Raw genomic sequence first — 72089 nt, 5'->3', positions numbered from 1 at the left:
ATTGGAGAATTCAAGCGATTTTAGGCCAATGTTAGAAAAGGAAATATCTTGGTATAAATACTAGACAGAATCATTCTCAGAAAGTACTATGTGATGTGTGCATTCAGCTCACAGAGGTTAACCTTTCTGTTCATAGAGCAGTTTGGAAACACTCTGTTTGTAAAGTCTGCAAGTGGATATTTGGACCTCTTTGAGGACTTCCTTGGAAACCGGATTTCATCACATAATGCTAGACAGAAGAATTTTCAGTAACTTCTTTGTGTAGTGTGTATTCAGCTCACAGAGTTGAACCTTTCTTTGGACAGAGCAGATTTGAAACTCTCTTTTTGTGGAAATTGCAATTGGAGATTTCATGCGATTTGAGGCCAATGTTAGAAAATGAAATATCTTGGTATAAAAACTAGACAGAATCATTCTCAGAAACTACTATGTGATGTGCGCATTCAGCTCACAGAGTTTAACCTTTCTGTTCATAGAGCAGTTTGGAAACACTCTGTTTGTAAAGTCTGCAAGTGGATATTTGGACCTCTTTGAGGACTTCTTTGGGAACGGGATTACTTCATATAATGCTAGACAGAAGAATTTTCAGTAACTTCTTTGTGTTGTGTGTATTCAGCACACAGAGTTGAACCTTTCTTTGGGCAGAGCAGATTTGAAACTCTCTTTTTGTGGAAATTGCAATTGGAGATTTCAAGCGATTTGAGGCCAATGTTAGAAAAGGAAATATCTTGGTATAAAAACTAGACAGAATCTTTCTCAGAAACTACTATGTGATGTGTGCATTCAGCTCTCAGAGTTTAACCTTTCTGTTCATAGAGCAGTTTGGAAACACTCTGTTTGTAATGTCTGCAAGTGGATATTTGGACCTCTTTGAGGACTTCTTTGGAAACGGGATTTCATCACATAATGCTAGACAGAAGAATTTTCAGTAACTTCTTTGTGTAGTGTGTATTCAGCTCACAGAGTTGAACCTTTCTTTGGACAGAGCAGATTTGAAACTCTCTTTTTGTGGAAATTGCAATTGGAGATTTCAAGCGATTTGAGGCCAATGTTAGGAAAGGAAATATCTTGGTATAAAAACTAGACAGAATCTTTCTCAGAAACTACTATGTGATGTGTGCATTCAGCTCACAGAGTTTAACCTTTCTGTTCATAGAGCAGTTTGGAATCACTCTGTAAAGTCTGCAAGTGGATATTTGGACCTCTTTGAGGACTTCTTTGGGAACGGGATTTCTTCATATAATGCTAGACAGAAGAATTTTCAGTAACTTCTTTGTGTTGTGTGTATTCAGCTCACAGAGTTGAACCTTTCTTTGGACAGAGCAGATTTGAAACTGTCTTTTTGTGGAAATTGAAATTGGAGATCTCAAGCGATTTTAGGCCAATGTAAGAAAAGGAAATATCTTCGTATAAAAACTAGACAGAATCATTCTCAGAAACTACTTTGTGATGTGTGCATTCAGCTCACAGAGTTTAACCTTTCTGTTCATAGAGCAGTTTGGAAACCCTCTGTTTGTAAAGTCTGCAAGTGGATATTTGGACCTCTTTGAGGACTTCTTTGGGAACGGGATTTCTTCATATAATGCTAGACAGAAGAATTCTCAGTAACTTCTTTGTGTTGTGTGTATTCAGCTAACTGAGTTGAACCTTTCTTTGGACAGAGCAATTTGAAACTCTCTTTTTGTGGAAATTGCGATTGGAGATTTCCAGCGATTTTAGGCCAATGTAAGAAAACGAAATATCTTGGTATAAAAACTACACAGAATCGTTCTCAGAAACTACTATGTGATGTGTGCATTCAGCTCACAGAGTTTAACCTTTCTGTTCATAGAGCAGTTTGGAAACACTCTGTTTGTAAAGTCTGCTAGTGGATATTTGGACCTCTTTGAGGACTTCGTTGGAAATGGGATTTCTTCATATAATGCTAGACAGACGGATTCTCAGTAACTTCTTTGTGTTGTGTGTATTCAGCTCACAGAGTTGAACCTTTCTTTGGACAGAGCAGATTTGAAACTCTCTTTTTGTGGAAATTGCAATTGGAGATTTCAAGCGATTTGAGGCCAATGTTAGAAAAGGAAATATCTTGGTATAAAAACTAGACAGAATCTTTCTCAGAAACTACTATGTGATGTGTGCATTCAGCTCACAGAGTTTAACCTTTCTGTTCATAGTGCAGTTTGGAAACACTCTGTTTGTAAAGTCTGCAAGTGGATATTTGGACCTCTTTGAGGACTTCTTTGGGAACGGGATTTCTTCATATAATGCTAGACAGAAGAATTTTCAGTAACTTCTTTGTGTTGTGTGTATTCAGCTCACAGAGTTGAACCTTTCTTTGGACAGAGCAGATTTGAAACTGTCTTTTTGTGGAAATTGAAATTGGAGATCTCAAGCGATTTTAGGCCAATGTAAGAAAAGGAAATATCTTCGTATAAAAACTAGACAGAATCATTCTCAGAAACTACTTTGTGATGTGTGCTTTCAGCTCACAGAGTTTAACCCTTCTGTTCATAGAGCAGTTTGGAAACCCTCTGTTTGTAAAGTCTGCAAGTGGATATTTGGACCTCTTTGAGGACTTCGTTGGAAACGGGATTTCTTCATATAATGCTAGACAGAAGAATTTTCAGTAACTTTGTGTTGTGTGTATTCAGCTCACAGAGTTGAAACATTCTTTGGACAGAGCAGATTTGAAACTCTCTTTTTGTGATAATTGCAATTGGAGAATTCAAGCGATTTTAGGCCAATGTTAGAAAAGGAAATATCTTGGTATAAATACTAGACAGAATCATTCTCAGAAACTACTATGTGATGTGTGCATTCAGCTCACAGAGTTTAACCTTTCTGTTCATATAGCAGTTTGGAAACACTCTGTTTGTAAAGTCTGCAAGTGGATATTTGGACCTCTTTGAGGACTTCGTTGGAAACGGGATTTCTTCATATAATGCTAGACAGAAGAATTCTCAGTAACTTCTTTGTGTTGTGTGTATTCAGCTCACAGAGTTGAAACTTTCTTTAGACAGAGCAGATTTGAAACTCTCTTTTTGTGGAAATTGCAATTGGAGATTTCAAGCGATTTGAGGCCAATGTTAGAAAAGGAAATATCTTGGTATAAAAACTAGACAGAATCTGTCTCAGAAACTACTATGTGATGTGTGCATTCAGCTCACAGAGGTTAACCTTTCTGTTCATAGAGCAGTTTGGAAACACTCTGTTTGTAAAGTCTGCAAGTGGATATTTGGACCTCTTTGAGGACTTCTTTGGGAACGGGATTACTTCATATAATGCTAGACAGAAGAATTTTCAGTAACTTCTTTGTGTTGTGTGTATTCAGCTCACAGAGTTGAACCTTTCTTTGGACAGAGCAGATTTGAAACTCTCTTTTTGTGGAAATTGCAATTGGAGATTTCAAGCGATTTGAGGTCAATGTTAGAAAAGGAAATATCTTGGTATAAAAACTAGACAGAATCTTTCTCAGAAACTACTATGTGATGTGTGCATTCAGCTCACAGAGTTTAACCTTTCTGTTCATAGAGCAGTTTGGAAACACTCTGTTTGTAAAGTCTGCAAGTGGATATTTGGACCTCTTTGAGGACTTCTTTGGAAACGGGATTTCTTCATATAATGCTAGACAGAAGAATTTTCAGTAACTTCTTTGTGTTGTGTGTATTCAGCTCACAGAGTTGAAACTTTCTTTGGACAGAGCAGATTTGAAACTCTCTTTTTGTGGAAATTGCAATTGGAGATTTCAAGCGATTTGAGGCCAATGTTAGAAAAGGAAATATCTTGGTATAAATACTAGACAGAATCATTCTCAGAAACTACTATGTGATGTGTGCATTCAGCTCACAGAGTTTAACCTTTCTGTTCATATAGCAGTTTGGAAACACTCTGTTTGTTAAGTCTGCAAGTGGATATTTGGACCTCTTTGAGGACTTCGTTGGAAACGGGATTTCTTCATATAATGCTAGACAGAAGAATTTTCAGTAACTTCTTTGTGTTCTGTGTATTCAGCTCACAGAGTTGAAACTTTCTTTGGACAGAGCAGATTTGAAACTCTCTTTTTGTGGAAATTGCAATTGGAGATTTCAAGCGATTTGAGGCCAATGTTAGAAAAGGAAATATCTTGGTATAAAAACTAGACAGAATCTTTCTCAGAAACTACTATGTGATGTGTGCATTCAGCTCACAGAGGTTAACCTTTCTGTTCATAGAGCAGTTTGGAAACACTCTGTTTGTAAAGTCTGCAAGTGGATATTTGGACCTCTTTGAGGACTTCCTTGGAAACGGGATTTCATCACATAATGCTAGACAGAAGAATTTTCAGTAACTTCTTTGTGTAGTGTGTATTCAGCTCACAGAGTTGAACCTTTCTTTGGACAGAGCAGATTTGAAACTCTCTTTTTGTGGAAATTGCAATTGGAGATTTCAAGCGATTTGAGGCCAATGTTAGAAAAGGAAATATCTTGGTATAAAAACTAGACAGAATCTTTCTCAGAAACTACTATGTGATGTGTGCATTCAGCTCACAGAGTTTAACCTTTCTGTTCATAGAGCAGTTTGGAAACACTCTGTTTGTAAAGTCTGCAAGTGGATATTTGGACCTCTTTGAGGACTTCTTTGGGAACGGGATTTCTTCATATAATGCTAGACAGAAGAATTTTCAGTAACTTCTTTGTGTTGTGTGTATTCAGCTCACAGAGTTGAACCTTTCTTTGGACAGAGCAGATTTGAAACTGTCTTTTTGTGGAAATTGAAATTGGAGATCTCAAGCGATTTTAGGCCAATGTAAGAAAAGGAAATATCTTCGTATAAAAACTAGACAGAATCATTCTCAGAAACTACTTTGTGATGTGTGCATTCAGCTCACAGAGTTTAACCTTTCTGTTCATAGAGCAGTTTGGAAACCCTCTGTTTGTAAAGTCTGCAAGTGGATATTTGGACCTCTTTGAGGACTTCGTTGGAAACGGGATTTCTTCATATAATGCTAGACAGAAGAATTTTCAGTAACTTCTTTGTGTTGTGTGTATTCAGCTCACAGAGTTGAACCTTTCTTTGGACAGAGCAGATTTGAAACTGTCTTTTTGTGGAAATTGAAATTGGAGATCTCAAGCGATTTTAGGCCAATGTAAGAAAAGGAAATATCTTCGTATAAAAACTAGACAGAATCATTCTCAGAAACTACTTTGTGATGTGTGCATTCAGCTCACAGAGTTTAACCTTTCTGTTCATAGAGCAGTTTGGAAACCCTCTGTTTGTAAAGTCTGCAAGTGGATATTTGGACCTCTTTGAGGACTTCGTTGGAAACGGGATTTCTTCATATAATGCTAGACAGAAGAATTTTCAGTAACTTTGTGTTGTGTGTATTCAGCTCACAGAGTTGAAACATTCTTTGGACAGAGCAGATTTGAAACTCTCTTTTTGTGATAATTGCAATTGGAGAATTCAAGCGATTTTAGGCCAATGTTAGAAAAGGAAATATCTTGGTATAAATACTAGACAGAATCATTCTCAGAAAGTACTATGTGATGTGTGCATTCAGCTCACAGAGGTTAACCTTTCTGTTCATAGAGCAGTTTGGAAACACTCTGTTTGTAAAGTCTGCAAGTGGATATTTGGACCTCTTTGAGGACTTCCTTGGAAACCGGATTTCATCACATAATGCTAGACAGAAGAATTTTCAGTAACTTCTTTGTGTAGTGTGTATTCAGCTCACAGAGTTGAACCTTTCTTTGGACAGAGCAGATTTGAAACTCTCTTTTTGTGGAAATTGCAATTGGAGATTTCATGCGATTTGAGGCCAATGTTAGAAAATGAAATATCTTGGTATAAAAACTAGACAGAATCATTCTCAGAAACTACTATGTGATGTGCGCATTCAGCTCACAGAGTTTAACCTTTCTGTTCATAGAGCAGTTTGGAAACACTCTGTTTGTAAAGTCTGCAAGTGGATATTTGGACCTCTTTGAGGACTTCTTTGGGAACGGGATTACTTCATATAATGCTAGACAGAAGAATTTTCAGTAACTTCTTTGTGTTGTGTGTATTCAGCACACAGAGTTGAACCTTTCTTTGGGCAGAGCAGATTTGAAACTCTCTATTTGTGGAAATTGCAATTGGAGATTTCAAGCGATTTGAGGCCAATGTTAGAAAAGGAAATATCTTGGTATAAAAACTAGACAGAATCTTTCTCAGAAACTACTATGTGATGTGTGCATTCAGCTCTCAGAGTTTAACCTTTCTGTTCATAGAGCAGTTTGGAAACACTCTGTTTGTAATGTCTGCAAGTGGATATTTGGACCTCTTTGAGGACTTCTTTGGAAACGGGATTTCATCACATAATGCTAGACAGAAGAATTTTCAGTAACTTCTTTGTGTAGTGTGTATTCAGCTCACAGAGTTGAACCTTTCTTTGGACAGAGCAGATTTGAAACTCTCTTTTTGTGGAAATTGCAATTGGAGATTTCAAGCGATTTGAGGCCAATGTTAGAAAAGGAAATATCTTGGTATAAAAACTAGACAGAATCTTTCTCAGAAACTACTATGTGATGTGTGCATTCAGCTCACAGAGTTTAACCTTTCTGTTCATAGAGCAGTTTGGAAACACTCTCTTTGTAAAGTCTGCAAGTGGATATTTGGACCTCTTTGAGGACTTCTTTGGGAACGGGATTTCTTCATATAATGCTAGACAGAAGAATTTTCAGTAACTTCTTTGTGTTGTGTGTATTCAGCTCACAGAGTTGAAACTTTCTTTGGACAGAGCAGATTTGAAACTCTCTTTTTGTGGAAATTGCAATTGGAGATTTCAAGCGATATGAGGCCAATGTTAGAAAAGGAAATATCTTGGTATAAAAACTAGACAGAATCTTTCTCAGAAACTACTATGTGATGTGTGCATTCAGCTCACAGAGTTTAAGCTTTCTTTTCATAGAGCAGTTTGGTAACACTCTGTTTGTAATGTCTGCAAGTGGATATTTGGACCTCTTTGAGGACTTCTTTGGAAACGGGATTTCTTCATATAATGCTAGACAGAAGAATTTTCAGTAACTTCTTTGTGTTGTGTGTATTCAGCTCACAGAGTTGAAACTTTCCTTGGACAGAGCAATTTGAAACTCTCTTTTTGTGGAAATTGCAATTGGAGATTTCAAGAGATTTGAGGCCAATATTAGAAAAGGAAATATCTTGGTATAAAAACTTGACAGAATCATTCTCAGAAACTATTATGTGATGTTTGCATTCAGCTCACAGAGTTTAACCTTTCTGTTCTTATAGCAGTTTGGAAACACTCTGTTTGTAAAGTCTGCAAGTGGATATTTGGACCTCTTTGAGGACTTCGTTGGAAACGGGATTTCTTCATATAATGCTAGACAGAAGAATTCTCAGTAACTTCTTTGTGTTGTGTGTATTCAGCTAACTGAGTTGAACCTTTCTTTGGACAGAGCAATTTGAAACTCTCTTTTTGTGGAAATTGCGATTGGAGATTTCCAGCGATTTTAGGCCAATGTAAGAAAACGAAATATCTTGGTATAAAAACTACACAGAATCGTTCTCAGAAACTACTATGTGATGTGTGCATTCAGCTCACAGAGTTTAACCTTTCTGTTCATAGTGCAGTTTGGAAACACTCTGTTTGTAAAGTCTGCAAGTGGATATTTGGACCTCTTTAAGGACTTCTTTGGGAACGGGATTTCTTCATATAATGCTAGACAGAAGAATTTTCAGTAACTTCTTTGTGTTGTGTGTATTCAGCTCACAGAGTTGAACCTTTCTTTGGACAGAGCAGATTTGAAACTGTCTTTTTGTGGAAATTGAAATTGGAGATCTCAAGCGATTTTAGGCCAATGTAAGAAAAGGAAATATCTTCGTATAAAAACTAGACAGAATCATTCTCAGAAACTACTTTGTGATGTGTGCTTTCAGCTCACAGAGTTTAACCCTTCTGTTCATAGAGCAGTTTGGAAACCCTCTGTTTGTAAAGTCTGCAAGTGGATATTTGGACCTCTTTGAGGACTTCGTTGGAAACGGGATTTCTTCATATAATGCTAGACAGAAGAATTTTCAGTAACTTTGTGTTGTGTGTATTCAGCTCACAGAGTTGAAACATTCTTTGGACAGAGCAGATTTGAAACTCTCTTTTTGTGATAATTGCAATTGGAGAATTCAAGCGATTTTAGGCCAATGTTAGAAAAGGAAATATCTTGGTATAAATACTAGACAGAATCATTCTCAGAAACTACTATGTGATGTGTGCATTCAGCTCACAGAGTTTAACCTTTCTGTTCATATAGCAGTTTGGAAACACTCTGTTTGTAAAGTCTGCAAGTGGATATTTGGACCTCTTTGAGGACTTCGTTGGAAACGGGATTTCTTCATATAATGCTAGACAGAAGAATTCTCAGTAACTTCTTTGTGTTGTGTGTATTCAGCTCACAGAGTTGAAACTTTCTTTAGACAGAGCAGATTTGAAACTCTCTTTTTGTGGAAATTGCCATTGGAGATTTCAAGCGATTTGAGGCCAATGTTAGAAAAGGAAATATCTTGGTATAAAAACTAGACAGAATCTGTCTCAGAAACTACTATGTGATGTGTGCATTCAGCTCACAGAGGTTAACCTTTCTGTTCATAGAGCAGTTTGGAAACACTCTGTTTGTAAAGTCTGCAAGTGGATATTTGGACCTCTTTGAGGACTTCCTTGGAAACCGCATTTCATCACATAATGCTAGACAGAAGAATTTTCAGTAACTTCTTTGTGTAGTGTGTATTCAGCTCACAGAGTTGAACCTTTCTTTGGACAGAGCAGATTTGAAACTCTCTTTTTGTGGAAATTGCAATTGGAGATTTCATGCGATTTGAGGCCAATGTTAGAAAATGAAATATCTTGGTATAAAAACTAGACAGAATCATTCTCAGAAACTACTATGTGATGTGTGCATTCAGCTCACAGAGTTTAACCTTTCTGTTCATAGAGCAGTTTGGAAACACTCTGTTTGTAAAGTCTGCAAGTGGATATTTGGACCTCTTTGAGGACTTCTTTGGGAACGGGATTACTTCATATAATGCTAGACAGAAGAATTTTCAGTAACTTCTTTGTGTTGTGTGTATTCAGCTCACAGAGTTGAACCTTTCTTTGGACAGAGCAGATTTGAAACTCTCTTTTTGTGGAAATTGCAATTGGAGATTTCAAGCGATTTGAGGTCAATGTTAGAAAAGGAAATATCTTGGTATAAAAACTAGACAGAATCTTTCTCAGAAACTACTATGTGATGTGTGCATTCAGCTCACAGAGTTTAACCTTTCTGTTCATAGAGCAGTTTGGAAACACTCTGTTTGTAAAGTCTGCAAGTGGATATTTGGACCTCTTTGAGGACTTCTTTGGAAACGGGATTTCTTCATATAATGCTAGACAGAAGAATTTTCAGTAACTTCTTTGTGTTGTGTGTATTCAGCTCACAGAGTTGAAACTTTCTTTGGACAGAGCAGATTTGAAACTCTCTTTTTGTGGAAATTGCAATTGGAGATTTCAAGCGATTTGAGGCCAATGTTAGAAAAGGAAATATCTTGGTATAAATACTAGACAGAATCATTCTCAGAAACTACTATGTGATGTGTGCATTCAGCTCACAGAGTTTAACCTTTCTGTTCATATAGCAGTTTGGAAACACTCTGTTTGTTAAGTCTGCAAGTGGATATTTGGACCTCTTTGAGGACTTCGTTGGAAACGGGATTTCTTCATATAATGCTAGACAGAAGAATTTTCAGTAACTTCTTTGTGTTCTGTGTATTCAGCTCACAGAGTTGAAACTTTCTTTGGACAGAGCAGATTTGAAACTCTCTTTTTGTGGAAATTGCAATTGGAGATTTCAAGCGATTTGAGGCCAATGTTAGAAAAGGAAATATCTTGGTATAAAAACTAGACAGAATCTTTCTCAGAAACTACTATGTGATGTGTGCATTCAGCTCACAGAGGTTAACCTTTCTGTTCATAGAGCAGTTTGGAAACACTCTGTTTGTAAAGTCTGCAAGTGGATATTTGGACCTCTTTGAGGACTTCCTTGGAAACGGGATTTCATCACATAATGCTAGACAGAAGAATTTTCAGTAACTTCTTTGTGTAGTGTGTATTCAGCTCACAGAGTTGAACCTTTCTTTGGACAGAGCAGATTTGAAACTCTCTTTTTGTGGAAATTGCAATTGGAGATTTCAAGCGATTTGAGGCCAATGTTAGAAAAGGAAATATCTTGGTATAAAAACTAGACAGAATCTTTCTCAGAAACTACTATGTGATGTGTGCATTCAGCTCACAGAGTTTAACCTTTCTGTTCATAGAGCAGTTTGGAAACACTCTGTTTGTAAAGTCTGCAAGTGGATATTTGGACCTCTTTGAGGACTTCTTTGGGAACGGGATTTCTTCATATAATGCTAGACAGAAGAATTTTCAGTAACTTCTTTGTGTTGTGTGTATTCAGCTCACAGAGTTGAACCTTTCTTTGGACAGAGCAGATTTGAAACTGTCTTTTTGTGGAAATTGAAATTGGAGATCTCAAGCGATTTTAGGCCAATGTAAGAAAAGGAAATATCTTCGTATAAAAACTAGACAGAATCATTCTCAGAAACTACTTTGTGATGTGTGCATTCAGCTCACAGAGTTTAACCTTTCTGTTCATAGAGCAGTTTGGAAACCCTCTGTTTGTAAAGTCTGCAAGTGGATATTTGGACCTCTTTGAGGACTTCGTTGGAAACGGGATTTCTTCATATAATGCTAGACAGAAGAATTTTCAGTAACTTTGTGTTGTGTGTATTCAGCTCACAGAGTGGAAACATTCTTTGGACAGAGCAGATTTGAAACTCTCTTTTTGTGATAATTGCAATTGGAGATCTCAAGCGATTTTAGGCCAATGTTAGAAAAGGAAATATCTTGGTATAAATACTAGACAGAATCATTCTCAGAAACTACTATGTGATGTGTGCATTCAGCTCACAGAGTTTAACCTTTCTGTTCATATAGCAGTTTGGAAACACTCTGTTTGTAAAGTCTGCAAGTGGATATTTGGACCTCTTTGAGGACTTCGTTGGAAACGGGATTTCTTCATATAATGCTAGACAGAAGAATTCTCAGTAACTTCTTTGTGTTGTGTGTATTCAGCTCACAGAGTTGAAACATTCTTTAGACAGAGCAGATTTGAAACTCTCTTTTTGTGGAAATTGCAATTGGAGATTTCAAGCGATTTGAGGCCAATGTTAGAAAAGGAAATATCTTGGTATAAAAACTAGACAGAATCTTTCTCAGAAACTACTATGTGATGTGTGCATTCAGCTCACAGAGGTTAACCTTTCTGTTCATAGAGCAGTTTGGAAACACTCTGTTTGTAAAGTCTGCAAGTGGATATTTGGACCTCTTTGAGGACTTCCTTGGAAACCGGATTTCATCACATAATGCTAGACAGAAGAATTTTCAGTAACTTCTTTGTGTAGTGTGTATTCAGCTCACAGAGTTGAACCTTTCTTTGGACAGAGCAGATTTGAAACTCTCTTTTTGTGGAAATTGCAATTGGAGATTTCATGCGATTTGAGGCCAATGTTAGAAAATGAAATATCTTGGTATAAAAACTAGACAGAATCATTCTCAGAAACTACTATGTGATGTGTGCATTCAGCTCACAGAGTTTAACCTTTCTGTTCATAGAGCAGTTTGGAAACACTCTGTTTGTAAAGTCTGCAAGTGGATATTTGGACCTCTTTGAGGACTTCTTTGGGAACGGGATTACTTCATATAATGCTAGACAGAAGAATTTTCAGTAACTTCTTTGTGTTGTGTGTATTCAGCTCACAGAGTTGAACCTTTCTTTGGACAGAGCAGATTTGAAACTCTCTTTTTGTGGAAATTGTAATTGGAGATTTCAAGCGATTTGAGGCCAATGTTAGAAAAGGAAATATCTTGGTATAAAAACTAGACAGAATCTTTCTCAGAAACTACTATGTGATGTGTGCATTCAGCTCACAGAGTTTAACCTTTCTGTTCATAGAGCAGTTTGGAAACACTCTGTTTGTAAAGTCTGCAAGTGGATATTTGGACCTCTTTGAGGACTTCTTTGGAAACGGGATTTCTTCATATAATGCTAGACAGAAGAATTTTCAGTAACTTCTTTGTGTTGTGTGTATTCAGCTCACAGAGTTGAAACTTTCTTTGGACAGCGCAGATTTGAAACTCTCTTTTTGTGGAAATTGCAATTGGAGATTTCAAGCGATTTGAGGCCAATGTTAGAAAAGGAAATATCTTGGTATAAAAACTAGACAGAATCTTTCTCAGAAACTACTATGTGATGTGTGCATTCAGCTCACAGAGTTTAACCTTTCTTTTCATAGAGCAGTTTGGAAACACTCTGTTTGTAAAGTCTGCAAGTGGATATTTGGACCTCTTTGAGGACTTCTTTGGAAATGGGATTTCTTCATATAATGCTAGACAGAAGAATTTTCAGTAACTTCTTTGTGTTGTGTGTATTCAGCTCACAGAGTTGAAACTTTCCTTGGACAGAGCAATTTGAAACTCTCTTTTTGTGGAAATTGCAATTGGAGATTTCAAGAGATTTGAGGCCAATGTTAGAAAAGGAAATATCTTGGTATAAAAACTAGACAGAATCTTTCTCAGAAACTATTATGTGATGTGTGCATTCAGCTGACAGAGTTTAACCTTTCTGTTCTTATAGCAGTTTGGAAACACTCTGTTTGTAAAGTCTGCAAGTGGATATTTGGACCTCTTTGAGGACTTCGTTGGAAACGGGATTTCTTCATATAATGCTAGACAGAAGAATTCTCAGTAACTTCTTTGTGTTGTGTGTATTCAGCTAACGGAGTTGAACCTTTCTTTGGACAGAGCAATTTGAAACTCTCTTTTTGTGGAAATTGCGATTGGAGATTTCAAGCGATTTTAGGCCAATGTTAGAAAAGGAAATATCTTGGTATAAAAACTACACAGAATCGTTCTCAGAAACTACTATGTGATGTGTGCATTCAGCTCACAGAGTTTAACCTTTCTGTTCATAGAGCAGTTTGGAAACACTCTGTTTGTAAAGTCTGCTAGTGGATATTTGGACCTCTTTGAGGACTTCGTTGGAAATGGGATTTCTTCATATAATGCTAGACAGACGGATTCTCAGTAACTTCTTTGTGTTGTGTGTATTCAGCTCACAGAGTTGAACCTTTCTTTGGACAGAGCAGATTTGAAACTCTCTTTTTTTGGAAATTGCAATTGGAGATTTCAAGCGATTTGAGGCCAATGTTAGAAAAGGAAATATCTTGGTATAAAAACTAGACAGAATCTTTCTCAGAAACTACTATGTGATGTGTGCATTCAGCTCACAGAGTTTAACCTTTCTTTTCATAGAGCAGTTTGGAAACACTCTGTTTGTAAAGTCTGCAAGTGGATATTTGGACCTCTTTGAGGACTTCTTTGGAAACGGGATTTCTTCATATAATGCTAGATAGAAGAATTTTCAGTAACTACTTTGTGTTGTGTGTATTCAGCTCACAGAGTTGAAACTTTCTTTGGACAGAGCAGATTTGAAACTCTCTTTTTGTGGAAATTGCAATTGGAGATTTCAAGCGATTTGAGGCCAATGTTAGAAAAGGAAATATCTTGGTATAAAAACTAGACAGAATCTTTCTCAGAAACTACTATGTGATGTGTGCATTCAGCTCACAGAGTTTAACCTTTCTGTTCATAGAGCAGTTTGGAAACACTCTGTTTGTAAAGTCTGCAAGTGGATATTTGGACCTCTTTGAGGACTTCGTTGGAAACGGGATTTCTTCATATAATGCTAGACAGAAGAATTTTCAGTAACTTCTTTGTGTTGTGTGTATTCAGCTCACAGAGTTGAAACTTTCTTTGGACAGAGCAGATTTGAAACTCTGTTTTTGTGGAAATTGCAATTGGAGATTTCAAGCGATTTGAGGCCAATGTTAGAAAAGGAAATATCTTGGTATAAAAACTAGACAGAATCTTTCTCAGAAACTACTATGTGATGTGTGCATTCAGCTCACAGAGTTTAACCTTTCTTTTCATAGAGCAGTTTGGAAACACTCTGTTTGTAAAGTCTGCAAGTGGATATTTGGACCTCTTTGAGGACTTCTTTGGAAACGGGATTTCTTCATATAATGCTAGACAGAAGAATTTTCAGTAACTTCTTTGTGTTGTGTGTATTCAGTTCACAGATTTGAAACTTTCCTTGGACAGAGCAATTTGAAACTCTCTTTTTGTGGAAATTGCAATTGGAGATTTCAAGAGATTTGAGGCCAATGTTAGAAAAGGAAATATCTTGGTATAAAAACTAGACAGAATCATTCTCAGAAACTATTATGTGATGTGTGCATTCAGCTCACAGAGTTTAACCTTTCTGTTCTTATAGCAGTTTGGAAACACTCTGTTTGTAAAGTCTGCAAGTGGATATTTGGACCTCTTTGAGGACTTCGTTGGAAACGGGATTTCTTCATATAATGCTAGACAGAAGAATTCTCAGTAACTTCTTTGTGTTTTGTGTATTCAGCTAACTGAGTTGAACCTTTCTTTGGACAGAGCAGTTTGAAACTCTCTTTTTGTGGAAATTGCGATTGGAGATTTCAAGCGATTTTAGGTCAATGTTAGAAAAGGAAATATCTTGGTATAAAAACTACACAGAATCGTTCTCAGAAACTACTATGTGATGTGTGCATTCAGCTCACAGAGTTTAACCTTTCTGTTCATAGAGCAGTTTGGAAACACTCTGTTTGTAAAGTCTGCTAGTGGATATTTGGACCTCTTTGAGGACTTCGTTGGAAATGGGATTTCTTCATATAATGCTAGGCAGACGAATTCTCAGTAACTTCTTTGTGTTGTGTGTATTCAGCTCACAGAGTTGAACCTTTCTTTGGACAGAGCAGATTTGAAACTCTCTTTTTGTGGAAATTGCAATTGAAGATTTCAAGCGATTTTAGGCCAATGTTAGAAAAGGAAATATCTTGGTATAAAAACTAAACAGAATCATTCTCAGAAACTGCTATGTGATGTGTGCATTCAGCTCACAGAGTTTAACCTTTCTGTTCATAGAGCAGTTTGGAAACACTCTGTTTGTAAAGTCTGCAAGTGGATATTTGGACCTCCTTGAGGACTTCGTTGGAAACGGGATTTCTTCATATAATGCTAGACAGAAGAATTTTCAGTAACTTCTTCGTGTTGTGTGTATTCAACTCACAGATTTGAAACTTTCCTTACACACTGCATGTTTGAAACTGTCTTTTTCTGGAATTTGCAATTTGAGATTTCAAGCGATTTGTGACAAATGGTAGAAAAGGAAATATCTTCGTATAAAAACTAGACAGAATCATTCTCAGAAACTACTTTGTGATGTGTGCGTTCAGATCACAGAGTTTAACCTTTCTGTTCATAGAGCAGTTTGGAAACACTCTGTTTGTAAAGTCTGCAAGTGGATATTTGGACCTCTTTGAGGACTTCGTTGGAAACGGGATTTCTTCATATAATGCTAGACAGAAGAATTTTCAGTAACTTCTTTGTGTTGTGTGTATTCAACTCACAGATTTGAAACTTTCCTTACACACTGCATGTTTGAAACTGTCTTTTTCTGGAATTTGCAATTTGAGATTTCAAGTGATTTGAGCCCAATGGTAGAAAAGGAAATATCTTCGTATAAAAACTAGACAGAATCATTCTCAGAAACTACTTTTTGATGTGTGCGTTTGGCTCACAGAGTTTAACTTTTCTGTTCATAGAGCAGTTTGGAAACACTCTGTTTGTAAAGTCTGCAAGTGGATATTTGGAACTCTTTGAGGACTTCGTTGGAAACGGGATTTCTTCATATAATGCTAGACAGAATAATTTTCAGTAACTTCTTTGTGTTGTGTGTATTCAGCTCACAGAGTTGAACCTTTCTTTGGAGAGAGCAGATTTGAAACTCTCTTTTTGTGGAAATTGCAATTGGAGATTTCAAGCGATTTGAGGCCAATGTTAGAAAAGGAAATATCTTGGTATAAAAACTAGACAGAATCTTTCTCAGAAACTACTATGTGATGCGTACATTCAGCTCACAACCTTTCTGTTCATAGAGCAGTTTGGAAACACTCTGTTTGTAAAGTCTGCAAGTGGATATTTGTTCCTCTTTGAGGACTTCGTTGGAAAAGGGATTTCTTCATATAATGTTTGACAGACGAATTCTCAGTAACTTCTTTGTGTTGTGTGTATTCAGCTCACAGAGTTGAACCTTTCTTTGGACAGAGCAGATTTGAAACTCTCTTTTTGTGGAAATTGCAATTGGAGATTTCAAGCGATTTGAGGCCAATATTAGAAAAGGAAATATCTTGGTATAAAAACTAGACAGAATCATTCTCAGAAACTGCTATGTGATGTGTGCATTCAGCTCACAGAGTTTAACCTTTCTGTTAATAGAGCAGTTTGGAAACACTCTGTTTGTAAAGTCTGCAAGTGGATATTTGGACCTCTTTGAGGACTTCTTTGGGAACGGGATTTCTTCATATAATGCTAGACAGAAGAATTTTCAGTAACTTCTTTGTGTTGTGTGTATTCAGCTCACAGAGTTGAACCTTTCTTTGGACAGAGCAGATTTGAAACTCTCTTTTTGTTGAAATTGCAATTGGAGATTTGAAGCGATTTGAGGCCAATGTTAGAAAAGGAAATATCTTGGTATAAAAACTAGACAGAATCTTTCTCAGAAACTACTATGTGATGTGTGCATTCAGCTGACAGAGTTTAACCTTTCTGTTCATAGAGCAGTTTGGAAACACTCTGTTTGTAAAGTCTGCAAGTGGATATTTGGACCTATTTGAGGACTTCCTTGGAAACGGGATTTCTTCATATAATGCTAGACAGAAGAATTCTCAGTAACTTCTTTGTGTTGGGTGTATTCAGCTCACAGAGTTGAAACTTTCTTTGGACAGAGCAGATTTGAAACTCTCTTTTTGTGGAAATTGCAATTGGAGATTTCAAGCGATTTGAGGCCAATGTTAGAAAAGGAAATATCTTGGTATAAAAACTAGACAGAATCTTTCTCAGAAACTACTATGTGATGTGTGCATTCAGCTCACAGAGTTTAACCTTTCTGTTCATAGAGCAGTTTGGAAACACTCTGTTTGTAAAGTCTGCAAGTGGATATTTGGACCTCTTTGAGGACTTCCTTGGAAACGGGATTTCTTCATATAATGCTGGACAGAAGAATTTTCAGTAACTTCTTTGTGTTGGGTGTATTCAGCTCACAGAGTTGAAACTTTCTTTGGACAGAGCAGATTTGAAACTCTCTTTTTGTGGAAATTGCAATTGGAGATTTCAAGCGATTTGAGGCCAATGTTAGAAAAGGAAATATCTTGGTATAAAAACTAGACAGAATCTTTCTCAGAAACTACTATGTGATGTGTGCATTCAGCTCACAGAGTTTAACCTTTCTTTTCATAGAGCAGTTTGGAAACACTCTGTTTGTAAAGATTGCAAGTGGATATTTGGACCTCTTTGAGGACTTCTTTGGAAAAGGGATTTCTTCATATAATGCTAGACAGTAGAATTTTCAGTAACTTCTTTGTGTTGTGTGTATTCAGCTCACAGAGTTGAAACTTTCCTTGGACAGAGCAATTTGAAACTCTCTTTTTGTGGAAATTGCAATTGGAGATTTCAAGCGATTTGAGGCCAATGTTAGAAAAGGAAATATCTTGGTATAAAAACTAGACAGAATCATTCTCAGAAACTATTATGTGATGTGTGCATTCAGCTCACAGAGCTTAACCTTTCTGTTCTTATAGCAGTTTGGAAACACTCTGTTTGTAAAGTCTGCAAGTGGATATTTGGACCTCTTTGAGGACTTCGTTGGAAACGGGATTTCTTCATATAATGCTAGACAGAAGAATTTTCAGTAACTTCTTTGTGTTGTGTGTATTCAACTCACAGATTTAAACTTTCCTTACACACTGCATGTTTGAAACTGTCTTTTTCTGGAATTTGCAATTTGAGATTTCAAGCGATTTGTGACCAATGGTACAAAAGGAAATATCTTCGTATAAAAACTAGACAGAATCATTCTCAGAAACTACTTTGTGATGTGTGCGTTCAGCTCACAGAGTTTAACCTTTATGTTCATAGAGCAGTTTGGAAACACTCTGTTTGTAAAGTCTGCAAGTGGATATTTGGACCTCTTTGAGGACTTCGTTGGAAACGGGATTTCTTCATATAATGCTAGACAGAAGAATTTTCAGTAACTTCTTTGTGTTGTGTGTATTCAACTCACAGATTTGAAACTTTCCTTACACACTGCATGTTTGAAACTGTCTTTTTCTGGAATTTGCAATTTGAGATTTCAAGTGATTTGAGGCCAATGGTAGAAAAGGAAATATCTTCGTATAAAAACTAGACAGAATCATTCTCAGAAACTACTTTGTGATGTGTGCATTCAGCTCACAGAGTTTAACCTTTCTGTTCATAGAGCAGTTTGGAAACACTCTGTTTGTAAAGTCTGCAAGTGGATATTTGGACCTCTTTGAGGACTTCGTTGGAAACGGGATTTCTTCATATAATGCTAGACAGAAGAATTTTCAGTAACTTCTTTGTGTTGTGTGTATTCAGCTCACAGAGTTGAACCTTTCTTTGGACAGAGCAGATTTGAAACTCTCTTTTTGTGGAAATTGCAATTGGAGATTTGAAGCGATTTGAGGCCAATGTTAGAAAAGGAAATATCTTGGTATAAAAACTAGACAGAATCTTTCTCAGAAACTACTATGTGATGTGTGCATTCAGCTCACAGAGTTTAACCTTTCTGTTCATAGAGCAGTTTGGAAACACTCTGTTTGTAAAGTCTGCAAGTGGATATTTGGACCTCTTTTAGGACTTCCTTGGAAACGGGATTTCTTCATATAATGCTAGACAGAAGAATTTTCAGTAACTTCTTTGTGTTGGGTGTATTCAGCTCACAGAGTTGAAACTTTCTTTGGACAGAGCAGATTTGAAACTCTCTTTTTGTGGAAATTGCAATTGGAGATTTCAAGCGATTTGAGGCCAATGTTAGAAAAGGAAATATCTTGGTATAAAAACTAGACAGAAATCTTTCTCAGAAACTGCTATGTGATGTGTGCATTCAGCTCACAGAGTTTAACCTTTCTTTTCATAGAGCAGTTTGGAAACACTCTGTTTGTAAAGTCTGCAAGTGGATATTTGGACCTCTTTGAGGACTTCTTTGGAAACGGGATTTCTTCATATAATGCTAGACAGTAGAATTTTCAGTAACTTTTTTGTGTTGTGTGTATTCAGCTCACGGAGTTGAAACTTTCCTTGGACAGAGCAATTTGAAACTCTCTTTTTGTGGAAATTGCAATTGGAGATTTCAAGCGATTTGAGGCCAATGTTAGAAAAGGAAATATCTTGGTATAAAAACTAGACAGAATCATTCTCAGAAACTATTATGTGATGTGTGCATTCAGCTCACAGAGCTTAACCTTTCTGTTCTTATAGCAGTTTGGAAACACTCTGTTTGCAAAGTCTGCAAGTGGATATTTGGACCTCTTTGAGGACTTCGTTGGAAACGGGATTTCTTCATATAATGCTAGACAGAAGAATTTTCAGTAACTTCTTTGTGTTGTGTGTATTCAACTCACAGATTTTAAACTTTCCTTACACACTGCATGTTTGAAACTCTCTTTTTCTGGAATTTGCAATTTGAGATTTCAAGCGATTTGTGACCAATGGTAGAAAAGGAAATATCTTCGTATAAAAACTAGACAGAATCATTCTCAGAAACTACTTTGTGATGTGTGCGTTCAGCTCACAGAGTTTAACCTTTCTGTTCATAGAGCAGTTTGGAAACACTCTGTTTGTAAAGTCTGCAAGTGGATATTTGGACCTCTTTGAGGACTTCGTTGGAAACGGGATTTCTTCATATAATGCTAGACAGAAGAATTTTCAGTAACTTCTTTGTGTTGTGTGTATTCAACTCACAGATTTGAAACTTTCCTTACACACTGCATGTTTGAAACTGTCTTTTTCTGGAATTTGCAATTTGAGATTTCAAGTGATTTGAGGCCAATGGTAGAAAAGGAAATATCTTCGTATAAAAACTAGACAGAATCATTCTCAGAAACTACTTTGTGATGTGTGCGTTCAGCTCACAGAGTTTAACCTTTCTGTTCATAGAGCAGTTTGGAAACACTCTGTTTGTAAAGTCTGCAAGTGGATATTTGGACCTCTTTGAGGACTTCGTTGGAAACGGGATTTCTTCATATAATGCTCGACAGAAGAATTTTCAGTAACTTCTGTGTGTTGTGTGTATTCAGCTCACAGAGTTGAACCTTTCTTTGGACAGAGCAGATTTGAAACTCTCTTTTTGTGGAAATTGCAATTGGAGATTTGAAGCGATTTGAGGCCAATGTTAGAAAAGGAAATATCTTGGTATAAAAACTAGACAGAATCTTTCTCAGAAACTACTATGTGATGTGTGCATTCAGCTCACAGAGTATAACCTTTCTGTTCATAGAGCAGTTTGGAAACACTCTGTTTGTAAAGTCTGCAAGTGGATATTTGGACCTCTTTGAGGACTTCCTTGGAAACGGGATTTCATCACATAATGCTAGACAGAAGAATTTTCAGTAACTTCTTTGTGTAGTGTGTATGCAGCTCACAGAGTTGAACCTTTCTTTGGACAGAGCAGATTTGAAACTCTCTTTCTGTGGAAACTGCAATTGGAGATTTCATGCGATTTGAGGCCAATGTTAGAAAAGGAAATATCTTGGTATAAAAACTAGACAGAATCATTCTCAGAAACTACTATGTGATGTGTGCAATAAGCTCACAGAGTTTAACCTTTCTGTTCATAAAGCAGTTTGGAAACACTCTGTGTGTAAAGTCTGCAAGTTGATATTTGGACCTTTTTGAAGACTTCTTTGGAAACGAGATTTCTTGATATAATGCTATACAGAAGAATTTTCAGTAACTACTTTGTGTTGCGTGTATTCAGCTCTCAGAGTTGAACCTTTCTTTGGACAGAGCAATTTGAAACTCTCTTTTTGTCGAAATTGCAATTGGAGATTTCAAGCGATTTTAGGGCAATGTTGGAAAAGGAAATATCTTCGTATAAAAACTAGACAGAATCATTCTCAGAAACTACTATGTGAAGTGTGCATTCAGCTCACAGAGTTTAACCTTTCTGTTCATATAGCAGTTTGGAAACACTCTGTTTGTAAAGTCTGCAAGTGGATATTTGGACCTCTTTGAGGACTTCGTTAGAAATGGGAATTCTTCATATAATGCTAGACAGACGAATTCTCAGTAACTTCTTTGTGTTGTGTGTATTCAGCTCACAGAGTTGAACCTTTCTTTGGACAGAGCAGATTTGAAACTCTCTTTTTGTGGAAATTGCAATTGGAGATTTCAAGCGATTTGAGGCCAATGTTAGAAAAGGAAATATCTTGGTATAAAAACTAGACAGAATCTTTCTCAAAAACTGCTATGTGATGTGTGCATTCAGCTCACAGAGTTTAACCTTTCTGTTTTATAGGAGTTTGGAAACACTCTGTTTGTAAAGTCTGCAAGTGGATATTTGGACCTCTTTGAGGACTTCGTTGGAAACGGGATTTCTTCATATAATGCTCGACAGAAGAATTTTCAGTAACTTCTTTGTGTTGTGTGTATTCAGCTCACAGAGTTGAACCTTTCTTTGGACAGAGCAGATTTGAAACTCTCTTTTTGTGGAAATTGCAATTGGAGATTTGAAGCGATTTGAGGCCAATGTTAGAAAAGGAAATATCTTGGTATAAAAACTAGACAGAATCTTTCTCAGAAACTACTATGTGATGTGTGCATTCAGCTCACAGAGTTTAACCTTTCTGTTCATAGAGCAGTTTGGAAACACTCTGTTTGTAAAGTCTGCAAGTGGATATTTGGACCTCTTTGAGGACTTCCTTGGAAACGGGATTTCTTCATATAATGCTAGACAGAAGAATTTTCAGTAACTTCTTTGTGTTGGGTGTATTCAGCTCACAGAGTTGAAACTTTCTTTGGACAGAGCAGATTTGAAACTCTCTTTTTGTGGAAATTGCAATTGGAGATTTCAAGCGATTTGAGGCCAATGTTAGAAAAGGAAATATCTTGGTATAAAAACTAGACAGAAATCTTTCTCAGAAACTACTATGTGATGTGTGCATTCAGCTCACAGAGTTTAACCTTTCTTTTCATAGAGCAGTTTGGAAACACTCTGTTTGTAAAGTCTGCAAGTGGATATTTGGACCTCCTTGAGGACTTCTTTGGAAACGGGATTTCTTCATATAATGCTAGACAGTAGAATTTTCAGTAACTTTTTTGTGTTGTGTGTATTCAGCTCACAGAGTTGAAACTTTCCTTGGACAGAGCAATTTGAAACTCTCTTTTTGTGGAAATTGCAATTGGAGATTTCAAGCGATTTGAGGCCAATGTTAGAAAAGGAAATATCTTGGTATAAAAACTAGACAGAATCATTCTCAGAAACTATTATGTGATGTGTGCATTCAGCTCACAGAGCTTAACCTTTCTGTTCTTATAGCAGTTTGGAAACACTCTGTTTGTAAAGTCTGCAAGTGGATATTTGGACCTCTTTGAGGACTTCGTTGGAAACGGGATTTCCTCATATAATGCTAGACAGAAGAATTTTCAGTAACTTCTTTGTGTTGTGTGTATTCAACTCACAGATTTTAAACTTTCCTTACACACTGCATGTTTGAAACTCTCTTTTTCTGGAATTTGCAATTTGAGATTTCAAGCGATTTGTGACCAATGGTAGAAAAGGAAATATCTTCGTATAAAAACTAGACAGAATCATTCTCAGAAACTACTTTGTGATGTGTGCGTTCAGCTCACAGAGTTTAACCTTTCTGTTCCTTCGAGCAGTTTGGAAACACTCTGTTTGTAAAGTCTGCAAGTGGATATTTGGACCTCTTTGAGGACTTCGTTGGAAACGGGGTTTCTTCATATAATGCTAGACAGAAGAATTTTCAGTAACTTCTTTGTGTTGTGTGTATTCAACTCACAGATTTGAAACTTTCCTTACACACTGCATGTTTGAAACAGTCTTTTTCTGGAATTTGCAATTTGAGATTTCAAGTGATTTGAGGCCAATGGTAGAAAAGGAAATATCTTCGTATAAAAACTAGACAGAATCATTCTGAGAAACTACTTTGTGATGTGTGCGTTCAGCTCACAGAGTTTAACCTTTCTGTTCATAGAGCAGTTTGGAAACACTCTGTTTGTAAAGTCTGCAAGTGGATATTTGGACCTCTTTGAGGACTTCGTTGGAAACGGGATTTCTTCATGTAATGCTCGACAGAAGAATTTTCAGTAACTTCTTTGTGTTGTGTGTATTCAGCTCACAGAGTTGAACCTTTCTTTGGACAGAGCAGATTTGAAACTCTCTTTTTGTGGAAATTGCAATTGGAGATTTGAAGCGATTTGAGGCCAATGTTAGAAAAGGAAATATCTTGGTATAAAAACTAGACAGAATCTTTCTCAGAAACTACTATGTGATGTGTGCATTCAGCTCACAGAGTATAACCTTTCTGTTCATAGAGCAGTTTGGAAACACTCTGTTTGTAAAGTCTGCAAGTGGATATTTGGACCTCTTTGAGGACTTCCTTGGAAACGGGATTTCATCACATAATGCTAGACAGAAGAATTTTCAGTAACTTCTTTGTGTAGTGTGTATCCAGCTCACAGAGTTGAACCTTTCTTTGGACAGAGCAGATTTGAAACTCTCTTTCTGTGGAAACTGCAATTGGAGATTTCAAGCGATTTGAGGCCAATGTTAGAAAAGGAAATATCTTGGTATAAAAACTAGACAGAATCATTCTCAGAAACTACTATGTGATGTGTGCAATAAGCTCACAGAGTTTAACCTTTCTGTTCATAAAGCAGTTTGGAAACACTCTGTGTGTAAAGTCTGCAAGTTGATATTTGGACCTTTTTGAAGACTTCTTTGGAAACGAGATTTCTTGATATAATGCTATACAGAAGAATTTTCAGTAACTACTTTGTGTTGCGTGTATTCAGCTCTCAGAGTTGAACCTTTCTTTGGACAGAGCAATTTGAAACTCTCTTTTTGTCGAAATTGCAATTGGAGATTTCAAGCGATTTTAGGGCAATGTTGGAAAAGGAAATATCTTCGTATAAAAACTAGACAGAATCATTCTCAGAAACTACTATGTGAAGTGTGCATTCAGCTCACAGAGTTTAACCTTTCTGTTCATATAGCAGTTTGGAAACACTCTGTTTGTAAAGTCTGCAAGTGGATATTTGGACCTCTTTGAGGACTTCGTTAGAAATGGGAATTCTTCATATAATGCTAGACAGACGAATTCTCAGTAACTTCTTTGTGTTGTGTGTATTCAGCTCACAGAGTTGAACCTTTCTTTGGACAGAGCAGATTTGAAACTCTCTTTTTGTGGAAATTGCAATTGGAGATTTCAAGCGATTTGAGGCCAATGTTAGAAAAGGAAATATCTTGGTATAAAAACTAGACAGAATCTTTCTCAAAAACTGCTATGTGATGTGTGCATTCAGCTCACAGAGTTTAACCTTTCTGTTCATAGAGCAGTTTGGAAACACTCTGTTTGTAAAGTCTGGTAGTGGATATTTGGACCTCTTTGAGGACTTCTTGGAAACGGGATTTCATCACATAATGCTAGACAGAAGAATTTTCAGTAACTTCTTTGTGTAGTGTGTATTCAGCACACAGAGTTGAAACTTTCTTTGGATAGAGCAGATTTGAAACTCTCTTTTTGTGGAAATTGCAATTGGAGATTTCATGCGATTTGAGGCCAATGTTAGAAAAGGAAATATCTTGGTATAAAAACTAGACAGAATCATTCACAGAAACTACTATTTGATGTGTGCATTCAGCTCCCAGAGTTTAAACTTTCTTTTCATAGAGCAGTTTGGAAACACTCTGTTTGTAAAGTCTGCAAGTGGATATTTGGACCTCTTTGAGGACTTCGTTGGAAACGGGATTTCTTCATATAATGCTAGACAGAACAATTTTCAGTAACTTCCTTGTGTTGTGTGTATTCAGCTCACAGAGTTGAACCTTTCTTTGGACAGAGCAGATTTGAAACTCTCTTTTTGTGGAAATTGCAATTGGAGATTTCAAGCGATTTGAGGCCAATGTTAAAAAGGAAATATCTTGGTATAAAAACTAGACAGAATCTTTCTCAGAAACTACTATGTGATGTGTGCATTCAGCTCACAGAGTTTAACCTTTCTGTTCATAGAGCAGTTTGGAAACACTCTGTTTGTAAATTCTGCAAGTGGATATTTGGACCTCTTTGAGGACTTCGTTGGAAACGGGATTTCTTCATATAATGCGAGACAGAAGAATTTTCAGTAACTTCTTTGTGTTGTGTGTATTCAGCTCACATATTTGAACCTGTCTTTGGACAGAGCAGATTTGAAACTCTCTTTTTGTGGAAATTGCAATTGGGGATTTCAAGCGATTTTAGGCCAATGTTAGAAAAGGAAATATCTTGGTATAAAAACTAGACAGAAGCATTCTCATAAACTGCTATGTGATGTGTGCATTCAGCTCACAGAGTTTAACCTTTCTGTTCATAGAGCAGTTTGGAAACACTCTGTTTGTAAAGTCTGCAAGCGGATATTTGGACCTCTTTGAGGACTTCTTTGGAAACGGGATTTCTTCATATAATGCTAGACAGTAGAATTTTCAGTAACTTCTTTGTGTTGTGTGTATTCAGCTCACAGAGTTGAAACTTTCCTTGGACAGAGCAATTTGAAACTCTCTTTTTGTGGAAATTGCAATTGGAGATTTCAAGCGATTTGAGGCCAATGTTAGAAAAGGAAATATCTTGGTATAAAAACTAGACAGAATCATTCTCAGAAACTATTATGTGATGTGTGCATTCAGCTCACAGAGTTTAACCTTTCTGTTTTATAGGAGTTTGGAAACACTCTGTTTGTAAAGTCTGCAAGTGGATATTTGGACCTCTTTGAGGACATCGTTGGAAACGGGATTTCTTCATATAATGCTAGACAGAAGAATTTTCAGTAACTTCTTTGTGTTGTGTTTATTCAACTCACAGATTTAAAACTTTCCTTACACACTGCATGTTTGAAACTGTCTTTTTCTGGAATTTGCAATTTGAGATTTCAAGCGATTTGTGAGCAATGGTAGAAAAGGAAATATCTTCGTATAAAAACTAGACAGAATCATTCTCAGAAACTACTTTGTGATGTGTGCGTTCAGCTCACAGAGTTTAACCTTTCTGTTCATAGAGCATTTTGGATACACTCTGTTTGTAAAGTCTGCAAGTGGATATTTGGACCTCTTTGAGGACTTCGTTGGAAACGGGATTTCTTCATAAAATGCTAGACAGAAGAATTTTCAGTAACTTCTTTGTGTTGTGTGTATTCAGCTCACAGAGTTGAACCTTTCTTTGGACAGAGCAGATTTGAAACTCTCTTTTTGTGGAAATTGCAATTGGAGATTTGAAGCGATTTGAGGCCAATGTTAGAAAAGGAAATATCTTGGTATAAAAACTAGACAGAATCTTTCTCAGAAACTACTATGTGATGTGTGCATTCAGCTCACAGAGTTTAACCTTTCTGTTCATAGAGCAGTTTGGAAACACTCTGTTTGTAAAGTCTGGTAGTGGATATTTGGACCTCTTTGAGGATTCTTGGAAACGGGATTTCATCACATAATGCTAGACAGAAGAATTTTCAGTAACTTCTTTGTGTAGTGTGTATTCAGCTCACAGAGTTGAAACTTTCTTTGGATAGAGCAGATTTGAAACTCTCTTTTTGTGGAAATTGCAATTGGAGATTTCATGCGATTTGAGGCCAATGTTAGAAAAGGAAATATCTTGGTATAAAAACTAGACAGAATCATTCTCAGAAACTACTATGTGATGTGTGCATTCAGCTCACAGAGTTTAACCTTTCTGTTCATAGAGCAGTTTGGAAACACTCTGTTTGTAAAGTCTGCAAGTGGATATTTGGACCTCTTTGAGGACTTCGTTGGAAACGGGATTTCTTCATATAATGCTCGACAGAAGAATTTTCAGTAACTTCTTTGTGTTGTGTGTATTCAGCTCACAGAGTTGAACCTTTCTTTGGACAGAGCAGATTTGAAACTCTCTTTTTGTGGAAATTGCAATTGGAGATTTGAAGCGATTTGAGGCCAATGTTAGAAAAGGAAATATCTTGGTATAAAAACTAGACAGAATCTTTCTCAGAAACTACTATGTGATGTGTGCATTCAGCTCACAGAGTTTAACCTTTCTGTTCATAGAGCAGTTTGGAAACACTCTGTTTGTAAAGTCTGCAAGTGGATATTTGGACCTCTTTTAGGACTTCCTTGGAAACGGGATTTCTTCATATAATGCTAGACAGAAGAATTTTCAGTAACTTCTTTGTGTTGGGTGTATTCAGCTCACAGAGTTGAAACTTTCTTTGGACAGAGCAGATTTGAAACTCTCTTTTTGTGGAAATTGCAATTGGAGATTTCAAGCGATTTGAGGCCAATGTTAGAAAAGGAAATATCTTGGTATAAAAACTAGACAGAAATCTTTCTCAGAAACTACTATGTGATGTGTGCATTCAGCTCACAGAGTTTAACCTTTCTTTTCATAGAGCAGTTTGGAAACACTCTGTTTGTAAAGTCTGCAAGGGGATATTTGGACCTCTTTGAGGACTTCTTTGGAAACGGGATTTCTTCATATAATGCTAGACAGTAGAATTTTCAGTAACTTTTTTGTGTTGTGTGTATTCAGCTCACAGAGTTGAAACTTTCCTTGGACAGAGCAATTTGAAACTCTCTTTTTGTGGAAATTGCAATTGGAGATTTCAAGCGATTTGAGGCCAATGTTAGAAAAGGAAATATCTTGGTATAAAAACTAGACAGAATCATTCTCAGAAACTATTATGTGATGTGTGCATTCAGCTCACAGAGCTTAACCGTTCTGTTCTTATAGCAGTTTGGAAACACTCTGTTTGTAAAGTCTGCAAGTGGATATTTGGACCTCTTTGAGGACTTCGTTGGAAACGGGATTTCTTCATATAATGCTAGACAGAAGAATTTTCAGTAACTTCTTTGTGTTGTGTGTATTCAACTCACAGATTTTAAACTTTCCTTACACACTGCATGTTTGAAACTCTCTTTTTCTGGAATTTGCAATTTGAGATTTCAAGCGATTTGTGACCAATGGTAGAAAAGGAAATATCTTCGTATAAAAACTAGACAGAATCATTCTCAGAAACTACTTTGTGATGTGTGCGTTCAGCTCACAGAGTTTAACCTTTCTGTTCATAGAGCAGTTTGGAAACACTCTGTTTGTAAAGTCTGCAAGTGGATATTTGGACCTCTTTGAGGACTTCGTTGGAAACGGGATTTCTTCATATAATGCTAGACAGAAGAATTTTCAGTAACTTCTTTGTGTTGTGTGTATTCAACTCACAGATTTGAAACTTTCCTTACACACTGCATGTTTGAAACTGTCTTTTTCTGGAATTTGCAATTTGAGATTTCAAGTGATTTGAGGCCAATGGTAGAAAAGGAAATATCTTCGTATAAAAACTAGACAGAATCATTCTCAGAAACTACTTTGTGATGTGTGCGTTCAGCTCACAGAGTTTAACCTTTCTGTTCATAGAGCAGTTTTGAAACACTCTGTTTGTAATGTCTGCAAGTGGATATTTGGACCTCTTTGAGGACTTCGTTGGAAACGGGATTTCTTCATATAATGCTCGACAGAAGAATTTTCAGTAACTTCTTTGTGTTGTGTGTATTCAGCTCACAGAGTTGAACCTTTCTTTGGACAGAGCAGATTTGAAACTCTCTTTTTGTGGAAATTGCAATTGGAGATTTGAAGCGATTTGAGGCCAATGTTAGAAAAGGAAATATCTTGGTATAAAAACTAGACAGAATCTTTCTCAGAAACTACTATGTGATGTGTGCATTCAGCTCACAGAGTATAACCTTTCTGTTCATAGAGCAGTTTGGAAACACTCTGTTTGTAAAGTCTGCAAGTGGATATTTGGACCTCTTTGAGGACTTCCTTGGAAACGGGATTTCATCACATAATGCTAGACAGAAGAATTTTCAGTAACTTCTTTGTGTAGTGTGTATGCAGCTCACAGAGTTGAACCTTTCTTTGGACAGAGCAGATTTGAAACTCTCTTTCTGTGGAAACTGCAATTGGAGATTTCATGCGATTTGAGGCCAATGTTAGAAAAGGAAATATCTTGGTATAAAAACTAGACAGAATCATTCTCAGAAACTACTATGTGATGTGTGCAATAAGCTCACAGAGTTTAACCTTTCTGTTCATAAAGCAGTTTGGAAACACTCTGTGTGTAAAGTCTGCAAGTTGATATTTGGACCTTTTTGAAGACTTCTTTGGAAACGAGATTTCTTGATATAATGCTATACAGAAGAATTTTCAGTAACTACTTTGTGTTGCGTGTATTCAGCTCTCAGAGTTGAACCTTTCTTTGGACAGAGCAATTTGAAACTCTCTTTTTGTCGAAATTGCAATTGGAGATTTCAAGCGATTTTAGGGCAATGTTGGAAAAGGAAATATCTTCGTATAAAAACTAGACAGAATCATTCTCAGAAACTACTATGTGAAGTGTGCATTCAGCTCACAGAGTTTAACCTTTCTGTTCATATAGCAGTTTGGAAACACTCTGTTTGTAAAGTCTGCAAGTGGATATTTGGACCTCTTTGAGGACTTCGTTAGAAATGGGAATTCTTCATATAATGCTAGACAGACGAATTCTCAGTAACTTCTTTGTGTTGTGTGTATTCAGCTCACAGAGTTGAACCTTTCTTTGGACAGAGCAGATTTGAAACTCTCTTTTTGTGGAAATTGCAATTGGAGATTTCAAGCGATTTGAGGCCAATGTTAGAAAAGGAAATATCTTGGTATAAAAACTAGACAGAATCTTTCTCAAAAACTGCTATGTGATGTGTGCATTCAGCTCACAGAGTTTAACCTTTCTGTTCATAGAGCAGTTTGGAAACACTCTGTTTGTAAAGTCTGGTAGTGGATATTTGGACCTCTTTGAGGACTTCTTGGAAACGGGATTTCATCACATAATGCTAGACAGAAGAATTTTCAGTAACTTCTTTGTGTAGTGTGTATTCAGCACACAGAGTTGAAACTTTCTTTGGATAGAGCAGATTTGAAACTCTCTTTTTGTGGAAATTGCAATTGGAGATTTCATGCGATTTGAGGCCAATGTTAGAAAAGGAAATATCTTGGTATAAAAACTAGACAGAATCATTCTCAGAAACTACTATGTGATGTGTGCATTCAGCTCCCAGAGTTTAAACTTTCTGTTCATAGAGCAGTTTGGAAACACTCTGTTTGTAAAGTCTGCAAGTGGATATTTGGACCTCTTTGAGGACTTCGTTGGAAACGGGATTTCTTCATATAATGCTAGACAGAAGAATTTTCAGTAACTTCCTTGTGTTGTGTGTATTCAGCTCACAGAGTTGAACCTTTCTTTGGACAGAGCAGATTTGAAACTCTCTTTTTGTGGAAATTGCAATTGGAGATTTCAAGCGATTTGAGGCCAATGTTAAAAAGGAAATATCTTGGTATAAAAACTAGACAGAATCTTTCTCAGAAACTACTATGTGATGTGTGCATTCAGCTCACAGAGTTTAACCTTTCTGTTCATAGAGCAGTTTGGAAACACTCTGTTTGTAAAGTCTGCAAGTGGATATTTGGACCTCTTTGAGGACTTCGTTGGAAACGGGATTTCTTCATATAATGCGAGACAGAAGAATTTTCAGTAACTTCTTTGTGTTGTGTGTATTCAGCTCACATATTTGAACCTGTCTTTGGACAGAGCAGATTTGAAACTCTCTTTTTGTGGAAATTGCAATTGGGGATTTCAAGGGATTTTAGGCCAATGTTAGAAAAGGAAATATCTTGGTATAAAAACTAGACAGAAGCTTTCTCATAAACTGCTATGTGATGTGTGCATTCAGCTCACAGAGTTTAACCTTTCTGTTCATAGAGCAGTTTGGAAACACTCTGTTTGTAAAGTCTGCAAGCGGATATTTGGACCTCTTTGAGGACTTCTTTGGAAACGGGATTTCTTCATATAATGCTAGACAGAAGAATTTTCAGTAACTTCTTTGTGTTGTGTGTATTCAGCTCACAGAGTTGAAACTTTCCTTGGACAGAGCAATTTGAAACTCTCTTTTTGTGGAAATTGCAATTGGAGATTTCAAGCGATTTGAGGCCAATGTTAGAAAAGGAAATATCTTGGTATAAAAACTAGACAGAATCATTCTCAGAAACTATTATGTGATGTGTGCATTCAGCTCACAGAGTTTAACCTTTCTGTTTTATAGGAGTTTGGAAACACTCTGTTTGTAAAGTCTGCAAGTGGATATTTGGACCTCTTTGAGGACTTCGTTGGAAACGGGATTTCTTCATATAATGCTCGACAGAAGAATTTTCAGTAACTTCTTTGTGTTGTGTGTATTCAGCTCACAGAGTTGAACCTTTCTTTGGACAGAGCAGATTTGAAACTCTCTTTTTGTGGAAATTGCAATTGGAGATTTGAAGCGATTTGAGGCCAATGTTAGAAAAGGAAATATCTTGGTATAAAAACTAGACAGAATCTTTCTCAGAAACTACTATGTGATGTGTGCATTCAGCTCACAGAGTATAACCTTTCTGTTCATAGAGCAGTTTGGAAACACTCTGTTTGTAAAGTCTGCAAGTGGATATTTGGACCTCTTTGAGGACTTCCTTGGAAACGGGATTTCATCACATAATGCTAGACAGAAGAATTTTCAGTAACTTCTTTGTGTAGTGTGTATCCAGCTCACAGAGTTGAACCTTTCTTTGGACAGAGCAGATTTGAAACTCTCTTTCTGTGGAAACTGCAATTGGAGATTTCATGCGATTTGAGGCCAATGTTAGAAAAGGAAATATCTTGGTATAAAAACTAGACAGAATCATTCTCAGAAACTACTATGTGATGTGTGCAATAAGCTCACAGAGTTTAACCTTTCTGTTCATAAAGCAGTTTGGAAACACTCTGTGTGTAAAGTCTGCAAGTTGATATTTGTACCTTTTTGAAGACTTCTTTGGAAACGAGATTTCTTGATATAATGCTATACAGAAGAATTATCAGTAACTACTTTGTGTTGCGTGTATTCAGCTCTCAGAGTTGAACCTTTCTTTGGACAGAGCAATTTGAAACTCTCTTTTTGTCGAAATTGCAATTGGAGATTTCAAGCGATTTTAGGGCAATGTTGGAAAAGGAAATATCTTCGTATAAAAACTAGACAGAATCATTCTCAGAAACTACTATGTGAAGTGTGCATTCAGCTCACAGAGTTTAACCTTTCTGTTCATATAGCAGTTTGGAAACACTCTGTTTGTAAAGTCTGCAAGTGGATATTTGGACCTCTTTGAGGACTTCGTTAGAAATGGGAATTCTTCATATAATGCTAGACAGACGAATTCTCAGTAACTTCTTTGTGTTGTGTGTATTCAGCTCACAGAGTTGAACCTTTCTTTGGACAGAGCAGATTTGAAACTCTCTTTTTGTGGAAATTGCAATTGGAGATTTCAAGCGATTTGAGGCCAATGTTAGAAAAGGAAATATCTTGGTATAAAAACTAGACAGAATCTTTCTCAAAAACTGCTATGTGATGTGTGCATTCAGCTCACAGAGTTTAACCTTTCTGTTCATAGAGCAGTTTGGAAACACTCTGTTTGTAAAGTCTGGTAGTGGATATTTGGACCTCTTTGAGGACTTCTTGGAAACGGGATTTCATCACATAATGCTAGACAGAAGAATTTTCAGTAACTTCTTTGTGTAGTGTGTATTCAGCACACAGAGTTGAAACTTTCTTTGGACAGAGCAGATTTGAAACTCTCTTTTTGTGGAAATTGCAATTGGAGATTTCAAGCGATTTGAGGCCAATGTTAGAAAAGGAAATATCTTGGTATAAAAACTAGACAGAATCATTCTCAGAAACTACTATGTGATGTGTGCATTCAGCTCACAGAGTTTAACCTTTCTGTTCATAGAGCAGTTTGGAAACACTCTGTTTGTAAAGTCTGCAAGTGGATATTTGGACCTCTTTGAGGACTTCGTTGGAAACGGGATTTCTTCATATAATGCTCGACAGAAGAATTTTCAGTAACTTCTTTGTGTTGTGTGTATTCAGCTCACAGAGTTGAACCTTTCTTTGGACAGAGCAGATTTGAAACTCTCTTTTTGTGGAAATTGCAATTGGAGATTTGAAGCGATTTGAGGCCAATGTTAGAAAAGGAAATATCTTGGTATAAAAACTAGACAGAATCTTTCTCAGAAACTACTATGTGATGTGTGCATTCAGCTCACAGAGTTTAACCTTTCTGTTCATAGAGCAGTTTGGAAACACTCTGTTTGTAAAGTCTGCAAGTGGATATTTGGACCTCTTTTAGGACTTCCTTGGAAACGGGATTTCTTCATATAATGCTAGACAGAAGAATTTTCAGTAACTTCTTTGTGTTGGGTGTATTCAGCTCACAGAGTTGAAACTTTCTTTGGACAGAGCAGATTTGAAACTCTCTTTTTGTGGAAATTGCAATTGGAGATTTCAAGCGATTTGAGGCCAATGTTAGAAAAGGAAATATCTTGGTATAAAAACTAGACAGAAATCTTTCTCAGAAACTACTATGTGATGTGTGCATTCAGCTCACAGAGTTTAACCTTTCTTTTCATAGAGCAGTTTGGAAACACTCTGTTTGTAAAGTCTGCAAGGGGATATTTGGACCTCTTTGAGGACTTCTTTGGAAACGGGATTTCTTCATATAATGCTAGACAGTAGAATTTTCAGTAACTTTTTTGTGTTGTGTGTATTCAGCTCACAGAGTTGAAACTTTCCTTGGACAGAGCAATTTGAAACTCTCTTTTTGTGGAAATTGCAATTGGAGATTTCAAGCGATTTGAGGCCAATGTTAGAAAAGGAAATATCTTGGTATAAAAACTAGACAGAATCATTCTCAGAAACTATTATGTGATGTGTGCATTCAGCTCACAGAGCTTAACCGTTCTGTTCTTATAGCAGTTTGGAAACACTCTGTTTGTAAAGTCTGCAAGTGGATATTTGGACCTCTTTGAGGACTTCGTTGGAAACGGGATTTCTTCATATAATGCTAGACAGAAGAATTTTCAGTAACTTCTTTGTGTTGTGTGTATTCAACTCACAGATTTTAAACTTTCCTTACACACTGCATGTTTGAAACTCTCTTTTTCTGGAATTTGCAATTTGAGATTTCAAGCGATTTGTGACCAATGGTAGAAAAGGAAATATCTTCGTATAAAAACTAGACAGAATCATTCTCAGAAACTACTTTGTGATGTGTGCGTTCAGCTCACAGAGTTTAACCTTTCTGTTCATAGAGCAGTTTGGAAACACTCTGTTTGTAAAGTCTGCAAGTGGATATTTGGACCTCTTTGAGGACTTCGTTGGAAACGGGATTTCTTCATATAATGCTAGACAGAAGAATTTTCAGTAACTTCTTTGTGTTGTGTGTATTCAACTCACAGATTTGAAACTTTCCTTACACACTGCATGTTTGAAACTGTCTTTTTCTGGAATTTGCAATTTGAGATTTCAAGTGATTTGAGGCCAATGGTAGAAAAGGAAATATCTTCGTATAAAAACTAGACAGAATCATTCTCAGAAACTACTTTGTGATGTGTGCGTTCAGCTCACAGAGTTTAACCTTTCTGTTCATAGAGCAGTTTTGAAACACTCTGTTTGTAATGTCTGCAAGTGGATATTTGGACCTCTTTGAGGACTTCGTTGGAAACGGGATTTCTTCATATAATGCTCGACAGAAGAATTTTCAGTAACTTCTTTGTGTTGTGTGTATTCAGCTCACAGAGTTGAACCTTTCTTTGGACAGAGCAGATTTGAAACTCTCTTTTTGTGGAAATTGCAATTGGAGATTTGAAGCGATTTGAGGCCAATGTTAGAAAAGGAAATATCTTGGTATAAAAACTAGACAGAATCTTTCTCAGAAACTACTATGTGATGTGTGCATTCAGCTCACAGAGTATAACCTTTCTGTTCATAGAGCAGTTTGGAAACACTCTGTTTGTAAAGTCTGCAAGTGGATATTTGGACCTCTTTGAGGACTTCCTTGGAAACGGGATTTCATCACATAATGCTAGACAGAAGAATTTTCAGTAACTTCTTTGTGTAGTGTGTATGCAGCTCACAGAGTTGAACCTTTCTTTGGACAGAGCAGATTTGAAACTCTCTTTCTGTGGAAACTGCAATTGGAGATTTCATGCGATTTGAGGCCAATGTTAGAAAAGGAAATATCTTGGTATAAAAACTAGACAGAATCATTCTCAGAAACTACTATGTGATGTGTGCAATAAGCTCACAGAGTTTAACCTTTCTGTTCATAAAGCAGTTTGGAAACACTCTGTGTGTAAAGTCTGCAAGTTGATATTTGGACCTTTTTGAAGACTTCTTTGGAAATGAGATTTCTTGATATAATGCTATACAGAAGAATTTTCAGTAACTACTTTGTGTTGCGTGTATTCAGCTCTCAGAGTTGAACCTTTCTTTGGACAGAGCAATTTGAAACTCTCTTTTTGTCGAAATTGCAATTGGAGATTTCAAGCGATTTTAGGGCAATGTTGGAAAAGGAAATATCTTCGTATAAAAACTAGACAGAATCATTCTCAGAAACTACTATGTGAAGTGTGCATTCAGCTCACAGAGTTTAACCTTTCTGTTCATATAGCAGTTTGGAAACACTCTGTTTGTAAAGTCTGCAAGTGGATATTTGGACCTCTTTGAGGACTTCGTTAGAAATGGGAATTCTTCATATAATGCTAGACAGACGAATTCTCAGTAACTTCTTTGTGTTGTGTGTATTCAGCTCACAGAGTTGAACCTTTCTTTGGACAGAGCAGATTTGAAACTCTCTTTTTGTGGAAATTGCAATTGGAGATTTCAAGCGATTTGAGGCCAATGTTAGAAAAGGAAATATCTTGGTATAAAAACTAGACAGAATCTTTCTCAAAAACTGCTATGTGATGTGTGCATTCAGCTCACAGAGTTTAACCTTTCTGTTCATAGAGCAGTTTGGAAACACTCTGTTTGTAAAGTCTGGTAGTGGATATTTGGACCTCTTTGAGGACTTCTTGGAAACGGGATTTCATCACATAATGCTAGACAGAAGAATTTTCAGTAACTTCTTTGTGTAGTGTGTATTCAGCACACAGAGTTGAAACTTTCTTTGGATAGAGCAGATTTGAAACTCTCTTTTTGTGGAAATTGCAATTGGAGATTTCATGCGATTTGAGGCCAATGTTAGAAAAGGAAATATCTTGGTATAAAAACTAGACAGAATCATTCTCAGAAACTACTATGTGATGTGTGCATTCAGCTCCCAGAGTTTAAACTTTCTGTTCATAGAGCAGTTTGGAAACACTCTGTTTGTAAAGTCTGCAAGTGGATATTTGGACCTCTTTGAGGACTTCGTTGGAAACGGGATTTCTTCATATAATGCTAGACAGAAGAATTTTCAGTAACTTCCTTGTGTTGTGTGTATTCAGCTCACAGAGTTGAACCTTTCTTTGGACAGAGCAGATTTGAAACTCTCTTTTTGTGGAAATTGCAATTGGAGATTTCAAGCGATTTGAGGCCAATGTTAAAAAGGAAATATCTTGGTATAAAAACTAGACAGAATCTTTCTCAGAAACTACTATGTGATGTGTGCATTCAGCTCACAGAGTTTAACCTTTCTGTTCATAGAGCAGTTTGGAAACACTCTGTTTGTAAAGTCTGCAAGTGGATATTTGGACCTCTTTGAGGACTTCGTTGGAAACGGGATTTCTTCATATAATGCGAGACAGAAGAATTTTCAGTAACTTCTTTGTGTTGTGTGTATTCAGCTCACATATTTGAACCTGTCTTTGGACAGAGCAGATTTGAAACTCTCTTTTTGTGGAAATTGCAATTGGGGATTTCAAGGGATTTTAGGCCAATGTTAGAAAAGGAAATATCTTGGTATAAAAACTAGACAGAAGCTTTCTCATAAACTGCTATGTGATGTGTGCATTCAGCTCACAGAGTTTAACCTTTCTGTTCATAGAGCAGTTTGGAAACACTCTGTTTGTAAAGTCTGCAAGCGGATATTTGGACCTCTTTGAGGACTTCTTTGGAAACGGGATTTCTTCATATAATGCTAGACAGAAGAATTTTCAGTAACTTCTTTGTGTTGTGTGTATTCAGCTCACAGAGTTGAAACTTTCCTTGGACAGAGCAATTTGAAACTCTCTTTTTGTGGAAATTGCAATTGGAGATTTCAAGCGATTTGAGGCCAATGTTAGAAAAGGAAATATCTTGGTATAAAAACTAGACAGAATCATTCTCAGAAACTATTATGTGATGTGTGCATTCAGCTCACAGAGTTTAACCTTTCTGTTTTATAGGAGTTTGGAAACACTCTGTTTGTAAAGTCTGCAAGTGGATATTTGGACCTCTTTGAGGACTTCGTTGGAAACGGGATTTCTTCATATAATGCTCGACAGAAGAATTTTCAGTAACTTCTTTGTGTTGTGTGTATTCAGCTCACAGAGTTGAACCTTTCTTTGGACAGAGCAGATTTGAAACTCTCTTTTTGTGGAAATTGCAATTGGAGATTTGAAGCGATTTGAGGCCAATGTTAGAAAAGGAAATATCTTGGTATAAAAACTAGACAGAATCTTTCTCAGAAACTACTATGTGATGTGTGCATTCAGCTCACAGAGTATAACCTTTCTGTTCATAGAGCAGTTTGGAAACACTCTGTTTGTAAAGTCTGCAAGTGGATATTTGGACCTCTTTGAGGACTTCCTTGGAAACGGGATTTCATCACATAATGCTAGACAGAAGAATTTTCAGTAACTTCTTTGTGTAGTGTGTATCCAGCTCACAGAGTTGAACCTTTCTTTGGACAGAGCAGATTTGAAACTCTCTTTCTGTGGAAACTGCAATTGGAGATTTCATGCGATTTGAGGCCAATGTTAGAAAAGGAAATATCTTGGTATAAAAACTAGACAGAATCATTCTCAGAAACTACTATGTGATGTGTGCAATAAGCTCACAGAGTTTAACCTTTCTGTTCATAAAGCAGTTTGGAAACACTCTGTGTGTAAAGTCTGCAAGTTGATATTTGTACCTTTTTGAAGACTTCTTTGGAAACGAGATTTCTTGATATAATGCTATACAGAAGAATTATCAGTAACTACTTTGTGTTGCGTGTATTCAGCTCTCAGAGTTGAACCTTTCTTTGGACAGAGCAATTTGAAACTCTCTTTTTGTCGAAATTGCAATTGGAGATTTCAAGCGATTTTAGGGCAATGTTGGAAAAGGAAATATCTTCGTATAAAAACTAGACAGAATCATTCTCAGAAACTACTATGTGAAGTGTGCATTCAGCTCACAGAGTTTAACCTTTCTGTTCATATAGCAGTTTGGAAACACTCTGTTTGTAAAGTCTGCAAGTGGATATTTGGACCTCTTTGAGGACTTCGTTAGAAATGGGAATTCTTCATATAATGCTAGACAGACGAATTCTCAGTAACTTCTTTGTGTTGTGTGTATTCAGCTCACAGAGTTGAACCTTTCTTTGGACAGAGCAGATTTGAAACTCTCTTTTTGTGGAAATTGCAATTGGAGATTTCAAGCGATTTGAGGCCAATGTTAGAAAAGGAAATATCTTGGTATAAAAACTAGACAGAATCTTTCTCAAAAACTGCTATGTGATGTGTGCATTCAGCTCACAGAGTTTAACCTTTCTGTTCATAGAGCAGTTTGGAAACACTCTGTTTGTAAAGTCTGGTAGTGGATATTTGGACCTCTTTGAGGACTTCTTGGAAACGGGATTTCATCACATAATGCTAGACAGAAGAATTTTCAGTAACTTCTTTGTGTAGTGTGTATTCAGCACACAGAGTTGAAACTTTCTTTGGACAGAGCAGATTTGAAACTCTCTTTTTGTGGAAATTGCAATTGGAGATTTCAAGCGATTTGAGGCCAATGTTAGAAAAGGAAATATCTTGGTATAAAAACTAGACAGAATCTTTCTCAAAAACTGCTATGTGATGTGTGCATTCAGCTCACAGAGTTTAACCTTTCTGTTCATAGAGCAGTTTGGAAACACTCTGTTTGTAAAGTCTGGTAGTGGATATTTGGACCTCTTTGAGGACTTCTTGGAAACGGGATTTCATCACATAATGCTAGACAGAAGAATTTTCAGTAACTTCTTTGTGTAGTGTGTATTCAGCACACAGAGTTGAAACTTTCTTTGGATAGAGCAGATTTGAAACTCTCTTTTTGTGGAAATTGCAATTGGAGATTTCATGCGATTTGAGGCCAATGTTAGAAAAGGAAATATCTTGGTATAAAAACTAGACAGAATCATTCTCAGAAACTACTATGTGATGTGTGCATTCAGCTCCCAGAGTTTAAACTTTCTGTTCATAGAGCAGTTTGGAAACACTCTGTTTGTAAAGTCTGCAAGTGGATATTTGGACCTCTTTGAGGACTTCGCTGGAAACGGGATTTCTTCATATAATGCTAGACAGAAGAATTTTCAGTAACTTCCTTGTGTTGTGTGTATTCAGCTCACAGAGTTGAACCTTTCTTTGGACAGAGCAGATTTGAAACTCTCTTTTTGTGGAAATTGCAATTGGAGATTTCAAGCGATTTGAGGCCAATGTTAAAAAGGAAATATCTTGGTATAAAAACTAGACAGAATCTTTCTCAGAAACTACTATGTGATGTGTGCATTCAGCTCACAGAGTTTAACCTTTCTGTTCATAGAGCAGTTTGGAAACACTCTGTTTGTAAAGTCTGCAAGTGGATATTTGGACCTCTTTGAGGACTTCGTTGGAAACGGGATTTCTTCATATAATGCGAGACAGAAGAATTTTCAGTAACTTCTTTGTGTTGTGTGTATTCAGCTCACATATTTGAACCTGTCTTTGGACAGAGCAGATTTGAAACTCTCTTTTTGTGGAAATTGCAATTGGGGATTTCAAGGGATTTTAGGCCAATGTTAGAAAAGGAAATATCTTGGTATAAAAACTAGACAGAAGCTTTCTCATAAACTGCTATGTGATGTGTGCATTCAGCTCACAGAGTTTAACCTTTCTGTTCATAGAGCAGTTTGGAAACACTCTGTTTGTAAAGTCTGCAAGCGGATATTTGGACCTCTTTGAGGACTTCTTTGGAAACGGGATTTCTTCATATAATGCTAGACAGAAGAATTTTCAGTAACTTCTTTGTGTTGTGTGTATTCAGCTCACAGAGTTGAAACTTTCCTTGGACAGAGCAATTTGAAACTCTCTTTTTGTGGAAATTGCAATTGGAGATTTCAAGCGATTTGAGGCCAATGTTAGAAAAGGAAATATCTTGGTATAAAAACTAGACAGAATCATTCTCAGAAACTATTATGTGATGTGTGCATTCAGCTCACAGAGTTTAACCTTTCTGTTTTATAGGAGTTTGGAAACACTCTGTTTGTAAAGTCTGCAAGTGGATATTTGGACCTCTTTGAGGACTTCGTTGGAAACGGGATTTCTTCATATAATGCTCGACAGAAGAATTTTCAGTAACTTCTTTGTGTTGTGTGTATTCAGCTCACAGAGTTGAACCTTTCTTTGGACAGAGCAGATTTGAAACTCTCTTTTTGTGGAAATTGCAATTGGAGATTTGAAGCGATTTGAGGCCAATGTTAGAAAAGGAAATATCTTGGTATAAAAACTAGACAGAATCTTTCTCAGAAACTACTATGTGATGTGTGCATTCAGCTCACAGAGTTTAACCTTTCTGTTCATAGAGCAGTTTGGAAACACTCTGTTTGTAAAGTCTGCAAGTGGATATTTGGACCTCTTTGAGGACTTCCTTGGAAACGGGATTTCTTCATATAATGCTAGACAGAAGAATTTTCAGTAACTTCTTTGTGTTGGGTGTATTCAGCTCACAGAGTTGAAACTTTCTTTGGACAGAGCAGATTTGAAACTCTCTTTTTGTGGAAATTGCAATTGGAGATTTCAAGCGATTTGAGGCCAATGTTAGAAAAGGAAATATCTTGGTATAAAAACTAGACAGAAATCTTTCTCAGAAACTACTATGTGATGTGTGCATTCAGCTCACAGAGTTTAACCTTTTTTTTCATAGAGCAGTTTGGAAACACTCTGTTTGTAAAGTCTGCAAGTGGATATTTGGACCTCTTTGAGGACTTCTTTGGAAACGGGATTTCTTCATATAATGCTAGACAGTAGAATTTTCAGTAACTTTTTTGTGTTGTGTGTATTCAGCTCACAGAGTTGAAACTTTCCTTGGACAGAGCAATTTGAAACTCTCTTTTTGTGGAAATTGCAATTGGAGATTTCAAGCGATTTGAGGCCAATGTTAGAAAAGGAAATATCTTGGTATAAAAACTAGACAGAATCATTCTCAGAAACTATTATGTGATGTGTGCATTCAGCTCACAGAGCTTAACCTTTCTGTTCTTATAGCAGTTTGGAAACACTCTGTTTGTAAAGTCTGCAAGTGGATATTTGGACCTCTTTGAGGACTTCGTTGGAAACGGGATTTCCTCATATAATGCTAGACAGAAGAATTTTCAGTAACTTCTTTGTGTTGTGTGTATTCAACTCACAGATTTTAAACTTTCCTTACACACTGCATGTTTGAAACTCTCTTTTTCTGGAATTTGCAATTTGAGATTTCAAGCGATTTGTGACCAATGGTAGAAAAGGAAATATCTTCGTATAAAAACTAGACAGAATCATTCTCAGAAACTACTTTGTGATGTGTGCGTTCAGCTCACAGAGTTTAACCTTTCTGTTCATAGAGCAGTTTGGAAACACTCTGTTTGTAAAGTCTGCAAGTGGATATTTGGACCTCTTTGAGGACTTCGTTGGAAACGGGGTTTCTTCATATAATGCTAGACAGAAGAATTTTCAGTAACTTCTTTGTGTTGTGTGTATTCAGCTCACAGAGTTGAACCTTTCTTTGGACAGAGCAGATTTGAAACTCTCTTTTTGTGGAAATTGCAATTGGAGATTTGAAGCGATTTGAGGCCAATGTTAGAAAAGGAAATATCTTGGTATAAAAACTAGACAGAATCTTTCTCAGAAACTACTATGTGATGTGTGCATTCAGCTCACAGAGTATAACCTTTCTGTTCATAGAGCAGTTTGGAAACACTCTGTTTGTAAAGTCTGCAAGTGGATATTTGGACCTCTTTGAGGACTTCCTTGGAAACGGGATTTCATCACATAATGCTAGACAGAAGAATTTTCAGTAACTTCTTTGTGTAGTGTGTATCCAGCTCACAGAGTTGAACCTTTCTTTGGACAGAGCAGATTTGAAACTCTCTTTCTGTGGAAACTGCAATTGGAGATTTCATGCGATTTGAGGCCAATGTTAGAAAAGGAAATATCTTGGTATAAAAACTAGACAGAATCATTCTCAGAAACTACTATGTGATGTGTGCAATAAGCTCACAGAGTTTAACCTTTCTGTTCATAAAGCAGTTTGGAAACACTCTGTGTGTAAAGTCTGCAAGTTGATATTTGGACCTTTTTGAAGACTTCTTTGGAAACGAGATTTCTTGATATAATGCTATACAGAAGAATTATCAGTAACTACTTTGTGTTGCGTGTATTCAGCTCTCAGAGTTGAACCTTTCTTTGGACAGAGCAATTTGAAACTCTCTTTTTGTCGAAATTGCAATTGGAGATTTCAAGCGATTTTAGGGCAATGTTGGAAAAGGAAATATCTTCGTATAAAAACTAGACAGAATCATTCTCAGAAACTACTATGTGAAGTGTGCATTCAGCTCACAGAGTTTAACCTTTCTGTTCATATAGCAGTTTGGAAACACTCTGTTTGTAAAGTCTGCAAGTGGATATTTGGACCTCTTTGAGGACTTCGTTAGAAATGGGAATTCTTCATATAATGCTAGACAGACGAATTCTCAGTAACTTCTTTGTGTTGTGTGTATTCAGCTCACAGAGTTGAACCTTTCTTTGGACAGAGCAGATTTGAAACTCTCTTTTTGTGGAAATTGCAATTGGAGATTTCAAGCGATTTGAGGCCAATGTTAGAAAAGGAAATATCTTGGTATAAAAACTAGACAGAATCTTTCTCAAAAACTGCTATGTGATGTGTGCATTCAGCTCACAGAGTTTAACCTTTCTGTTCATAGAGCAGTTTGGAAACACTCTGTTTGTAAAGTCTGGTAGTGGATATTTGGACCTCTTTGAGGACTTCTTGGAAACGGGATTTCATCACATAATGCTAGACAGAAGAATTTTCAGTAACTTCTTTGTGTAGTGTGTATTCAGCACACAGAGTTGAAACTTTCTTTGGATAGAGCAGATTTGAAACTCTCTTTTTGTGGAAATTGCAATTGGAGATTTCATGCGATTTGAGGCCAATGTTAGAAAAGGAAATATCTTGGTATAAAAACTAGACAGAATCATTCACAGAAACTACTATTTGATGTGTGCATTCAGCTCCCAGAGTTTAAACTTTCTTTTCATAGAGCAGTTTGGAAACACTCTGTTTGTAAAGTCTGCAAGTGGATATTTGGACCTCTTTGAGGACTTCGTTGGAAACGGGATTTCTTCATATAATGCTAGACAGAACAATTTTCAGTAACTTCCTTGTGTTGTGTGTATTCAGCTCACAGAGTTGAACCTTTCTTTGGACAGAGCAGATTTGAAACTCTCTTTTTGTGGAAATTGCAATTGGAGATTTCAAGCGATTTGAGGCCAATGTTAAAAAGGAAATATCTTGGTATAAAAACTAGACAGAATCTTTCTCAGAAACTACTGTGTGATGTGTGCATTCAGCTCACAGAGTTTAACCTTTCTGTTCATAGAGCAGTTTGGAAACACTCTGTTTGTAAATTCTGCAAGTGGATATTTGGACCTCTTTGAGGACTTCGTTGGAAACGGGATTTCTTCATATAATGCGAGACAGAAGAATTTTCAGTAACTTCTTTGTGTTGTGTGTATTCAGCTCACATATTTGAACCTGTCTTTGGACAGAGCAGATTTGAAACTCTCTTTTTGCGGAAATTGCAATTGGGGATTTCAAGCGATTTTAGGCCAATGTTAGAAAAGGAAATATCTTGGTATAAAAACTAGACAGAAGCATTCTCATAAACTGCTATGTGATGTGTGCATTCAGCTCACAGAGTTTAACCTTTCTGTTCATAGAGCAGTTTGGAAACACTCTGTTTGTAAAGTCTGCAAGCGGATATTTGGACCTCTTTGAGGACTTCTTTGGAAACGGGATTTCTTCATATAATGCTAGACAGTAGAATTTTCAGTAACTTCTTTGTGTTGTGTGTATTCAGCTCACAGAGTTGAAACTTTCCTTGGACAGAGCAATTTGAAACTCTCTTTTTGTGGAAATTGCAATTGGAGATTTCAAGCGATTTGAGGCCAATGTTAGAAAAGGAAATATCTTGGTATAAAAACTAGACAGAATCATTCTCAGAAACTATTATGTGATGTGTGCATTCAGCTCACAGAGTTTAACCTTTCTGTTTTATAGGAGTTTGGAAACACTCTGTTTGTAAAGTCTGCAAGTGGATATTTGGACCTCTTTGAGGACATCGTTGGAAACGGGATTTCTTCATATAATGCTAGACAGAAGAATTTTCAGTAACTTCTTTGTGTTGTGTGTATTCAACTCACAGATTTAAAACTTTCCTTACACACTGCATGTTTGAAACTGTCTTTTTCTGGAATTTGCAATTTGAGATTTCAAGCGATTTGTGACCAATGGTAGAAAAGGAAATATCTTCGTATAAAAACTAGACAGAATCATTCTCAGAAACTACTTTGTGATGTGTGCGTTCAGCTCACAGAGTTTAACCTTTCTGTTCATAGAGCATTTTGGATACACTCTGTTTGTAAAGTCTGCAAGTGGATATTTGGACCTCTTTGAGGACTTCGTTGGAAACGGGATTTCTTCATATAATGCGAGACAGAAGAATTTTCAGTAACTTCTTTGTGTTGTGTGTATTCAGCTCACATATTTGAACCTGTCTTTGGACAGAGCAGATTTGAAACTCTCTTTTTGTGGAAATTGCAATTGGGGATTTCAAGGGATTTTAGGCCAATGTTAGAAAAGGAAATATCTTGGTATAAAAACTAGACAGAAGCTTTCTCATAAACTGCTATGTGATGTGTGCATTCAGCTCACAGAGTTTAACCTTTCTGTTCATAGAGCAGTTTGGAAACACTCTGTTTGTAAAGTCTGCAAGCGGATATTTGGACCTCTTTGAGGACTTCTTTGGAAACGGGATTTCTTCATATAATGCTAGACAGAAGAATTTTCAGTAACTTCTTTGTGTTGTGTGTATTCAGCTCACAGAGTTGAAACTTTCCTTGGACAGAGCAATTTGAAACTCTCTTTTTGTGGAAATTGCAATTGGAGATTTCAAGCGATTTGAGGCCAATGTTAGAAAAGGAAATATCTTGGTATAAAAACTAGACAGAATCATTCTCAGAAACTATTATGTGATGTGTGCATTCAGCTCACAGAGTTTAACCTTTCTGTTTTATAGGAGTTTGGAAACACTCTGTTTGTAAAGTCTGCAAGTGGATATTTGGACCTCTTTGAGGACTTCGTTGGAAACGGGATTTCTTCATATAATGCTCGACAGAAGAATTTTCAGTAACTTCTTTGTGTTGTGTGTATTCAGCTCACAGAGTTGAACCTTTCTTTGGACAGAGCAGATTTGAAACTCTCTTTTTGTGGAAATTGCAATTGGAGATTTGAAGCGATTTGAGGCCAATGTTAGAAAAGGAAATATCTTGGTATAAAAACTAGACAGAATCTTTCTCAGAAACTACTATGTGATGTGTGCATTCAGCTCACAGAGTTTAACCTTTCTGTTCATAGAGCAGTTTGGAAACACTCTGTTTGTAAAGTCTGCAAGTGGATATTTGGACCTCTTTGAGGACTTCCTTGGAAACGGGATTTCTTCATATAATGCTAGACAGAAGAATTTTCAGTAACTTCTTTGTGTTGGGTGTATTCAGCTCACAGAGTTGAAACTTTCTTTGGACAGAGCAGATTTGAAACTCTCTTTTTGTGGAAATTGCAATTGGAGATTTCAAGCGATTTGAGGCCAATGTTAGAAAAGGAAATATCTTGGTATAAAAACTAGACAGAAATCTTTCTCAGAAACTACTATGTGATGTGTGCATTCAGCTCACAGAGTTTAACCTTTTTTTTCATAGAGCAGTTTGGAAACACTCTGTTTGTAAAGTCTGCAAGTGGATATTTGGACCTCTTTGAGGACTTCTTTGGAAACGGGATTTCTTCATATAATGCTAGACAGTAGAATTTTCAGTAACTTTTTTGTGTTGTGTGTATTCAGCTCACAGAGTTGAAACTTTCCTTGGACAGAGCAATTTGAAACTCTCTTTTTGTGGAAATTGCAATTGGAGATTTCAAGCGATTTGAGGCCAATGTTAGAAAAGGAAATATCTTGGTATAAAAACTAGACAGAATCATTCTCAGAAACTATTATGTGATGTGTGCATTCAGCTCACAGAGCTTAACCTTTCTGTTCTTATAGCAGTTTGGAAACACTCTGTTTGTAAAGTCTGCAAGTGGATATTTGGACCTCTTTGAGGACTTCGTTGGAAACGGGATTTCCTCATATAATGCTAGACAGAAGAATTTTCAGTAACTTCTTTGTGTTGTGTGTATTCAACTCACAGATTTTAAACTTTCCTTACACACTGCATGTTTGAAACTCTCTTTTTCTGGAATTTGCAATTTGAGATTTCAAGCGATTTGTGACCAATGGTAGAAAAGGAAATATCTTCGTATAAAAACTAGACAGAATCATTCTCAGAAACTACTTTGTGATGTGTGCGTTCAGCTCACAGAGTTTAACCTTTCTGTTCATAGAGCAGTTTGGAAACACTCTGTTTGTAAAGTCTGCAAGTGGATATTTGGACCTCTTTGAGGACTTCGTTGGAAACGGGGTTTCTTCATATAATGCTAGACAGAAGAATTTTCAGTAACTTCTTTGTGTTGTGTGTATTCAGCTCACAGAGTTGAACCTTTCTTTGGACAGAGCAGATTTGAAACTCTCTTTTTGTGGAAATTGCAATTGGAGATTTGAAGCGATTTGAGGCCAATGTTAGAAAAGGAAATATCTTGGTATAAAAACTAGACAGAATCTTTCTCAGAAACTACTATGTGATGTGTGCATTCAGCTCACAGAGTATAACCTTTCTGTTCATAGAGCAGTTTGGAAACACTCTGTTTGTAAAGTCTGCAAGTGGATATTTGGACCTCTTTGAGGACTTCCTTGGAAACGGGATTTCATCACATAATGCTAGACAGAAGAATTTTCAGTAACTTCTTTGTGTAGTGTGTATCCAGCTCACAGAGTTGAACCTTTCTTTGGACAGAGCAGATTTGAAACTCTCTTTCTGTGGAAACTGCAATTGGAGATTTCATGCGATTTGAGGCCAATGTTAGAAAAGGAAATATCTTGGTATAAAAACTAGACAGAATCATTCTCAGAAACTACTATGTGATGTGTGCAATAAGCTCACAGAGTTTAACCTTTCTGTTCATAAAGCAGTTTGGAAACACTCTGTGTGTAAAGTCTGCAAGTTGATATTTGGACCTTTTTGAAGACTTCTTTGGAAACGAGATTTCTTGATATAATGCTATACAGAAGAATTATCAGTAACTACTTTGTGTTGCGTGTATTCAGCTCTCAGAGTTGAACCTTTCTTTGGACAGAGCAATTTGAAACTCTCTTTTTGTCGAAATTGCAATTGGAGATTTCAAGCGATTTTAGGGCAATGTTGGAAAAGGAAATATCTTCGTATAAAAACTAGACAGAATCATTCTCAGAAACTACTATGTGAAGTGTGCATTCAGCTCACAGAGTTTAACCTTTCTGTTCATATAGCAGTTTGGAAACACTCTGTTTGTAAAGTCTGCAAGTGGATATTTGGACCTCTTTGAGGACTTCGTTAGAAATGGGAATTCTTCATATAATGCTAGACAGACGAATTCTCAGTAACTTCTTTGTGTTGTGTGTATTCAGCTCACAGAGTTGAACCTTTCTTTGGACAGAGCAGATTTGAAACTCTCTTTTTGTGGAAATTGCAATTGGAGATTTCAAGCGATTTGAGGCCAATGTTAGAAAAGGAAATATCTTGGTATAAAAACTAGACAGAATCTTTCTCAAAAACTGCTATGTGATGTGTGCATTCAGCTCACAGAGTTTAACCTTTCTGTTCATAGAGCAGTTTGGAAACACTCTGTTTGTAAAGTCTGGTAGTGGATATTTGGACCTCTTTGAGGACTTCTTGGAAACGGGATTTCATCACATAATGCTAGACAGAAGAATTTTCAGTAACTTCTTTGTGTAGTGTGTATTCAGCACACAGAGTTGAAACTTTCTTTGGACAGAGCAGATTTGAAACTCTCTTTTTGTGGAAATTGCAATTGGAGATTTCAAGCGATTTGAGGCCAATGTTAGAAAAGGAAATATCTTGGTATAAAAACTAGACAGAATCTTTCTCAAAAACTGCTATGTGATGTGTGCATTCAGCTCACAGAGTTTAACCTTTCTGTTCATAGAGCAGTTTGGAAACACTCTGTTTGTAAAGTCTGGTAGTGGATATTTGGACCTCTTTGAGGACTTCTTGGAAACGGGATTTCATCACATAATGCTAGACAGAAGAATTTTCAGTAACTTCTTTGTGTAGTGTGTATTCAGCACACAGAGTTGAAACTTTCTTTGGATAGAGCAGATTTGAAACTCTCTTTTTGTGGAAATTGCAATTGGAGATTTCATGCGATTTGAGGCCAATGTTAGAAAAGGAAATATCTTGGTATAAAAACTAGACAGAATCATTCTCAGAAACTACTATGTGATGTGTGCATTCAGCTCCCAGAGTTTAAACTTTCTGTTCATAGAGCAGTTTGGAAACACTCTGTTTGTAAAGTCTGCAAGTGGATATTTGGACCTCTTTGAGGACTTCGTTGGAAACGGGATTTCTTCATATAATGCTAGACAGAAGAATTTTCAGTAACTTCCTTGTGTTGTGTGTATTCAGCTCACAGAGTTGAACCTTTCTTTGGACAGAGCAGATTTGAAACTCTCTTTTTGTGGAAATTGCAATTGGAGATTTCAAGCGATTTGAGGCCAATGTTAAAAAGGAAATATCTTGGTATAAAAACTAGACAGAATCTTTCTCAGAAACTACTATGTGATGTGTGCATTCAGCTCACAGAGTTTAACCTTTCTGTTCATAGAGCAGTTTGGAAACACTCTGTTTGTAAAGTCTGCAAGTGGATATTTGGACCTCTTTGAGGACTTCGTTGGAAACGGGATTTCTTCATATAATGCGAGACAGAAGAATTTTCAGTAACTTCTTTGTGTTGTGTGTATTCAGCTCACATATTTGAACCTGTCTTTGGACAGAGCAGATTTGAAACTCTCTTTTTGTGGAAATTGCAATTGGGGATTTCAAGGGATTTTAGGCCAATGTTAGAAAAGGAAATATCTTGGTATAAAAACTAGACAGAAGCTTTCTCATAAACTGCTATGTGATGTGTGCATTCAGCTCACAGAGTTTAACCTTTCTGTTCATAGAGCAGTTTGGAAACACTCTGTTTGTAAAGTCTGCAAGCGGATATTTGGACCTCTTTGAGGACTTCTTTGGAAACGGGATTTCTTCATATAATGCTAGACAGAAGAATTTTCAGTAACTTCTTTGTGTTGTGTGTATTCAGCTCACAGAGTTGAAACTTTCCTTGGACAGAGCAATTTGAAACTCTCTTTTTGTGGAAATTGCAATTGGAGATTTCAAGCGATTTGAGGCCAATGTTAGAAAAGGAAATATCTTGGTATAAAAACTAGACAGAATCATTCTCAGAAACTATTATGTGATGTGTGCATTCAGCTCACAGAGTTTAACCTTTCTGTTTTATAGGAGTTTGGAAACACTCTGTTTGTAAAGTCTGCAAGTGGATATTTGGACCTCTTTGAGGACTTCGTTGGAAACGGGATTTCTTCATATAATGCTCGACAGAAGAATTTTCAGTAACTTCTTTGTGTTGTGTGTATTCAGCTCACAGAGTTGAACCTTTCTTTGGACAGAGCAGATTTGAAACTCTCTTTTTGTGGAAATTGCAATTGGAGATTTGAAGCGATTTGAGGCCAATGTTAGAAAAGGAAATATCTTGGTATAAAAACTAGACAGAATCTTTCTCAGAAACTACTATGTGATGTGTGCATTCAGCTCACAGAGTTTAACCTTTCTGTTCATAGAGCAGTTTGGAAACACTCTGTTTGTAAAGTCTGCAAGTGGATATTTGGACCTCTTTGAGGACTTCCTTGGAAACGGGATTTCTTCATATAATGCTAGACAGAAGAATTTTCAGTAACTTCTTTGTGTTGGGTGTATTCAGCTCACAGAGTTGAAACTTTCTTTGGACAGAGCAGATTTGAAACTCTCTTTTTGTGGAAATTGCAATTGGAGATTTCAAGCGATTTGAGGCCAATGTTAGAAAAGGAAATATCTTGGTATAAAAACTAGACAGAAATCTTTCTCAGAAACTACTATGTGATGTGTGCATTCAGCTCACAGAGTTTAACCTTTTTTTTCATAGAGCAGTTTGGAAACACTCTGTTTGTAAAGTCTGCAAGTGGATATTTGGACCTCTTTGAGGACTTCTTTGGAAACGGGATTTCTTCATATAATGCTAGACAGTAGAATTTTCAGTAACTTTTTTGTGTTGTGTGTATTCAGCTCACAGAGTTGAAACTTTCCTTGGACAGAGCAATTTGAAACTCTCTTTTTGTGGAAATTGCAATTGGAGATTTCAAGCGATTTGAGGCCAATGTTAGAAAAGGAAATATCTTGGTATAAAAACTAGACAGAATCATTCTCAGAAACTATTATGTGATGTGTGCATTCAGCTCACAGAGCTTAACCTTTCTGTTCTTATAGCAGTTTGGAAACACTCTGTTTGTAAAGTCTGCAAGTGGATATTTGGACCTCTTTGAGGACTTCGTTGGAAACGGGATTTCCTCATATAATGCTAGACAGAAGAATTTTCAGTAACTTCTTTGTGTTGTGTGTATTCAACTCACAGATTTTAAACTTTCCTTACACACTGCATGTTTGAAACTCTCTTTTTCTGGAATTTGCAATTTGAGATTTCAAGCGATTTGTGACCAATGGTAGAAAAGGAAATATCTTCGTATAAAAACTAGACAGAATCATTCTCAGAAACTACTTTGTGATGTGTGCGTTCAGCTCACAGAGTTTAACCTTTCTGTTCATAGAGCAGTTTGGAAACACTCTGTTTGTAAAGTCTGCAAGTGGATATTTGGACCTCTTTGAGGACTTCGTTGGAAACGGGGTTTCTTCATATAATGCTAGACAGAAGAATTTTCAGTAACTTCTTTGTGTTGTGTGTATTCAGCTCACAGAGTTGAACCTTTCTTTGGACAGAGCAGATTTGAAACTCTCTTTTTGTGGAAATTGCAATTGGAGATTTGAAGCGATTTGAGGCCAATGTTAGAAAAGGAAATATCTTGGTATAAAAACTAGACAGAATCTTTCTCAGAAACTACTATGTGATGTGTGCATTCAGCTCACAGAGTATAACCTTTCTGTTCATAGAGCAGTTTGGAAACACTCTGTTTGTAAAGTCTGCAAGTGGATATTTGGACCTCTTTGAGGACTTCCTTGGAAACGGGATTTCATCACATAATGCTAGACAGAAGAATTTTCAGTAACTTCTTTGTGTAGTGTGTATCCAGCTCACAGAGTTGAACCTTTCTTTGGACAGAGCAGATTTGAAACTCTCTTTCTGTGGAAACTGCAATTGGAGATTTCATGCGATTTGAGGCCAATGTTAGAAAAGGAAATATCTTGGTATAAAAACTAGACAGAATCATTCTCAGAAACTACTATGTGATGTGTGCAATAAGCTCACAGAGTTTAACCTTTCTGTTCATAAAGCAGTTTGGAAACACTCTGTGTGTAAAGTCTGCAAGTTGATATTTGGACCTTTTTGAAGACTTCTTTGGAAACGAGATTTCTTGATATAATGCTATACAGAAGAATTATCAGTAACTACTTTGTGTTGCGTGTATTCAGCTCTCAGAGTTGAACCTTTCTTTGGACAGAGCAATTTGAAACTCTCTTTTTGTCGAAATTGCAATTGGAGATTTCAAACGATTTTAGGGCAATGTTGGAAAAGGAAATATCTTCGTATAAAAACTAGACAGAATCATTCTCAGAAACTACTATGTGAAGTGTGCATTCAGCTCACAGAGTTTAACCTTTCTGTTCATATAGCAGTTTGGAAACACTCTGTTTGTAAAGTCTGCAAGTGGATATTTGGACCTCTTTGAGGACTTCGTTAGAAATGGGAATTCTTCATATAATGCTAGACAGACGAATTCTCAGTAACTTCTTTGTGTTGTGTGTATTCAGCTCACAGAGTTGAACCTTTCTTTGGACAGAGCAGATTTGAAACTCTCTTTTTGTGGAAATTGCAATTGGAGATTTCAAGCGATTTGAGGCCAATGTTAGAAAAGGAAATATCTTGGTATAAAAACTAGACAGAATCTTTCTCAAAAACTGCTATGTGATGTGTGCATTCAGCTCACAGAGTTTAACCTTTCTGTTCATAGAGCAGTTTGGAAACACTCTGTTTGTAAAGTCTGGTAGTGGATATTTGGACCTCTTTGAGGACTTCTTGGAAACGGGATTTCATCACATAATGCTAGACAGAAGAATTTTCAGTAACTTCTTTGTGTAGTGTGTATTCAGCACACAGAGTTGAAACTTTCTTTGGATAGAGCAGATTTGAAACTCTCTTTTTGTGGAAATTGCAATTGGAGATTTCATGCGATTTGAGGCCAATGTTAGAAAAGGAAATATCTTGGTATAAAAACTAGACAGAATCATTCACAGAAACTACTATTTGATGTGTGCATTCAGCTCCCAGAGTTTAAACTTTCTTTTCATAGAGCAGTTTGGAAACACTCTGTTTGTAAAGTCTGCAAGTGGATATTTGGACCTCTTTGAGGACTTCGTTGGAAACGGGATTTCTTCATATAATGCTAGACAGAACAATTTTCAGTAACTTCCTTGTGTTGTGTGTATTCAGCTCACAGAGTTGAACCTTTCTTTGGACAGAGCAGATTTGAAACTCTCTTTTTGTGGAAATTGCAATTGGAGATTTCAAGCGATTTGAGGCCAATGTTAAAAAGGAAATATCTTGGTATAAAAACTAGACAGAATCTTTCTCAGAAACTACTGTGTGATGTGTGCATTCAGCTCACAGAGTTTAACCTTTCTGTTCATAGAGCAGTTTGGAAACACTCTGTTTGTAAATTCTGCAAGTGGATATTTGGACCTCTTTGAGGACTTCGTTGGAAACGGGATTTCTTCATATAATGCGAGACAGAAGAATTTTCAGTAACTTCTTTGTGTTGTGTGTATTCAGCTCACATATTTGAACCTGTCTTTGGACAGAGCAGATTTGAAACTCTCTTTTTGCGGAAATTGCAATTGGGGATTTCAAGCGATTTTAGGCCAATGTTAGAAAAGGAAATATCTTGGTATAAAAACTAGACAGAAGCATTCTCATAAACTGCTATGTGATGTGTGCATTCAGCTCACAGAGTTTAACCTTTCTGTTCATAGAGCAGTTTGGAAACACTCTGTTTGTAAAGTCTGCAAGCGGATATTTGGACCTCTTTGAGGACTTCTTTGGAAACGGGATTTCTTCATATAATGCTAGACAGTAGAATTTTCAGTAACTTCTTTGTGTTGTGTGTATTCAGCTCACAGAGTTGAAACTTTCCTTGGACAGAGCAATTTGAAACTCTCTTTTTGTGGAAATTGCAATTGGAGATTTCAAGCGATTTGAGGCCAATGTTAGAAAAGGAAATATCTTGGTATAAAAACTAGACAGAATCATTCTCAGAAACTATTATGTGATGTGTGCATTCAGCTCACAGAGTTTAACCTTTCTGTTTTATAGGAGTTTGGAAACACTCTGTTTGTAAAGTCTGCAAGTGGATATTTGGACCTCTTTGAGGACATCGTTGGAAACGGGATTTCTTCATATAATGCTAGACAGAAGAATTTTCAGTAACTTCTTTGTGTTGTGTGTATTCAACTCACAGATTTAAAACTTTCCTTACACACTGCATGTTTGAAACTGTCTTTTTCTGGAATTTGCAATTTGAGATTTCAAGCGATTTGTGACCAATGGTAGAAAAGGAAATATCTTCGTATAAAAACTAGACAGAATCATTCTCAGAAACTACTTTGTGATGTGTGCGTTCAGCTCACAGAGTTTAACCTTTCTGTTCATAGAGCATTTTGGATACACTCTGTTTGTAAAGTCTGCAAGTGGATATTTGGACCTCTTTGAGGACTTCGTTGGAAACGGGATTTCTTCATATAATGCGAGACAGAAGAATTTTCAGTAACTTCTTTGTGTTGTGTGTATTCAGCTCACATATTTGAACCTGTCTTTGGACAGAGCAGATTTGAAACTCTCTTTTTGTGGAAATTGCAATTGGGGATTTCAAGGGATTTTAGGCCAATGTTAGAAAAGGAAATATCTTGGTATAAAAACTAGACAGAAGCTTTCTCATAAACTGCTATGTGATGTGTGCATTCAGCTCACAGAGTTTAACCTTTCTGTTCATAGAGCAGTTTGGAAACACTCTGTTTGTAAAGTCTGCAAGCGGATATTTGGACCTCTTTGAGGACTTCTTTGGAAACGGGATTTCTTCATATAATGCTAGACAGAAGAATTTTCAGTAACTTCTTTGTGTTGTGTGTATTCAGCTCACAGAGTTGAAACTTTCCTTGGACAGAGCAATTTGAAACTCTCTTTTTGTGGAAATTGCAATTGGAGATTTCAAGCGATTTGAGGCCAATGTTAGAAAAGGAAATATCTTGGTATAAAAACTAGACAGAATCATTCTCAGAAACTATTATGTGATGTGTGCATTCAGCTCACAGAGTTTAACCTTTCTGTTTTATAGGAGTTTGGAAACACTCTGTTTGTAAAGTCTGCAAGTGGATATTTGGACCTCTTTGAGGACTTCGTTGGAAACGGGATTTCTTCATATAATGCTCGACAGAAGAATTTTCAGTAACTTCTTTGTGTTGTGTGTATTCAGCTCACAGAGTTGAACCTTTCTTTGGACAGAGCAGATTTGAAACTCTCTTTTTGTGGAAATTGCAATTGGAGATTTGAAGCGATTTGAGGCCAATGTTAGAAAAGGAAATATCTTGGTATAAAAACTAGACAGAATCTTTCTCAGAAACTACTATGTGATGTGTGCATTCAGCTCACAGAGTTTAACCTTTCTGTTCATAGAGCAGTTTGGAAACACTCTGTTTGTAAAGTCTGCAAGTGGATATTTGGACCTCTTTGAGGACTTCCTTGGAAACGGGATTTCTTCATATAATGCTAGACAGAAGAATTTTCAGTAACTTCTTTGTGTTGGGTGTATTCAGCTCACAGAGTTGAAACTTTCTTTGGACAGAGCAGATTTGAAACTCTCTTTTTGTGGAAATTGCAATTGGAGATTTCAAGCGATTTGAGGCCAATGTTAGAAAAGGAAATATCTTGGTATAAAAACTAGACAGAAATCTTTCTCAGAAACTACTATGTGATGTGTGCATTCAGCTCACAGAGTTTAACCTTTTTTTTCATAGAGCAGTTTGGAAACACTCTGTTTGTAAAGTCTGCAAGTGGATATTTGGACCTCTTTGAGGACTTCTTTGGAAACGGGATTTCTTCATATAATGCTAGACAGTAGAATTTTCAGTAACTTTTTTGTGTTGTGTGTATTCAGCTCACAGAGTTGAAACTTTCCTTGGACAGAGCAATTTGAAACTCTCTTTTTGTGGAAATTGCAATTGGAGATTTCAAGCGATTTGAGGCCAATGTTAGAAAAGGAAATATCTTGGTATAAAAACTAGACAGAATCATTCTCAGAAACTATTATGTGATGTGTGCATTCAGCTCACAGAGCTTAACCTTTCTGTTCTTATAGCAGTTTGGAAACACTCTGTTTGTAAAGTCTGCAAGTGGATATTTGGACCTCTTTGAGGACTTCGTTGGAAACGGGATTTCCTCATATAATGCTAGACAGAAGAATTTTCAGTAACTTCTTTGTGTTGTGTGTATTCAACTCACAGATTTTAAACTTTCCTTACACACTGCATGTTTGAAACTCTCTTTTTCTGGAATTTGCAATTTGAGATTTCAAGCGATTTGTGACCAATGGTAGAAAAGGAAATATCTTCGTATAAAAACTAGACAGAATCATTCTCAGAAACTACTTTGTGATGTGTGCGTTCAGCTCACAGAGTTTAACCTTTCTGTTCATAGAGCAGTTTGGAAACACTCTGTTTGTAAAGTCTGCAAGTGGATATTTGGACCTCTTTGAGGACTTCGTTGGAAACGGGGTTTCTTCATATAATGCTAGACAGAAGAATTTTCAGTAACTTCTTTGTGTTGTGTGTATTCAGCTCACAGAGTTGAACCTTTCTTTGGACAGAGCAGATTTGAAACTCTCTTTTTGTGGAAATTGCAATTGGAGATTTGAAGCGATTTGAGGCCAATGTTAGAAAAGGAAATATCTTGGTATAAAAACTAGACAGAATCTTTCTCAGAAACTACTATGTGATGTGTGCATTCAGCTCACAGAGTATAACCTTTCTGTTCATAGAGCAGTTTGGAAACACTCTGTTTGTAAAGTCTGCAAGTGGATATTTGGACCTCTTTGAGGACTTCCTTGGAAACGGGATTTCATCACATAATGCTAGACAGAAGAATTTTCAGTAACTTCTTTGTGTAGTGTGTATCCAGCTCACAGAGTTGAACCTTTCTTTGGACAGAGCAGATTTGAAACTCTCTTTCTGTGGAAACTGCAATTGGAGATTTCATGCGATTTGAGGCCAATGTTAGAAAAGGAAATATCTTGGTATAAAAACTAGACAGAATCATTCTCAGAAACTACTATGTGATGTGTGCAATAAGCTCACAGAGTTTAACCTTTCTGTTCATAAAGCAGTTTGGAAACACTCTGTGTGTAAAGTCTGCAAGTTGATATTTGGACCTTTTTGAAGACTTCTTTGGAAACGAGATTTCTTGATATAATGCTATACAGAAGAATTATCAGTAACTACTTTGTGTTGCGTGTATTCAGCTCTCAGAGTTGAACCTTTCTTTGGACAGAGCAATTTGAAACTCTCTTTTTGTCGAAATTGCAATTGATGATTTCAAGCGATTTTAGGGCAATGTTGGAAAAGGAAATATCTTCGTATAAAAACTAGACAGAATCATTCTCAGAAACTACTATGTGAAGTGTGCATTCAGCTCACAGAGTTTAACCTTTCTGTTCATATAGCAGTTTGGAAACACTCTGTTTGTAAAGTCTGCAAGTGGATATTTGGACCTCTTTGAGGACTTCGTTAGAAATGGGAATTCTTCATATAATGCTAGACAGACGAATTCTCAGTAACTTCTTTGTGTTGTGTGTATTCAGCTCACAGAGTTGAACCTTTCTTTGGACAGAGCAGATTTGAAACTCTCTTTTTGTGGAAATTGCAATTGGAGATTTCAAGCGATTTGAGGCCAATGTTAGAAAAGGAAATATCTTGGTATAAAAACTAGACAGAATCTTTCTCAAAAACTGCTATGTGATGTGTGCATTCAGCTCACAGAGTTTAACCTTTCTGTTCATAGAGCAGTTTGGAAACACTCTGTTTGTAAAGTCTGGTAGTGGATATTTGGACCTCTTTGAGGACTTCTTGGAAACGGGATTTCATCACATAATGCTAGACAGAAGAATTTTCAGTAACTTCTTTGTGTAGTGTGTATTCAGCACACAGAGTTGAAACTTTCTTTGGACAGAGCAGATTTGAAACTCTCTTTTTGTGGAAATTGCAATTGGAGATTTCAAGCGATTTGAGGCCAATGTTAGAAAAGGAAATATCTTGGTATAAAAACTAGACAGAATCTTTCTCAAAAACTGCTATGTGATGTGTGCATTCAGCTCACAGAGTTTAACCTTTCTGTTCATAGAGCAGTTTGGAAACACTCTGTTTGTAAAGTCTGGTAGTGGATATTTGGACCTCTTTGAGGACTTCTTGGAAACGGGATTTCATCACATAATGCTAGACAGAAGAATTTTCAGTAACTTCTTTGTGTAGTGTGTATTCAGCACACAGAGTTGAAACTTTCTTTGGATAGAGCAGATTTGAAACTCTCTTTTTGTGGAAATTGCAATTGGAGATTTCATGCGATTTGAGGCCAATGTTAGAAAAGGAAATATCTTGGTATAAAAACTAGACAGAATCATTCTCAGAAACTACTATGTGATGTGTGCATTCAGCTCCCAGAGTTTAAACTTTCTGTTCATAGAGCAGTTTGGAAACACTCTGTTTGTAAAGTCTGCAAGTGGATATTTGGACCTCTTTGAGGACTTCGTTGGAAACGGGATTTCTTCATATAATGCTAGACAGAAGAATTTTCAGTAACTTCCTTGTGTTGTGTGTATTCAGCTCACAGAGTTGAACCTTTCTTTGGACAGAGCAGATTTGAAACTCTCTTTTTGTGGAAATTGCAATTGGAGATTTCAAGCGATTTGAGGCCAATGTTAAAAAGGAAATATCTTGGTATAAAAACTAGACAGAATCTTTCTCAGAAACTACTATGTGATGTGTGCATTCAGCTCACAGAGTTTAACCTTTCTGTTCATAGAGCAGTTTGGAAACACTCTGTTTGTAAAGTCTGCAAGTGGATATTTGGACCTCTTTGAGGACTTCGTTGGAAACGGGATTTCTTCATATAATGCGAGACAGAAGAATTTTCAGTAACTTCTTTGTGTTGTGTGTATTCAGCTCACATATTTGAACCTGTCTTTGGACAGAGCAGATTTGAAACTCTCTTTTTGTGGAAATTGCAATTGGGGATTTCAAGGGATTTTAGGCCAATGTTAGAAAAGGAAATATCTTGGTATAAAAACTAGACAGAAGCTTTCTCATAAACTGCTATGTGATGTGTGCATTCAGCTCACAGAGTTTAACCTTTCTGTTCATAGAGCAGTTTGGAAACACTCTGTTTGTAAAGTCTGCAAGCGGATATTTGGACCTCTTTGAGGACTTCTTTGGAAACGGGATTTCTTCATATAATGCTAGACAGAAGAATTTTCAGTAACTTCTTTGTGTTGTGTGTATTCAGCTCACAGAGTTGAAACTTTCCTTGGACAGAGCAATTTGAAACTCTCTTTTTGTGGAAATTGCAATTGGAGATTTCAAGCGATTTGAGGCCAATGTTAGAAAAGGAAATATCTTGGTATAAAAACTAGACAGAATCATTCTCAGAAACTATTATGTGATGTGTGCATTCAGCTCACAGAGTTTAACCTTTCTGTTTTATAGGAGTTTGGAAACACTCTGTTTGTAAAGTCTGCAAGTGGATATTTGGACCTCTTTGAGGACTTCGTTGGAAACGGGATTTCTTCATATAATGCTCGACAGAAGAATTTTCAGTAACTTCTTTCTGTTGTGTGTATTCAGCTCACAGAGTTGAACCTTTCTTTGGACAGAGCAGATTTGAAACTCTCTTTTTGTGGAAATTGCAATTGGAGATTTGAAGCGATTTGAGGCCAATGTTAGAAAAGGAAATATCTTGGTATAAAAACTAGACAGAATCTTTCTCAGAAACTACTATGTGATGTGTGCATTCAGCTCACAGAGTTTAACCTTTCTGTTCATAGAGCAGTTTGGAAACACTCTGTTTGTAAAGTCTGCAAGTGGATATTTGGACCTCTTTGAGGACTTCCTTGGAAACGGGATTTCTTCATATAATGCTAGACAGAAGAATTTTCAGTAACTTCTTTGTGTTGGGTGTATTCAGCTCACAGAGTTGAAACTTTCTTTGGACAGAGCAGATTTGAAACTCTCTTTTTGTGGAAATTGCAATTGGAGATTTCAAGCGATTTGAGGCCAATGTTAGAAAAGGAAATATCTTGGTATAAAAACTAGACAGAAATCTTTCTCAGAAACTACTATGTGATGTGTGCATTCAGCTCACAGAGTTTAACCTTTTTTTTCATAGAGCAGTTTGGAAACACTCTGTTTGTAAAGTCTGCAAGTGGATATTTGGACCTCTTTGAGGACTTCTTTGGAAACGGGATTTCTTCATATAATGCTAGACAGTAGAATTTTCAGTAACTTTTTTGTGTTGTGTGTATTCAGCTCACAGAGTTGAAACTTTCCTTGGACAGAGCAATTTGAAACTCTCTTTTTGTGGAAATTGCAATTGGAGATTTCAAGCGATTTGAGGCCAATGTTAGAAAAGGAAATATCTTGGTATAAAAACTAGACAGAATCATTCTCAGAAACTATTATGTGATGTGTGCATTCAGCTCACAGAGCTTAACCTTTCTGTTCTTATAGCAGTTTGGAAACACTCTGTTTGTAAAGTCTGCAAGTGGATATTTGGACCTCTTTGAGGACTTCGTTGGAAACGGGATTTCCTCATATAATGCTAGACAGAAGAATTTTCAGTAACTTCTTTGTGTTGTGTGTATTCAACTCACAGATTTTAAACTTTCCTTACACACTGCATGTTTGAAACTCTCTTTTTCTGGAATTTGCAATTTGAGATTTCAAGCGATTTGTGACCAATGGTAGAAAAGGAAATATCTTCGTATAAAAACTAGACAGAATCATTCTCAGAAACTACTTTGTGATGTGTGCGTTCAGCTCACAGAGTTTAACCTTTCTGTTCATAGAGCAGTTTGGAAACACTCTGTATGTAAAGTCTGCAAGTGGATATTTGGACCTCTTTGAGGACTTCGTTGGAAACGGGGTTTCTTCATATAATGCTAGACAGAAGAATTTTCAGTAACTTCTTTGTGTTGTGTGTATTCAGCTCACAGAGTTGAACCTTTCTTTGGACAGAGCAGATTTGAAACTCTCTTTTTGTGGAAATTGCAATTGGAGATTTGAAGCGATTTGAGGCCAATGTTAGAAAAGGAAATATCTTGGTATAAAAACTAGACAGAATCTTTCTCAGAAACTACTATGTGATGTGTGCATTCAGCTCACAGAGTATAACCTTTCTGTTCATAGAGCAGTTTGGAAACACTCTGTTTGTAAAGTCTGCAAGTGGATATTTGGACCTCTTTGAGGACTTCCTTGGAAACGGGATTTCATCACATAATGCTAGACAGAAGAATTTTCAGTAACTTCTTTGTGTAGTGTGTATCCAGCTCACAGAGTTGAACCTTTCTTTGGACAGAGCAGATTTGAAACTCTCTTTCTGTGGAAACTGCAATTGGAGATTTCATGCGATTTGAGGCCAATGTTAGAAAAGGAAATATCTTGGTATAAAAACTAGACAGAATCATTCTCAGAAACTACTATGTGATGTGTGCAATAAGCTCACAGAGTTTAACCTTTCTGTTCATAAAGCAGTTTGGAAACACTCTGTGTGTAAAGTCTGCAAGTTGATATTTGGACCTTTTTGAAGACTTCTTTGGAAACGAGATTTCTTGATATAATGCTATACAGAAGAATTATCAGTAACTACTTTGTGTTGCGTGTATTCAGCTCTCAGAGTTGAACCTTTCTTTGGACAGAGCAATTTGAAACTCTCTTTTTGTCGAAATTGCAATTGGAGATTTCAAGCGATTTTAGGGCAATGTTGGAAAAGGAAATATCTTCGTATAAAAACTAGACAGAATCATTCTCAGAAACTACTATGTGAAGTGTGCATTCAGCTCACAGAGTTTAACCTTTCTGTTCATATAGCAGTTTGGAAACACTCTGTTTGTAAAGTCTGCAAGTGGATATTTGGACCTCTTTGAGGACTTCGTTAGAAATGGGAATTCTTCATATAATGCTAGACAGACGAATTCTCAGTAACTTCTTTGTGTTGTGTGTATTCAGCTCACAGAGTTGAACCTTTCTTTGGACAGAGCAGATTTGAAACTCTCTTTTTGTGGAAATTGCAATTGGAGATTTCAAGCGATTTGAGGCCAATGTTAGAAAAGGAAATATCTTGGTATAAAAACTAGACAGAATCTTTCTCAAAAACTGCTATGTGATGTGTGCATTCAGCTCACAGAGTTTAACCTTTCTGTTCATAGAGCAGTTTGGAAACACTCTGTTTGTAAAGTCTGGTAGTGGATATTTGGACCTCTTTGAGGACTTCTTGGAAACGGGATTTCATCACATAATGCTAGACAGAAGAATTTTCAGTAACTTCTTTGTGTAGTGTGTATTCAGCACACAGAGTTGAACCTTTCTTTGGATAGAGCAGATTTGAAACTCTCTTTTTGTGGAAATTGCAATTGGAGATTTCATGCGATTTGAGGCCAATGTTAGAAAAGGAAATATCTTGGTATAAAAACTAGACAGAATCATTCACAGAAACTACTATTTGATGTGTGCATTCAGCTCCCAGAGTTTAAACTTTCTTTTCATAGAGCAGTTTGGAAACACTCTGTTTGTAAAGTCTGCAAGTGGATATTTGGACCTCTTTGAGGACTTCGTTGGAAACGGGATTTCTTCATATAATGCTAGACAGAACAATTTTCAGTAACTTCCTTGTGTTGTGTGTATTCAGCTCACAGAGTTGAACCTTTCTTTGGACAGAGCAGATTTGAAACTCTCTTTTTGTGGAAATTGCAATTGGAGATTTCAAGCGATTTGAGGCCAATGTTAAAAAGGAAATATCTTGGTATAAAAACTAGACAGAATCTTTCTCAGAAACTACTGTGTGATGTGTGCATTCAGCTCACAGAGTTTAACCTTTCTGTTCATAGAGCAGTTTGGAAACACTCTGTTTGTAAATTCTGCAAGTGGATATTTGGACCTCTTTGAGGACTTCGTTGGAAACGGGATTTCTTCATATAATGCGAGACAGAAGAATTTTCAGTAACTTCTTTGTGTTGTGTGTATTCAGCTCACATATTTGAACCTGTCTTTGGACAGAGCAGATTTGAAACTCTCTTTTTGCGGAAATTGCAATTGGGGATTTCAAGCGATTTTAGGCCAATGTTAGAAAAGGAAATATCTTGGTATAAAAACTAGACAGAAGCATTCTCATAAACTGCTATGTGATGTGTGCATTCAGCTCACAGAGTTTAACCTTTCTGTTCATAGAGCAGTTTGGAAACACTCTGTTTGTAAAGTCTGCAAGCGGATATTTGGACCTCTTTGAGGACTTCTTTGGAAACGGGATTTCTTCATATAATGCTAGACAGTAGAATTTTCAGTAACTTCTTTGTGTTGTGTGTATTCAGCTCACAGAGTTGAAACTTTCCTTGGACAGAGCAATTTGAAACTCTCTTTTTGTGGAAATTGCAATTGGAGATTTCAAGCGATTTGAGGCCAATGTTAGAAAAGGAAATATCTTGGTATAAAAACTAGACAGAATCATTCTCAGAAACTATTATGTGATGTGTGCATTCAGCTCACAGAGTTTAACCTTTCTGTTTTATAGGAGTTTGGAAACACTCTGTTTGTAAAGTCTGCAAGTGGATATTTGGACCTCTTTGAGGACATCGTTGGAAACGGGATTTCTTCATATAATGCTAGACAGAAGAATTTTCAGTAACTTCTTTGTGTTGTGTGTATTCAACTCACAGATTTAAAACTTTCCTTACACACTGCATGTTTGAAACTGTCTTTTTCTGGAATTTGCAATTTGAGATTTCAAGCGATTTGTGACCAATGGTAGAAAAGGAAATATCTTCGTATAAAAACTAGACAGAATCATTCTCAGAAACTACTTTGTGATGTGTGCGTTCAGCTCACAGAGTTTAACCTTTCTGTTCATAGAGCATTTTGGATACACTCTGTTTGTAAAGTCTGCAAGTGGATATTTGGACCTCTTTGAGGACTTCGTTGGAAACGGGATTTCTTCATAAAATGCTAGACAGAAGAATTTTCAGTAACTTCTTTGTGTTGTGTGTATTCAGCTCACAGAGTTGAACCTTTCTTTGGACAGAGCAGATTTGAAACTCTCTTTTTGTGGAAATTGCAATTGGAGATTTGAAGCGATTTGAGGCCAATGTTAGAAAAGGAAATATCTTGGTATAAAAACTAGACAGAATCTTTCTCAGAAACTACTATGTGATGTGTGCATTCAGCTCACAGAGTTTAACCTTTCTGTTCATAGAGCAGTTTGGAAACACTCTGTTTGTAAAGTCTGGTAGTGGATATTTGGACCTCTTTGAGGATTCTTGGAAACGGGATTTCATCACATAATGCTAGACAGAAGAATTTTCAGTAACTTCTTTGTGTAGTGTGTATTCAGCTCACAGAGTTGAAACTTTCTTTGGATAGAGCAGATTTGAAACTCTCTTTTTGTGGAAATTGCAATTGGAGATTTCATGCGATTTGAGGCCAATGTTAGAAAAGGAAATATCTTGGTATAAAAACTAGACAGAATCATTCTCAGAAACTACTATGTGATGTGTGCATTCAGCTCACAGAGTTTAACCTTTCTGTTCATAGAGCAGTTTGGAAACACTCTGTTTGTAAAGTCTGCAAGTGGATATTTGGACCTCTTTGAGGACTTCGTTGGAAACGGGATTTCTTCATATAATGCTAGACAGAAGAATTTTCAGTAACTTCTTTGTGTTGTGTGTATTCAGCTCACAGAGTTGAACCTGTCTTTCGACAGAGCAGATTTGAAACTCTATTTTTGTGGAAATTGCAATTGGAGATTTCAAGAAATTTGAGGCCAATGGTAGAAAAGGAAGTATCTTCGTATAAAAACTAGACAGAATCATTCTCAGAATCTAGTTAGTGGTGTGTGCGTTCAGCTAACAGAGTTTAACCTTTCTGTTCATAGAGCAGTTTGGAAACACTCTGTTTGTAAAGTCTGCAAGTGGATATTTGGACCTCTTTGAGGACTTCGTTGGAAACGGGATTTGTTCATATAATGTTAGACAGAAGAATTTTCAGTAACTTCTTTGTTTTGTGTGTATTCAGCTCACAGAGTTGAGACTGTCCTTGGACATAGCAATTTGAAACTCTCTTTTTGTGGAAATTGCAATTGGAGATTTCAAGCGATTTTAGGCCAATGTTAGAAAAGGAAATATCTTGGTATAAAAACTAGACAGAATCATTCTCAGAAACTGCTATGTGATGTGTGCATTCAGCTCACAGAGTTGAAACTTTCTTTGGACAGAGCAGATTTGAAACTCTCTTTTTGTGGAAATTGCAATTGGAGATTTAAACGATTTTAGGCCAATGTTAGAAAAGGAAATATCTTGGTATAAAAACTAGACAGAATCATTCTCAGAAACTGCTATGTGATGTGTGCATTCAGCTCACAGAGTTTAACCTTTCTGTTCGTAGAGCAGTTTGGAAACACTCTGTTTGTAAAGTCTGGTAGTGGATATTTGGACCTCTTTGAGGATTCTTGGAAACGGGATTTCATCACATAATGCTAGACAGAAGAATTTTCAGTAACTTCTTTGTGTAGTGTGTATTCAGCTCAGAGAGTTGAAACTTTCTTTGGATAGAGCAGATTTGAAACTCTCTTTTTGTGGAAATTGCAATTGGAGATTTCATGCGATTTGAGGCCAATGTTAGAAAAGGAAATATCTTGGTATAAAAACTAGACAGAATCATTCTCAGAAACTGCTATGTGATGTGTGCATTCAGCTCACAGAGTTTAACCTTTCTGTTCATAGAGCAGTTTGGAAACACTCTGTTTCTAAAGTCTGCAAGTGGATATTTGGACCTCTTTGAGGACTTCGTTGGAAACGGGATTTCTTCATATAATGCTAGACAGAGGAATTTTCAGTAACTTCTTTGTGTTGTGTGTATTCAACTCACAGATTTGAAGCTTTCCTTACACACTGCATGTTTAAAACTGTCTTTTTCTGGAATTTGCAATTTGAGATTTCAATTGATTTGAGGCCAATGGTAGAAAAGGAAATATCTTCGTATAAAAACTAGACAGAATCATTCTCAGAAACTACTTTGTGATGTGTGCGTTCAGCTCACAGAGTTTAACCTTTCTGTTCATAGAGCAGTTTGGATACACTCTGTTTGTAAAGTCTGCAAGTGGATATTTGGACCTCTTTGAGGACTTCGTTGGAAACGGGATTTCTTCATATAATGCTAGACAGAAGAATTTTCAGTAACTTCTTTGTGTTGTGTGTATTCAGCTCACAGAGTTGAACCTTTCTTTGGACAGAGCAGATTTGAAACTCTCTTTTTGTGGAAATTGCAATTGGAGATTTCATGCGATTTGAGGCCAATGTTAGAAAAGGAAATATCTTGGTATAAAAACTAGACAGAATCTTTCTCAGAAACTACTATGTGATGTGTGCATTCAGCTCACAGAGTTTAACCTTTCTGTTCATAGAGCAGTTTGGAAACACTCTGTTTGTAAAGTCTGGTAGTGGATATTTGGACCTCTTTGAGGACTTCTTTGAAACGGGATTTCATCACATAATGCTAGACAGAAGAAATTTCAGTAACTTCTTTGTGTAGTGTGTATTGAGCTCACAGAGTTGAAACTTTCTTTGGATAGAGCAGATGTGAAACTCTCTTTTTGTGGAAATTGCAATTGGAGATTTCATGCGATTTGAGGCCAAAGTTAGAAAAGGAAATATCTTGGTATAAAAACTAGACAGAATCATTCTCAGAAACTACTATGTGATGTGTGCATTCAGCTCCCAGAGTTTAACCTTTCTGTTCATAGAGCAGTTTGGAAACACTCTGTTTGTAAAGTCTGCAAGTGGATATTTGGACCTCTTTGAGGACTTCGTTGGAAATGGGATTTCTTCATATAATGCTAGACAGAAGAATTTTCAGTAACTTCCTTGTGTTGTGTGTATTCAGCTCACAGAGTTGAACCTTTCTTTGGACAGAGCAGATTTGAAACTCTCTTTTTGTGGAAATTGCAATTGGAGATTTCAAGCGATTTTAGGCCAATGTTAGAAAAGGAAATATCTTGGTATAAAAACTAGACAGAATCATTCTCAGAAACTACTATGTGATGTGTGCATTCAGCTCACAGAGTTTAACCTTTCTGTTCATAGAGCAGTTTGGAAACACTCTGTTTGTAAAGTCTGCAAGTGGATATTTGGACCTCTTTGAGGACTTCGTTGGAAACGGGATTTCTTCATATAATGCTCGACAGAAGAATTTTCAGTAACTTCTTTGTGTTGTGTGTATTCAGCTCACAGAGTTGAACCTTTCTTTGGACAGAGCAGATTTGAAACTCTCTTTTTGTGGAAATTGCAATTGGAGATTTGAAGCGATTTGAGGCCAATGTTAGAAAAGGAAATATCTTGGTATAAAAACTAGACAGAATCTTTCTCAGAAACTACTATGTGATGTGTGCATTCAGCTCACAGAGTATAACCTTTCCGTTCATAGAGCAGTTTGGAAACACTCTGTTTGTAAAGTCTGCAAGTGGATATTTGGACCTCTTTGAGGACTTCCTTGGAAACGGGATTTCATCACATAATGCTAGACAGAAGAATTTTCAGTAACTTCTTTGTGTAGTGTGTATCCAGCTCACAGAGTTGAACCTTTCTTTGGACAGAGCAGATTTGAAACTCTCTTTCTGTGGAAACTGCAATTGGAGATTTCATGCGATTTGAGGCCAATGTTAGAAAAGGAAATATCTTGGTATAAAAACTAGACAGAATCATTCTCAGAAACTACTATGTGATGTGTGCAATAAGCTCACAGAGTTTAACCTTTCTGTTCATAAAGCAGTTTGGAAACACTCTGTGTGTAAAGTCTGCAAGTTGATATTTGGACCTTTTTGAAGACTTCTTTGGAAACGAGATTTCTTGATATAATGCTATACAGAAGAATTTTCAGTAACTACTTTGTGTTGCGTGTATTCAGCTCTCAGAGTTGAACCTTTCTTTGGACAGAGCAATTTGAAACTCTCTTTTTGTCGAAATTGCAATTGGAGATTTCAAGCGATTTTAGGGCAATGTTGGAAAAGGAAATATCTTCGTATAAAAACTAGACAGAATCATTCTCAGAAACTACTATGTGAAGTGTGCATTCAGCTCACAGAGTTTAACCTTTCTGTTCATATAGCAGTTTGGAAACACTCTGTTTGTAAAGTCTGCAAGTGGATATTTGGACCTCTTTGAGGACTTCGTTAGAAATGGGAATTCTTCATATAATGCTAGACAGACGAATTCTCAGTAACTTCTTTGTGTTGTGTGTATTCAGCTCACAGAGTTGAACCTTTCTTTGGACAGAGCAGATTTGAAACTCTCTTTTTGTGGAAATTGCAATTGGAGATTTCAAGCGATTTGAGGCCAATGTTAGAAAAGGAAATATCTTGGTATAAAAACTAGACAGAATCATTCTCAAAAACTGCTATGTGATGTGTGCATTCAGCTCACAGAGTTTAACCTTTCTGTTCATAGAGCAGTTTGGAAACACTCTGTTTGTAAAGTCTGGTAGTGGATATTTGGACCTCTTTGAGGACTTCTTGGAAACGGGATTTCATCACATAATGCTAGACAGAAGAATTTTCAGTAACTTCTTTGTGTAGTGTGTATTCAGCACACAGAGTTGAACCTTTCTTTGGACAGAGCAGATTTGAAACTCTCTTTTTGTGGAAATTGCAATTGGAGATTTGAAGCGATTTGAGGCCAATGTTAGAAAAGGAAATATCTTGGTATAAAAACTAGACAGAATCTTTCTCAGAAACTACTATGTGATGTGTGCATTCAGCTCACAGAGTTTAACCTTTCTGTTCATAGAGCAGTTTGGAAACACTCTGTTTGTAAAGTCTGGTAGTGGATATTTGGACCTCTTTGAGGATTCTTGGAAACGGGATTTCATCACATAATGCTAGACAGAAGAATTTTCAGTAACTTCTTTGTGTAGTGTGTATTCAGCTCACAGAGTTGAAACTTTCTTTGGATAGAGCAGATTTGAAACTCTCTTTTTGTGGAAATTGCAATTGGAGATTTCATGCGATTTGAGGCCAATGTTAGAAAAGGAAATATCTTGGTATAAAAACTAGACAGAATCATTCTCAGAAACTACTATGTGATGTGTGCATTCAGCTCACAGAGTTTAACCTTTCTGTTCATAGAGCAGTTTGGAAACACTCTGTTTGTAAAGTCTGCAAGTGGATATTTGGACCTCTTTGAGGACTTCGTTGGAAACGGGATTTGTTCATATAATGTTAGACAGAAGAATTTTCAGTAACTTCTTTGTTTTGTGTGTATTCAGCTCACAGAGTTGAGACTGTCCTTGGACATAGCAATTTGAAACTCTCTTTTTGTGGAAATTGCAATTGGAGATTTCAAGCGATTTTAGGCCAATGTTAGAAAAGGAAATATCTTGGTATAAAAACTAGACAGAATCATTCTCAGAAACTGCTATGTGATGTGTGCATTCAGCTCACAGAGTTGAAACTTTCTTTGGACAGAGCAGATTTGAAACTCTCTTTTTGTGGAAATTGCAATTGGAGATTTAAACGATTTTAGGCCAATGTTAGAAAAGGAAATATCTTGGTATAAAAACTAGACAGAATCATTCTCAGAAACTGCTATGTGATGTGTGCATTCAGCTCACAGAGTTTAACCTTTCTGTTCGTAGAGCAGTTTGGAAACACTCTGTTTGTAAAGTCTGGTAGTGGATATTTGGACCTCTTTGAGGATTCTTGGAAACGGGATTTCATCACATAATGCTAGACAGAAGAATTTTCAGTAACTTCTTTGTGTAGTGTGTATTCAGCTCACAGAGTTGAAACTTTCTTTGGATAGAGCAGATTTGAAACTCTCTTTTTGTGGAAATTGCAATTGGAGATTTCATGCGATTTGAGGCCAATGTTAGAAAAGGAAATATCTTGGTATAAAAACTAGACAGAATCATTCTCAGAAACTGCTATGTGATGTGTGCATTCAGCTCACAGAGTTTAACCTTTCTGTTCATAGAGCAGTTTGGAAACACTCTGTTTCTAAAGTCTGCAAGTGGATATTTGGACCTCTTTGAGGACTTCGTTGGAAACGGGATTTCTTCATATAATGCTAGACAGAGGAATTTTCAGTAACTTCTTTGTGTTGTGTGTATTCAACTCACAGATTTGAAGCTTTCCTTACACACTGCATGTTTAAAACTGTCTTTTTCTGGAATTTGCAATTTGAGATTTCAATTGATTTGAGGCCAATGGTAGAAAAGGAAATATCTTCGTATAAAAACTAGACAGAATCATTCTCAGAAACAATTATGTGATGTGTGCATTCAGCTCACAGAGTTTAACCTTTCTGTTCTTATAGCAGTTTGGAAACACTCTGTTTGTAAAGTCTGCAAGTGGATATTTGGACCTCTTTGAGGACTTCGTTGGAAACGGGATTTCTTCATATAATGCTAGACAGAAGAATTCTCAGTAACTTCCTTGTGTTGTGTGTATTCAGCTAACTGAGTTGAACCTTTCTTTGGACAGAGCAATTTGAAACTCTCTTTTTGTGGAAATTGCGATTGGAGATTTCAAGCGATTTTAGGCCAATGTTAGAAAAGGAAATATCTTGGTATAAAAACTAGACAGAATCGTTCTCAGAAACTACTATGTGATGTGTGCATTCAGCTCACAGAGTTTAACCTTTCTGTTCATAGAGCGGTTTGGAAACACTCTGTTTGTAAAGTCTGCAAGTGGATATTTGGACCTCTTTGAGGACTTCGTTGGAAATGGGATTTCTTCATGTAATGCTAGACAGACGAATTCTCAGTAACTTCTTTGTGTTGTGTGTATTCAGCTCACAGAGTTGAACTTTTCTTTGGACAGAGCAGATTTGAAACTCTCTTTTTGTGGAAATTGCAATTGGAGATTTCAAGCGATTTTAGGCCAATGTTAGAAAAGGAAATATCTTGGTATAAAAACTAAACAGAATCATTCTCAGAAACTGCTATGTGATGTGTGCATTCAGCTCACAGAGTTTAACCTTTCTGTTCATAGAGCAGTTTGGAAACACTCTGTTTGTAAAGTCTGCAAGTGGATATTTGGACCTCTTTGAGGACTTCGTTGGAAACGGGATTTCTTCATATAATGCTAGACAGAAGAATTTTCAGTAACTTCTTTGTGTTGTGTGTATTCAACTCACAGATTTGAAACTTTCCTTACACACTGCATGTTTGAAACTGTCTTTTTCTGGAATTTGCAATTTGAGATTTCAAGCGATTTGAGGCCAATGGTAGAAAAGGAAATATCTTCGTATAAAAACTAGACAGAATCATTCTCAGAAACTACTTTGTGATGTGTGCGTTCAGCTCACAGAGTTTAACCTTTCTGTTCATAGAGCAGTTTGGAAACACTCTGTTTGTAAAGTCTGCAAGTGGATATTTGGACCTCTTTGAGGACTTCGTTGGAAACGGGATTTCTTCATATAATGCTAGACAGAAGAATTTTCAGTAACTTCTTTGTGTTGTGTGTATTCAACCCACAGATTTGAAACTTTCCTTACACACTGCATGTTTGAAACTGTCTTTTTCTGGAATTTGCAATTTGAGATTTCAAGTGATTTGAGCCCAATGGTAGAAAAGGAAATATCTTCGTATAAAAACTAGACAGAATCATTCTCAGAAACTACTTTGTGATGTGTGCGTTCAGCTCACAGAGTTTAACCTTTCTGTTCATAGAGCAGTTTGGAAACACTCGGTTTGTAAAGTCTGCAAGTGGATATTTGGACCTCTTTGAGGACTTCGTTGGAAACGGGATTTCTTCATATAATGCTAGACAGAAGAATTTTCAGTAACTTCTTTGTGTTGTGTGTATTCAGCTCACAGAGTTGAACCTTTCTTTGGAGAGAGCAGATTTGAAACTCTCTTTTTGTGGAAATTGCAATTGGAGATTTCAAGCGATTTGAGGCCAATGTTAGAAAAGGAAATATCTTGGTATAAAAACTAGACAGAATCTTTCTCAGAAACTACTGTGTGATGCGTACATTCAGCTCAC

Source organism: Pan troglodytes, chromosome 23 (assembly GCF_028858775.2).
Source record: "Pan troglodytes isolate AG18354 chromosome 23, NHGRI_mPanTro3-v2.0_pri, whole genome shotgun sequence".
NCBI lineage: Eukaryota > Metazoa > Chordata > Mammalia > Primates > Hominidae > Pan > Pan troglodytes.
The sequence above is the reverse complement of the archived record's forward strand: the minus strand, read 5'-3'. Positions refer to the sequence as shown.